We start from the raw sequence: 70253 nt of genomic DNA, 5'->3' as shown, positions 1-70253 counted from the left end.
CCATCTTGGAACCTTCAGAACATCTCAGGAATCGTTCATGGGCCCCTCCCCCCTGTCCTGATGACCTAAGCACCTTGACCTTGGGCCCCAGACACCTTCCCAGGGCAGGAGGCAGGAATGGACACATCTCCCTCCAGCACATCTTTCTTCAGAGAGAGACTCTACACCAAGCCATGATGGTCTCCCCCTTTGGAGGGAGAGACATAAGGAACCCTGAACCACAAGGTCATAGGGGCGTTTGTTAAACAAGGCTGCAGAATAAAAACACTGTATGGATGTAAAGAAATGTTTTTTTGTCGACTTTTGCACACATGCAGTCCTTGTCTGCTAGCAGCTCTGGTGGCCTGCAGCTTGTTATTACCGTAGCTGTATGTTTTTGAACCTGTAATAAATGTTTTGTTTTGTTCTTTTTTAAAGAAATGTTTCAGTGTTGGTGTTTTCTCCATTGAATCCTATGACAGCATGGAAAATGTATGCAAATGAGGCTGTGTGAAGACTGCTGTGCAAGCAGACATATTTCTTCTTGCCCTTTGTTCAAACTCACATCATAGCCTGTGCATGCACACAAGGCTGGCTCAAAGCTAACAGGCAGTTGGTGCAAAAATGGAAACTGGCACCATTCACACACACACACACACCCATGCACACACACACACACACACACATACACCCATGCACACACATGCTCTTGAAAGATACCAGTTTCACTCGTGCCACTGGCTGCAGCCTCTTTAAGGATTTCTCCTATACCCATCACCACTCCCGATCTCTACCTGATCTTCCCATCAACTATTTTCCCCTCCCAGTAAACAAATTCAGGTTTTTCTCCTCTGTATAATCGCTACAATTGTTAAAAACTTGCCTCTTCATTGTCCAAATATTCATAAATAAATAGGTCTAATCGCGCTATTGGGCTTTTTATCATGCCTAATCGATCACAGAGCATCTCTGTTCACTCTCGAGCCCTTCAAATATAATCATAGGTCTTTACGTTTCATTTTTAAATTAATTCTCTGTTGCATTTAAAACCAAAGAACGAGTGGCCACCTATCTCAGTATGCCGCCGAGACTTACCCAACCCGGCCCGGGTTTTGGAATCTTTCCTGCCTCAGGGGAGATTATTTTCATCCTTCCTCAGTGATAATGCCACCGTTTCTGCAAGGATGAGCAAAGAACAGACACTAGTCTCTTGTCCATTGATCTCCCTCCAATCATGTTAGCATACGTAACTCCATTTTATTGGTCAAGGTACACTTTCTCTAAATCTGTGCACGTCATTCCTTCTAATTGGTCATGGCAAGTCTTATCCACGCTATTGAGGGGATATTTTGTGTATTATTAAAGAAACTCCATGTTTGCAAATTCTTGGCAACGTAAAGAATAACAAAATATGTAACCCCTGGGCGGGAAGGATCCCTTAGACTAGACCCAGGGGCACATAGGAAGAGAGATGACGATATCTGCAACCAGTTCTCCATGGACAGCTTTTCCTTTCTGCAGTCCAGGGTTCCCTTCGGGGGGAAGCCTAGCTTCCAGGCCCTCTTATAATACCAAAGTACACAGTTCTTTTTCAGTCCTCGCAGACAGCACTGATAATCTCCCTAATATACAGTAGCACGAAACACCCTGACAAGCAATGTGGCTTCCAGCTTCTTTACTGGTAGTTGATAAAATGACTGAGGATTCTTTACAGCACTTTAGATAGGTTTTAAATAAAGTTAATGAATAGTAAGACAGAAGAATGATTAATACATCTGTGCCCCTCACTCTTCTAGCAAAGTCTTTGCATTTAATGAGGCCAATTCCTTAACAAATAATATCCTTCTCTTTCCAATTACTCAGATTCAAAGACAGCTTAATCCTTCTTCCAACTCCCAAAGTTATCACACATCTTCTCCCCACTGTAAGAATGGTTAAAACGTAGGGATATGTAACGTAAAATGTTTGTTTCGTTTTTCATTTCATTTTCAGGGAGGATTTTCCCACAAATTTCATTTTGTTTAATTTTTATTTTGTTTCTTTAGTTTAAAAAACATGAAATAAACATTAAAAACAAAAACAACAAAAGAAGTAACAGGGCCTCCCATCTCTACCACCCATCCCTCCAACCAGAAAAATGACAGAGCTAGGATCTCCTTGGTCCCCCTTACCCGATCTGGAGGGGGGGATCCGTTAGCGAGGCCTAGTTGCAGGCCGAAGCCTTAGTCTTGCGTAGGCTTAGGCCATGGTAGGTTGCCATGACCATGACCTAAGTCCTACACAAGGCCCAGCCTTGCAGTCTTACAGCAAAATGGTGCTCTCCGCTAAGTAGGATGCACCGGAGTTCATTTACTCCGGTGCATCCACAGAAGATGGCATCATTTAAAGAAGAAAGGTAGAAGAAAGAAAACTCCTATGAGGCCTGGGTTCTGACCTCCAGGCCTGGACCTAACCTTGGGCCGAGGCCTTTGTATTGGTCCTGTGACTAGGCCGAGGCCCAGGTATTGGGATGTTGCCTCTGGGCTGGTCCCTGGCATTGGACCTGGGTTTAGGCTGAGATCCAGAACTGGGCCACTCCCTCATATTACATCCTTCCTCCTCTCCTTTCTTACCTTCCATCTTGCCTCAATATCCACTCTTTTCAGCTTCTCTTGGTCAACTTCCAGCCTCCCCCTCCTCATGCCCCCCCACCCTCACCTTCCATCCTTTTCCTCTTCTTCCTCACCTCCCACCCCTCCTCCTACTGGGCCAATGCAAAAGTATTTTGCATTGGCCCAGTAGGCAATTGGCATTGGCAAGTTTCATCTAGGGCATCTAAGTATTAGATGCCCTAGATGAAACTTCAGCCTTGTGCACTTTACCCACCCACCCGACAGCAACATTCTCTATTCTCTCCCACTCATAGCAAAATCTTCCACTCTCTCTCCCCATCTCATTCTCTGCTCTCTTCAACAACACCCCCCTCCTATTAGGAGTGCAAGAGATCTCCGTCCCATCTCAAACTCGGACAACTGGAGTCTGCATTGGAGTGTGATAAAAGAGACAGCAGCAGTAGGTCCCAAAGAAGACATCCATCATCTCCTGTCCACTGTAATGCTCTTAGGGGCGGATTTTAAAAGGCCCGCGCGCGCTGGCGCACCTATTTTGCATAGGCCGCCGGCACGCGCAGAGCCCGGGGACGCGCGTAAGTCCTGGGACTTCCTGTCGGGGGCGTGGCGGGATGATGCGGCATTTAGGGGGCGGGGCGCGGCATTTCGGGGGCGGCGACGTGGGCGTGGTTTCGGCCCGGGGGCGTTCCGGGGGCATGGCCGTGGCCTCCGGAACAGCCCCCGGGACCGGACCATGGAGCGGGGCAGCCGGCTGATGCGCGCAAAGTTACGCCTGCTGAAAGCAGGCGTAACTTTGCCGACAAAGGTAAGGGGGGGGTTTAGATAGGGCCAGGGGGGTGGGTTAGGTAGGGGAAGGGAGGGGAAGGTGGGGGGAGGGCGAAGGAAAGTTCCCTCCGAGGCGGCTCTGAAATCGGAGTGGCCTCGGAGGGAACAGGCAGCGCGCGCTGGGCTTGGCTCGCGCAGGTTGCACAAATGTGCACCCCCTTGCGCGCGCCGACCCAGGATTTTATAAGATACACGCGTCTCTTATAAAATCCAGCGTACATTTGTTCGCGCCTGCTGCGCGAACAAAAGTACGCGCTTGCGCAAGTATTTAAAATCTGCCCCTTACTGTCTACCTGTCTCCTTTATGTGTGCATGTAGCACATAGTATGTACTCCTTTGCAGCATATCCCCCTGCTGTGGCTGTGGTTATGCATACTAAATGATCGCAGACACAGGCGATGCATTGCATGGGCAGAGGTAGTTTTCCTATTGTTAATTAAGTCCATCACCAACTCTCTTGTCTCAGGCCACAGCGGGCAAGGCCTGCCCAGCCCATCATTTGGCTCAATTGATGCCAGCTCAGTTCTCCCACTGCCACCCCCAAAATGTGGCACTCTAAGCAGTTGCCTAGCCCTCCTAATGCTTTCACTGGCCCTGTCTCCCTCACTTTCCTTCCTTTCCCTCCTCTCCCGCACTTTCAAACCCTTTCACCATCCATATTGCCGACTCCTCTCCTTCCAACTCCATTCACCTTTCATCCATACTTCCTCTACCTCACCTTTCAACTCTCTCACCTTTTATCCATCCGCTCTTCTTCCTCACCATTCAGTCCCCCTTTACGTTCCCATCCTCCCTCCAATGCCTGAAATTAACTAGGGTTTGAGATGTTGTACTAGAAAGGTGGGCTTGGGAAATGCAATCTCTTATTGCTCAGAACAGGAAGTGAAAAACATTGAATGGATCTCCCCATTAGGACCTGTTGGGCTTCCAAGGAATCTGGATTGCCCATTGTTGTAGACAGGATCCTGTGCTCTATGGACCATGGATGTTACCCAGTATGACATTTCTTATGCTCTTAAGGAAGAACCGGTAGTCAAGTTGGGCCTTGCAATCATCTAACATCGTATTCTCATTTTCCATAGAATCCACTCATGAGTAAATTTTCAAAGTGATTTCAAGCATAAAAATACCTTGTATGATTGATGTACGAACATACAAGTAATTTTCAAAACATGCCAAGTATGCGCATGCTTGGGTGTTCATGCAAACAAATTGGGCATGTTTGGGACATGTCAGGGCATGGTTTGGACATCTGAGTGAATGTCATCGCAATGCTTGAACACTTTTATACCTGCTATTTAATGCACCAAATTAACATGTTAATTGTCTTTTTGGATCTGGTGTTTGGCTTTCTGGCTTCTCCTGGTGAGTGGACTGAGCAGCTTATTAGGATGAGAAAGAAAGGGGGTGGGGTGAACTGGGAAATCATAGTCCTTGCCCAGAAATGTGTTTGGCTCCAATGGTTTTTATAAAACACACCAACCCCGGAATCAATTCTAGATGAGGTCCTCACCTGACTTAAACAACTATCATTATTAGGGGACTACAGGCGTTCGGCAAAATGCTTTATATGTGAAAATCATAGGAACGCTTAGCATAAACAATGATACCCTTTATTGTGCAATCATAGGTCTCCAACAAAGTCCAAAAGTTTATATATATTTTTTAAATTGACCGGTAATTAATGTCTGAGATTGTAATCATAAACATTTTTAACACAGAAAGGTATGCACTTATCTTGTTAACAGCAATGAAAATGACTGAATATTAAATTTATTTATTTTTTTAGATTTTTATATTCTGCTTTTCAGCCCTTCAAAGTGGATTACATTCGGGTACTTTGGTTTGGGAACTCCAAATGCAAGCCCATATAAAAGCCCAACATGCAGCATGTTTCGACTCTTCATTAGAGGCAACAGATCTTTTTTTGAAGCGTCTAATTAGGCTCACTGAAATCACAACAGACAGGCATCCATTTTATGTTTCCCATCGGGTCATATATGGTCAATGATTTTTATGTCAAGTTTCTTCTTCTGTTTGATACTGGATTTGCTTCTATTCTTTGTAGGAACCTTGCTGAGAATAGCTATGGCAGTCATTTGCAACGAAATAGGAAATAAAGATGCCAACATCATTGTATCTGACAATTATTAAACAGCGTCTAACACAAATGAAACTTGTCCTAAACTTAAATAAAACCGAAATCATTCTATTAGAAAGAAAGCCCTCTAATGTATATCATACAACATTAGTACTCCAAGACAATACAACTATCAAGCTCACAGATACTGCGCAAGATCTTGGTATAATAATTGATTCTGAACTAAGCTTCAAAAAGCACATATCAAATAAAGTTAGAGAAAGACATGTCATGTTGATGACCTTAAAACGATTAAAGCTATTATTATTGCAAAATGACTTTAGAACGGTTTTTCAATCCTTGATTTTTTCAAGTACTGACTATTGCAATTCGTTACTACTTGGCCTACCATCCTCTACGATCCTTCCTCTACAGGTTTTACAGAATGCTGCAGCAAGAGTTCTATCGAGTATTAGAAAAAGGGGCCATATAACACCAATTTTAATCTCCCTACATTGGTTCCCAATTCAATATCACATTCAATTCAAAGTGCTGTGTACTCTACACAAGGTAATTTATGGCGACCAAAGAGACTGGTTACACACCCCACAAAGAAACCTCAGATCGGCAAATAAAGGCCTTTTAACTATCCCATCTGTAAATTCTGCCTGGTTAAGTCAAGTTAGGGAAAGAGCCATTTTGTTAGCCAGTCCAAAGATATGGAATGCGTTACCCACTGAGATAAGATTGCAATCTGATTTTAAAATTTTTAAAAGAAACTTAAAAAGATGGTTATGTAGCATAGCTTACAAGGAATGTGAAAGAAGGTAGCCCAAAAACCATCGTTTTCTTTTCTTTCATTCTTTTATGACTATTTTCTGTTTATTTTATTTTACTTTTATGCTAGAATTTTTGTATTTTATCCTTTATCTATTAACACAAAATTTTAAATTTGACTAATGTGCTTTATGCTTGAGTTTTTGTACCTTTTATCCTCTTATTTATTATTATTAAGATGGACTTCTTTCATTTTATGTAATCCTGTATTTTACTTTTAATTTGTAAACCATTGTGATGGCATGTCTGAACGACGGTATAGAAAAGTTGATAAATAAATAAAAATATTTCCTATTTTGTTGCATTTCGGGAAGTAAAAAAATGAAAGGAAAACCCACAAAATTTTGTGTGGTTTTCCTATCGGATTTTTTTGGGGGAAAGAGCACATCTAGTAAATAAAACCCCAACCCCACCCCAACCCTTCATGTTTAATTTAATACAACCCCCCCCCCCTCCCAACTCCCCCAAGACTCCCCCAATATCCCTCGTGGTCCAGCAGGGGTCCCGGGAGCAATCTCCCACTCTCAGGCCGTCGGCTGCCAGCAATCAAAATGGCGCCGATGGCCCTGCCCTTACCATGTGACAGGGGCTACCAGTACCATTGGCTGGCCCCTCTCATAATCCTGTAGACATATCTACAGTCTGCAGCAGATGTCCGCTGCCACAAGACCCACCGGCAGTTCAGGCCAGTCATTGAGAGAACCTTTGGCCTACTGAAATTAAGTTTCCATTGCCTGGATAGATCAGGGGGATGGCTTCTCTACAAACCAAAAAAGACCAATGAGATCTTTCTAGCCTGCTGCATGCTTTATAACCTGGCTAAATGCCAAAGCCTGCCTTCTCCAGAGGGACAAGATGATCATCTTTCTGGGCCCAGTAATGAAAAGGATAGGGCATATGACCTGAATGAGGAGGAACTGCAGGAGATACATCACCAGATTCACCAGCAGGCTGTAGAGGAGAGGAACACTCTGATTCAAATAAATTTTCAAAGGTGACATACATAGCTAACAATGCTCTTAGTTAAATGTTACAGGTTCTGTGATCTCCTCAAAAGCATGTTTTCATTCATGCCAGTTAACCTTTGACCCACTATGACAGTGGGTCTTTGCTGTCCCTTCTGACATCAGTATATGCAGTTTGGCTTTTGGCCACACCTCCCCCCCCCCCCCCTAAAACTCATTTTCCTCGAGGAACTTAACCCCGTGGGGATAGGAGGTTCCATGATTATATTCTCTTTGGGAGCCTCGCCAGGCCTCCCACATGGCACACGCATCTCTGCAAACTCTCCAGATGGGGAACAGCCGCTCTTCCTCCCCCACTACCAGAGAGGCCAGCCTGGCCATGTCCCTGGTGGTGAAGTTGGGAGTTCATACTGGGGTGGGGAGGTGGCCATTTTGGAATGAGCCTGTCCCAGGAAAACTGGAAGCGTGCATGTGAAAAAAATACTCAAGTACTAAAGTCCCCACATATGTGAATAAATCTGTGCGTACTTTAAGGGCATGGATACACGTGCCTGCTCAAATGAATCCAAACAGATTCTAAAATACTATATCAAATCTGCACTGACCCATATGCAGGCCTACACGTGGCTGCACAGTGATATTTAGAAGTTATCCTCCCTGTTCATAAGAGCTCTGACAAAATGAAACAACAAAGCTGCCATGCATGAACAAATCATTGAACACTTCATGCACTACAGGAAAAAGATACCAAGGTAGGGGCCCTTTGTCCCTGGTATGGAGTCATTTTCCTTGGAAAAAGTACTAAAAGAAGTTTCTGAAACAGTGTTTGAGCCTGGTGTAGTGCCTGGGTTCTGCCAGCAGGTGGCAAAATCACAGCCTCGGTAAGGAAGGAAATCTGAGCTTTTCACTGACTTCTCCTAGGGGAGAGAGGAGCAGGTAAAAGATAGCTTGGGGAAATAAAAATCATCTCTCTAGCCTTCCTATCCTACCAGAAGACTCAGCAGGAAGTTTTATAAAGATGTACAGCTTCTTTCTTCCTGCTGCAGAAACAGGACTTTCCAATTTGAGGGGTTTTTTTCCGCCCAGTGAAGGACAAATTCCAAAGGACATCCATCTAAGGAGGGCCATGTGAGTAGATAATTATTGGTGCCCATACCTATGGAAATTACTAACATGTTGTTGTTATAAGAAGGGAAAAGCATTAACAACCCGAGAAAATCTGGATTGCTGTCAGGCAGCAGCATGGCCCTGAAACTTTCTGGTTTGGGAAACTCCCTGTGTGGATACTATGTGCTCTAACCCCAGGCCATTTTCCCTCCCCAGCTTACAGGCCAGTTACAGCAACAATTGTGGGTGACCTTTTGAGCACCCTGCGGGGGAAGAGAAGAGTGCAATTCATTGCTGGTGTTGCTTGCTGCAGTTTTACCGGTCATCTGAGAATTGTAACCGAGTTCTGCCTGATCTTTCTTTTAGAAGAAAACCAGAAGTGAACTGTAACTATTTTCTTTTGTCAGTTTTTCCTCAATAAAGAGATGCTGGTAACCATATTCACTGTGTGACATAGGTTGATTTGGCAAGCACCAGACAAAATAAAAAGAGTGCAAACAATCATTGGCAGGCCTAAGGGATCATTCTGTTCTGTCCCCCAGCAGAAAGAGCCCCATGTACAGAATGATTTGCGTGCGTACGTGTGTGACAGAATGAGCCAGGTGGGTACATAAAAATGGTACCCTCCCCAGTGAAGTTTTGAACTGCTTTTGGTGATTTTTTTTTTTTTACGTATTTTTTCTGCACTTAGTGTATTTTTGTGAGATTTCAGACTTTGCCGTATGAAATGTTGTTCTTTCACAATGAAAGTGTAGAGTGTGTTGTGTACATCGGTGAAACCAACTCCTTTTTTTTTAATGCGTTTGATTTGTAATTTTTTTTTTTTTGACCACAGAATGTGAAAAATGAGCAAGGGTGTGAAGACTTTGGGCCTCATTTTCTAAGGCTATCGCAGCGCACGCCTGCGAAAGGGGACATCGGGGCGGAGTCGGCCCCGGAAGAGGAGGAGTCGGTGGCGTCACCGGGGGCCGACTCCGCGAAGACGGCGCAGACAGCGAAAAGGTAAGGAGCCTTTTCGCTGCCTATTTCGCGCCGAATAACTACACCTTTTATGGTGTAGTTGTTCGGCGCGTCGCCGGCAGCGATCGCACCGCGGCTGTGCGATCGCTGCCGGCTAGCACAGGACCGCCCCCTGTTACCACCAGATTTTGTACGTTCTGCAAACTTAGAAAATCCGCCCCTTTGTACTGTGAACGTAGGTGATACAATGGCAGCCTTAAATGTAAATGCTTCGAATTTAGGGTCCCAAGTTTGGCTGAACTTTCACCTAACTTTAGGCACCAAGACCAAGGCACCTATGCCAGATGCTCGGCTCTATTTGAATATCGGCCTCTTAATAAAATATCTGGTTACTTTGAGAAAACAAAATGTATAAAAAATATCTAAAATATAAAATTTTGTTTACCAGCTGAGCCTTGTCTCTGTACTAGCTATATTATTTTATGCTAATTTCTTTAGGCCACAAGGTGGTATAGGTCCCATGAAGAAGCATTCTCTAATCTAATCTGATTTTTGCACAGGTTTTCTGAAACAAAATAGGATCAGGCCTTGACCAGCTATCTTGGCCGAGATATTCAGTGGCATGGCTGCACCACTGAATATACCCAGCTATCTAATAGTTAGCCAGATAAGTTTATCTGGCTCTTTAGAGCAACCAAATAGCAGGGCTAATTTAGCTGGATAAGGCTGAATATCAACACTTATCCCTCTAAGGGCCAGATTCATCAAGGCGTTTTCCTACAGACACAGACTGGGAGAAATGCTTTAGTGAATCAGGCCCTAAGTTAGCAGATAAGTAGCTCTGCCCCCAAACATCGCCATCCTGCACATAAGTTATCTGGATAAGTGGCAGCTGCTGACCACAGGCAAGGTGGAGAGGAGGAGTAATATAGTGGTTAGAGCAGTGGGCTATAAAGCAGGAGACCAGCGTTCAAGTCCCACTGTTGCTTGTTGTAACCTTGGGCAAGTCACTTAACCCTCCATTACCTCAGGTACAAACTTGAATGTAATCTGCTTTAAAGTACAAAAAGCAGAATATAAAAAAAAGAACACTGAAACAGTGCCATTTAGCTGGATAAATACAAACTTATCCACCTAAGTGGTGCTGAATATCAGCCTCTTCATGTTCACTTCTTGGTTATCTCTCCAGTACATTCATAATGTACCCTTTCTTTTCTTAGATTGGTAGTGGGACAGAGGACTGATTTCTGATGCTTTAACTAATTAGATTTGTGATCTAGACCCTCATCTTCTCAGACTGCTCCTGTTTATAACCCACCACATTTAGTTCTTCTCTCTTAACTAGTTAATGACCCTAACATCCCATCTGATGATCCTCAGTTTACTCTACTTTAATCCCTCTCAGATATGGCTTTGCTGCCTTAGCATAAAGCCTCTTATTTGTTTCTTATTAGTCTGTCTTGTCTAGATTGTAAACTCCAAGGAGCAGTGACTGTCTATTATGTATCTCTGTACTACAAAATAAACAAGGACTCGGCTATAAGAAGTTTTGTTTTTTTTTTCTGTTAAAGCTAAATGAGTCTGCAATTTTTATTTATTTATTTAAACTTGATATTCCCCTTTTCATTGACATCACAAAGTGGCTTACAATGTAATAAAAAACATATTACAAATTAAGTAAAGAAATAACATATAGGGAGACGTTACAACACAATAATAGTACAGACTCAGAGTAGAATCGTCAATGCTGTCATTTCCCTTCAACCTATATTATAGTAGCAATAGCTAGTTTACTGCCCAGGAATGGCTTGCTCAAGTGGGCATGCTGTCAGTCTCTTCCAAAAGGATGGAACAAGGCAACGGGATTCTTTAATTAACCCTTGCAGTCAGAGGCTGGCCAGTCTCAGCTGAATTTTTTCTACCTGATGTGGGCCCCATCTGGCTAAATACCAAGTCCTGTTCCTTTAAGAGATTTCTCCATTTACATTTCGGTTTTCTTTCTACCCACCAAGTAAAGGTAGTATCACACCACTTACGAGGGCTACAAAGCAGTGTCTCGGCTTATTGCCAAGAACTCTCAAAGTTGTATCCTCTCAGAGATCTCCTTTTCTACCCATAGGGGCTCAGATACATTTTCCCTTCTATTGCAGACGCCCCACCCCGGAATTCTTTGTCTTCTCTCGGTAGTGTTCCCGGGTATTTCCTGCATGGTTAGGCTTGAATGGGGATGTGTGAGCTCATCCCGGTCTGCTCCTTAATCTGCTTCTGTTCATCTTTGGATGGGATCCCAAAACCTCTTCCTCTCTCCTGTGTTTCTTTTGCAGGTAATCACATGAATCTCTGTGCTGCACAAAGGAACCTCCTGTATAATCGTTGGGAGGATTCTGCTTGCCAGGGAGTCAGTATGAAATTGTGCCCATTATGTAATTGGAAAGGGTGTGCCCATATCTGTCATGCTTTCCCGTGATACATGATTATTTAAGGGATTGGCCTTGCCTGGCAACTTTAGAATGTTTATGTTGCTTAAGTGTATAATGAATGAAAGGCTTGTTTCTTTTTTTTTTTTTTTTAGAAATGCCCTACTCTAGTTAATTTTGAAGTTAATATTCAAAGCTGGCTAATTAACAGGCCGATACAGTACAGTGCACAGAAAAGCAGTAAAAACTGCTTTTCTGTGCACCCTCCAACTTAATATCATGGCGATATTAAGTCGGAGGTCAATTTTGCCGGCGTCCGGTTTCCGAACCCATGGCTGTCAGCGGGCTTGAGAACTGATGCCGGCAAAATTGAGCGTCGGCTGTCAAACTCGCTGACAGCCGTCGCTTCTGTCCAAAGAGGCGCTAGGGACGCGCTAGTGTCCCTAGCGCCTCTTTTTACTTCTTTTTACTGCCGGGCCTAATTTGAATACTGAATCGCGCGCATAGGAGAGTGGCCTGCGGACTTTACTGTATCAACCCGTAAGTAACTTAGCTGGATATAACTTATCTGGCTAAATTGCAAGGTATGTTCATCAGCACAGCTAAGTTGCTGAATATACTTGAAGCCATTACTAGAACCTCAAACCTTTTGAACACTACTTCAAGCATTAATCCTGACTGGCCCAGGTTACTGTAATGCCCTACTGACGGGCCCTACCAGCGAATGCAATGGCATCAATACAAAATGTCCAGAACTCGGCCGCTCGTTTACCGGAAGGGACAAGACTGCGGGAACATGTAACGCCTACACCCTCAGCTCTCCACTGGCGCCCAATGCCTTTTGGAATTCAATACAAGATAATTACAGTTGTCCACAAACTACGAGAGAACGACCCTGTTCCATGGTTTTCAATCCCACTCTGCGACTCTACGGACCCAGCCGAGTCCTAAGATCTGAGAACAAGAACCTTTTTGGAATTACGACTAGGTATTATGAGATAAAGAGCTTTCTCAGTGGCTGCACCTGAATTATGGAACTCTCTCCCTGAGCAATCACACCTGATTCCTTGTAGCAGAACTTTTAAAAAAACCTTAAAGACACTTCTGTTTAAAATAGCTTTTGGGGGTATTTAGAAGCATAAGAAAGAATTCTTAATTTATGGCAGATTATCGTCTTAATGTTGATTGTGCATTACTTTATCGTATCACTTAATTTTGTATATGTCCACCTGTAATCAGCTACGAACTATTGGATGTAGCGGACAGGAAATAGATTTAAAGTAAATAAATAATTCCAGAATCCAGAAGAAAGGGAGTCAGACTGAGTTTAACAGTACCAGTTTAACTGGTCTGACTGCTAACAGGGTAGGATAATCCAGAGATTATTTAGTGCATATTTTTGCACATTTTTCATAAAATCCTTGCTTGCAAAACTATTCACCCTAGTAGAGATGTGAATCGTGTGATCGATCGTCTTAACGATCGATTTCGGCTGGGAGGGGGAGGGAATCGGATGTTCGCAGTTTGGGTTTTTAAAATATCGTGTAAATCGAAAACCGGCACACTAAAACATCCCTAAAACCCACCCCGACCCTTTAAAATAAATCCCCCACCCTCCCGAACCCCCCCCCCAAAATGCCTTAAATTACCTGGGGTCCAGAGGAAGGGTCCCGGTGTGATCTTTTACTCTCGGACCTCCGTGCGTTGTAGAAATGGCGCCGGCGCTACCTTTGACCTGTCATATGACAGGTCAAAGGTAGCGCCGGCGCCATTTTGTTTGTTTGTCCCCCGACGTCAGGAGCGTAGGAGATCGCTCCCGGACCCCCGCTGGACCCCCAGGGACTTTTGGCCAGCTTGGGGGGGCCTCCTGACCCCCACAAGACTTGCCAAAAGTCCAGCGGGGGTCCGGAACGACCTCCTGCAGTCGAATCGTGTGGTCAAAGGTAGCGCCGGCGCCATTTCTACAACGCACGGAGGTCCGTGCGTTGTAGATCACACCGGGACCCTTCCTCTGGACCCCAGGTAATTTAAGGCATTTGGGGGGGGTTCGGGAGGGTGGGGGATTTATTTTAAAGGGTCGGGGTGGGTTTTAGGGTTGTTTTAGTGTGCCGGTTTTCCCGCCCTCCCCCTTCCCCCGATTTACGATTTTTTAATGATAAATCGGGGGAATTGTTATTGTATCGCGGCTCTAACAATTTTTGACGATTTAAAATATATCGGACGATATTTTAAATCGTCAAAAAACGATTCACATCCCTACACCCTAGTTGCTAGTGGAAGAATGTCCCTGTAGAAGGCAGAAAATAAGGAGATCCACCTATCCTGTTGCAGTTTGCTGAGTTTCAAATAAGTAAATAAATAATAAAATCCAGGGGTACATGAATGTAGTCGAATGTGCAGCTTTGACTCTTATTTGCTTGTTTCCCCATTTCACACCTATAGATGTTTTGGGGTTTGTTTGTTTTTTACTGATTTTCCTACAAAGGCAAAGTTCCTAGCGTTTTGCCCTTGCTTTAAATTGTTTCTTACATAGCTGCTGCTTTCTAGGTCTAACAGATGGGTGAACCAATCACATTCCAGAAAAATGCTAATCTACAATATATAGCAAGTCTGCCTTGGGAGAAACTCAGGCTCACTTACTGCCAGCAGGGGTTACTGCTGTAGTGGAGGTGCTCTCTTCTCCCAAGTTGGAGTTAGGACATATTAGTTTAGTTTAGTTTAGTTTAGTTTATTAACATTTCTATACCGTTACATCAGACAAGCCTTCACAACCATTTACAATTAAAATGTTTGAAAATACAATAATTATAAAATAGAGAACAGCTAAAAACTACAAAGGGAAAATAAATAAATTAGCTGTTACAGTAAAAGTCAGATAAGAACTATTAAGATCATAATAAATATATACTAAATATACTAAATAAAACTAAAATAAATGATTCCTTATCCATATCATCTCTGCAAGGGCGCCTGGCCAAACTCTTTCCTTCCTAATGATTATGTTATGCAAGTCTGAATAATACCTAAAAGTACCATTGCAGCTCCTTACATTCTGCATGCCTAATAAAATTAAAAGGAGGTATAATGCAATGAGTCTACTGGAACAAAATATGTACGATAACCAGAAAAGAGAGAGATAAATCATGTTCTGAAGGGCCCAGAACACCTTGAAATATGTTCAGACAGATGAAGGCAAGGTTACCAACTCGTCCTATTTTTTCAGAACAGGCTGATCCAGACTTTGTTTTACTCCACTACATATTTGGACTTCTAGATCTGAGTTTCTTATGGAAATCAGAGCTACAAATCAGTGCATGCAGGACAAGATCAACCGGTCCTGAAAAAATAGAGCCATTTGTAAACTTAAATAGAAGGAAGTTGTTGAAGAAAGAAAAGCCCAGGATAGATTTATTTTGGCAGTGAAGTGCCTCAAATGACAAGAGAAGCTGATAAGAAGAATTAGTACAGTAGTCATTTCCAAGATCCATAAAGCTATGATGCAAAGAGAAATTGTCATGAGGTGCTCCTCCCACATGAGATGTTGCTAGACTGGTTAATGGTTTGGTATTGGAAAGAAACAAAGAAAAAAAAAAAACTTCCTACGTTACAACATACAACAAATAAAAGAAACTCATTCACACCATATACATGATTAGTTTGAACTGAAAAGATAAAGAATGGAGAGCTGGTTGAAAGTCGTGTGGATGCTTGCTATAGCTACAGTGATTGGCTCAGCCTCACTTCCCCAGAATTTTCTGATGGTACGAGACAAGGTCATTGCGTTGGCCATTGACCTCTACAACAAAGATGTTCCTGGATACTTTGTTTTTAAGATCCTTAAATATGACTCTAAGAACATAACGGTAAGTGCTATTAAATAACTTTCATGTGTGTGTATACCAGTTGCTTCATAATCTAACAGCAGATGTTACTTATGCTATTCTCATGCTATCCTTACCCTACAGCAGTAGTGATAAATAAGAACCAATCAATCAGTCTTTGTCTCCGGGCTTTCATAGTGATACAATAATAATACACTTGAGGTATACCTCAGTGCCACTAGGAGTACGTCTGCCCTTGTCTCCAATGCCCATTTCAGGAGATGCCAAACCTCCCAGAGAAGGATATTTTGTCCCCGGGCAGATTTACAAGAAGCTGAATGAAAGAAATGATCTGCTCTCTGGGCTGACCACAGCTCTCATTTCCCAGCTCTGTGAAAGGTTGTATGGTTATGTATCAGATAGTATAGATAAATCAAACCAAATGACAAGCATAAAAAGGTCAAAGCAAAAGGAACAGTCTACAACGATCTTTTCAACATTAAAACCAGAATCAAATTAAACTAAATCAGACCATCATAAATGGTACTACATATTCTAGCAGCAAACACTGCTTAGGTAATGTAACTCTTTTTTGGCGGACAGCATATATCCTAAGGGTCCATAAAAGAATTCCTGTATGTGGGCTAACTCCTCAGTCCTTCCCCCAACTCTTTTATTTCCCAGGGGGGATTCTTCTCTATGGGGGGGAAGGATTACCTTCTGGGCTCAGGCACTGGAAACTTTCTGTGTGTGTGTGTGTGTGTATTACCCTTGCACTGCGGGACAGGTACCTGGATAAAGCAGGCAGGACTCACTGGATGGGTGTTCAAAAAAATATTTACTGATATTGATTGTAACAAAATCAATAAAGTGAATAAATAAAATATCCAAATACACCCAGATTCCTTGTCTTTGGTGTAGTAGAAGTTTAACTGATGTATCCCTCAGTGAAAGTATCCCTTTTTACTGAAACAGGGAATTTGTAATCCATCCATGATGTGGAATGAATGTCTGTCCCAAGGAGCTGGGGTATCCTAACCAGGACGGATGTCCCTTTTCCTACAGTACCCGATGTCAGAGGGGCACTCCCGATCTTCACCTGCCTGTGTCCCATGTCCCAGAGTGGAAACTCCAGTTGGGGGATCTCCTGATGTCTTCTCCAGCTCCTCTTCGAAAAAATAAGGCACTGACCCTTCTGAGGACGGGCACGTTCTGGAACAGCTATGTGTTGTTCCTGGTTTCTGGCTGTCTGGGTTGTCTTCTGAGTTCTGGTCTTCATAGTCAATCTTCCCTTCATTTGTCTTCAGCATCTCATCTTGCTCCTGTGGTCCCTCATCCTCCTCTTTGTTCCTCATCTCATCAGATTGGATTTCTAGCTTTGAGTTTGGATTGGACTTCTGGCTTGACCTTGGACTGGATCTTGATGCTGCTTGACATCTGCCTTCTCATCATTACTGATTGAACTCTACCTGCCCTGACCACTGTACTAAGTGAACTCTGCCCACCTCGGATCACAGCCTGATCCTGACTCGGTTTGCCTGTCGCCTGCCCTGACTACTGCTCGTCCAGACTCTATCTTCTCCTACTGTGCTGGCCTGCTGCAGCATCTTCTTCGTGACAGATCTTCATCTCCACAGGGGCTCACGCCTAAGTCCAGCTGGCTTCGGCACTCGATGGCTCAACCTAAGGGGAATGAGGGCTGGTATTGCTGAAGCTCCAGTTGGGCCTCTGAGTTAGTCAGATCCCCAATGGTGGGGATCTGCAGGACTTCTCCCTGCAGGTTGCGCCAACTCCTCCTCGGCCTAAGGGTCGACTTCCATAACACAAGAGCTCTACAAAATTATTCCTTCTCTCTTCAACTCCAGATTCTCTTAAGATTAAGGGGTGATCTTTAGCTGCCCTTTTTCTCCAAAGCCTTCCTTCTTCCTCTCTTTCCTTCTAACCCACTGGGCATGCTCCCAAGGGTTATAAACCCAATAACTTGCCTCTCCCCCAAAAAGGTGAGGTTAAAGCAATGAGAGGAATCCCAAATACCAAAAACTCCCCCTTTTATCGTTAGCTTAGGAAAAATACTTTGGGAAAAATATTTGTGACGGGAAAGGCCCCTGTCACACCTTCATTATCAAATATGTCCAGAAGAGGAATATGGAAAAGGGTCTGTATAAACGAAGTAAAATAAAAAATAGATCTGTGTATGAGACAGACATAGCAAAGACTCCATTCCTTGGGGAGTGACTGGGATGAAATTCCTCAGTAATAATACTCCCTGGAGTGAAAATCTTTAATTTCCTTATTACAGAGTTGTGGAAATTAATATAGCTCCTGTTGTTTTAACAAAACACAGAGGGTAATAGCTATGAGCTGATTTTACTTGATGTGTGTGTTATATGTGTGTGTCCATTCTCAAAAGACAAAAAGAGAAACCTTTCCTCTCTTACCTCCTGGGCTGGAAGCACTTTCCACTTTCAGGCCTATATTGGGGCAGGAATTTCTTCTTTCTGAGAGTGCTGCTTCTCTCAGCAATTTCCAGTTCTCCATGGACAAGCAGGACAATATAGCCACACATCTGGGCGCGCTGAAGTTATAAAATCAGGGGTCGGCGAGCGCAAGGGGGTGCACAATTGTGCACCTTGCACGCGCCGAGCCACGCTGCCTTCCCCCGTTCCCCTTAGCCTGACCTTCCCTTCCCTTAACCTTTCCCCCCCAGCCCTAATCTAACCCCCCAAAAACATTTTTTTTTACTTTTTGCGCCTGCTCAGAGGCAGGCGCAAATTGCGTGCGCTGGCCAACTGCCAGCGCGCGATCCCCAGCACAGCAGTAAATATGGCCGCTGTGCCGGGAGCCTGCCCCCGCCCTGCCCCCAAACCACCCACAACCCATCCCCTCCCCGCCCCTTTTTGCAAGCCCCGGGACTTACACGTGTCCCGGGGCTTTACGAGTGTCGCCAGGCCTTTTAAAAACAGGCCCGGCGCGCGTAACCTTTTTAAAATCTGGCCCTTTATGAACAGTTGGATCATTGTCTCTCCTTCATGTTGCCGTAATTAGTGAAGATATTTTCTTTTTAAAACATTAGTTTTAAAAGTTAGAGTAACATTAGACAGCGTAAAAAAAAAAAAAGTCTCATGACAAACATTTGTCAAAGAAAAAGATAAAAGCCCTTTCAAACTTTGTATGCAATGCTACCACAAAATGTCGATTCAGGATCAGCATGATCTGTGCTTCAGATATTTGGGGCCAGAACATGATACAAAGAAATGTGGCCCATGCCCGTTCATAAAGATTTTTAAAACTCAAATATGAGTTGCTGAAATTGACTGTGAAAAGAACATCTGAAAATATAAAAAGGAAAAGATCTACTCCACTAGAATAAATTCCACAAAAAAAAGCATCACATGTCCGATGATTCAAAAAATATAAAGCATACTAAATCTGAAAAATCATTGCTGACCTGCACCGAAGTATCGCCTGCGTAGAAGAAACATGATGCAGAAGAATTATCAGCGCACATAGGGCCGGATTTTAAAAGGGTTACGTGCCGAGCCTATTTTGCATAGGCTTGGCGGCGCGCGCAAGCCCCGGGACACGCGTAAGTCCCGGGACTTGCAAAAAGGGGCAGTCGGGGGCGTGGCCGAGTGCCCCGACACAGCGGCCTGTGTCGGGGCCTGCACGCGCTCTCTTTTAAAATGTACCCCATAGCATATAGTTCTGAGAGAACATCAGCGCCAGCCACTTCCTTAACAGAAAGAAACCAGGGTGCAGAAGAAACAGTGATGCCGAGGAATGGTGCGGAAGGTACGTTGGTTCCAAACTATGGCACAGAAGATGCAACTATACAGGACAATGCAGAAGCATTGTCACCAAGAGGAAACAGCAACAACAAAGCATTCATGCTAAAAAGAAAAACAGTGCCAAAAGAAAACATACTTTTGTGGAAATATCAACACATGGAAGAAGCTGGGCAAATCACCAGATAGAATCAATAAAGGAAAAACACAGAAAGAAAAAAAAAAAAATAGGACCAAGGTTTGGAAACAAGTAGTTTAGGTTCGCATCCTCAGCTAGAGCCAGAAATCTAAACACCAGAAGAATGGAAACATCTACAAATTCCACATCTACCCAGGGCCGGTGCAAGGGTATTGGGTGCCATAAGCAAATTGTCTGCCTGGCGCCCCCCCTCCCCCCATTGCATCCCCCTCTGGACTCCTACCTCAGTCGCGCTGGCCGATTATCTACTCTTTGCCGTGAGCGGAATAGGCTCCACTCACGGCCCCACATGGCTGCTCTTCAGCGCCCTCTAATGAAAGGCACCCAAGGTGACCGCCTAGTTCGCCTAATAGGACACGCCGGCCCTGCGTCTACCAGAGTGTCACTCTTTCATGCAAAAACCATGGTCAGACTTTTTGGCAACTTACTTTATATGGCCTTAATATGCGAAATACGCAGGGGAGCCTAATTTTAGGAAAATGCGCCCAGCGACGAGATCGCGCCTCTCCCAGTTCCCTCCCAGTCTGCTCCAATTAAGGAGAGGACTGGGAGGGAAGTTCCTTAACCATACTCCCTCCCTCATCCCCTCTCATCCCCACCCATTAAATCCTTTTGTCTACCTTTTCTTCTTTTTTACTTACTGCTCCGTTGGAGCAGAAGCAGATTATGATAAATGTGGATAAGTGGATATTTTTCCCTATATGCATCACCTTGCACTTATCCACATTACATTTCATCTGCCATTTGGCTGCCCAATTTTCCAGTCTTCCTGCAATTTATCACAATCTGCTTGTGATTTAACTGCTCTGAACAATTTTGTATCATCTGTATCATCTGCAAACTTGATTATCTCACTCGTCGTATTTCTTTCCAGATCATTTATAAATATATTGAAAAGTAAGGGTCCCAATACTGATTCCTGAGGCACTCCACTGCCCACTCCCTTCCACTGAGAAAATTGTTACTCTGACTGCTGAGGTCAGGGCCCTTATTTGTAACTTTTTGGTTCCAATTCCCTTCCACCCTACCATCGATGCAGACAGCAGTGCTGGAGCTGCATCTAAGTGAAGTATCTAGCTAATTGGTTTGGGGTAGTAACCGCCGTAATAAGCAAGCTACTCCCATGCCTGTTTACCCTGCCTGTGCAATTCAGTCCTTGTTGGTTGTCTGAATATAAATCCTCTTTACTTCATTCCCCCCTGCAGTTGAAGCAGTGAGCTGCACTGGATATGTATTCCAAGTGAAGTATCAGGCTTAATTGATTTGGGGTAGTAACCGCCGTAACAAGCAAGCTATTTGTTTACCCAGACTATGTAGTTCATTCCTTGTTGGTTGTTGTCTGAACATAAATCATCTTTTCTTCATTCTCCCTGCTGTTGAAGCAGAGAGCTATGCTGGATATGCATTGAAAGTGAAGTATCAGGCTTATTTGGTCTGGGATAGTAACTGCCGTAACAAGCAAGCTACTCCCCTGCTTTTTTGTGGATGCAAATCCATTTTTCCACATTTCCTCTTGCCGTTGAAGCATAGAGCAATGTTGGAGTCGCATTAACTGTGTGTATGTTTATTGAATAAGGATATTAATCTCCAGGTATTAGCAGTCATTCCCGCAAGCAAGCCACCCTTGTGCCTCTTCTCTTCATTCACATCCTCTTTGCTGCTAACGGGGTACCCGCTCCTCGGGGGCCTCTGCTTCTTGCAGGTCACTATCAGGAACTGGTACTCGCTCCTCGACGGCCCATGTTCCCTGACTTACTGCCTGTGTCCATCTCCTCTTCTACCTGGAAGAATTCACTACAGACGCCATCCGTAAGTACTACTACCATCTACTCCTCAGAACTGTTTCCCTGGAACCAGGTACTCGCTCCTCGAGGGCCTGTCTCCGTTCCAGCGCCAGTGCCATCTCCTGCGTGGAACAGGGGCATGAGTATTTGCCAACAAGTCTCTGCTCCCAGGGATCTGGTATTCGCTCCTCAAGGGCCAGCTCTCCCTATCTCGGGGCTTCTGTGAATGTCTTACTATACTCATTCTCTCAGTTCTTTTCACTACAGCACTGCTACCGGAGGAACTGCTGTTCCAGCGCCCTGAGGAATACTAGCCCAGCCGGGCACCATTTTCTACTCACTACCACCACCTCTGGTGGCTTCACAAACTGTCTAAATAAAGATTGTGTGTCCAGAGCTGAGCCTGACCTGTGGCGCCTCATGGGACTTTCCCCCGTGGGCGTGGTCAGCTGCCACCCAAACCTTACAAAACATAACAAAAGCCCTTTACATTGCTACTTTAGTTCATTATCTATCTATTTATTGATTTTTTAATTTACGTTGCCTTTCAGTATTATCTACTCTCCCTGTTAATTGTATTTCTATCGGTTATATGTAAGGGTGCCGCCCAAAAGTTCCTGTTTTTTGTAAACCGATGCGATGTGCGAACGGCTATTGGTATAGAAGAGACTTTAAATAAATAAATAAATAAATAAATAAATAAATAAATACTTGAAATTCTCAGTTTGAAGTGCTTGTATAATGCATCAATGATAACAGCATAAATGATAGTTGCAGTCATTACCAAATGAAACATATTAGAGTCTTTGGTGGTTTCCAATATTACAATTTACTGACAGGTTGTAAAATGATTCATTACAATCTTTATAGCTGATATATTCACTGAGATGGTACAATGCTTTTAAGTCTTGCTTAAGTTTAAGATGTTACAGCCAATTGATGTAGTCTTCCCTCCCATGGGTAAAGGACAAGTTGATTGCTTCCCTCCCAATGTAGGTAAAGTATCAAAAATGGAATTCATTTTACACAGTCATTTATGTCCTACCTCCTTCTCATCATTTTCTCCTGTGACCTCTTTAGTTTCCTTATAGTACCTGAAAGGCACATGTCCTTCTTTTCTTCTCTTTCACAGTATCTGGATGATACTTGTAACGCCTCTTCTCCTTATCTCCAACAGATATACCTTCAGCCCTGGATAGTGTCCAACTCCTGTCTTCTTCTCCTCAGGATGGCTGAAAGTCATCCTCTCCTTGGATCATGATGATCTCAGATTCCTCTTACATGAAGAGAACCTCTCCCATTTAATGACAGAGCAGAAATTAAATTAGTTTAACTAAATCCCAAGTCACTGAGTACTCCAAACTTAAATAAATCAACTTCAAATATAAAATGGAGGCATCAACCCAAAATGGAAAAATGAAAGAACAGACAAGACATGCTGTCTCTACAAAAGAAAATAGGGAATCCACATGTTAAAACGGTGGTTGGGCTTTATAGGCAGGCAGAAATACCCATTGCTAGCTTCCACATGAGGGAGCTGTAAACCCACACTACTGCTATTATTTAGAACATAAGAACATGCCATACTGGGTCAGACCAAGGGTCCATCAAGCCCAGCATCCTGTCTCCAACAGTGGCCAATCCAGGCCATAAGAACCTGGCAAGTACCCAAAAACTAAGTCTATTTCATGTTACCGTTGCTAGTAATAGCAGTGGCTATTTTCTAAGTCAACTTAATTAATAGCAGGTAATGGACTTCTCCTTCAAGAACTTATCCACTCCTTTTTTAAACACAGCTACACTAACTGCACTAACCACATCCTCTGGCAACATATTCCAGAGTTTAATTGTGCATTGAGTAAAAAAGAACTTTCTCCGATTAGTTTTAAATGTGCCCCATGCTAACTTCATGGAGTGCCCCCTAGTCTTTCTACTATCCAAAAGAGTAAATAACCAATTCCCACTTATCCACACCAATCGTATATCCTAACCAGATCCTAGTAGGGAAGACAGGACCCCTACAAACATAATACAAGAGACCTTCAAAATATGAGGACCACCAATTGTGGATCATTTTGCATCTCAATCCAGAAGATTCTCTATAAATGCCTGTAAATAAATAAATTACAAACTAGTCAAGTTCTTTCCAAGAGGCCATTAAAATAAATACATTCACCATTCCTTGAAACATGGGTCTGATATATGCATTCCCAGGGGCGGATTGTGGGAAAGTAGTGGCCCGGGGGACTTTTCTCCAACTGGCCCATGGGTACCGAATTACACATACAATATAATTTACATATATATGCACCAGTGGTGGATTGCAGGAAAATAAAGGCCTGGGGGATTTTTTCAAAACCAGCCCTTTCCCTGCAGCACATATGTCAACAGCTCCCAAAAGCACGCCTTGTTAATTCTGGAACCTGATGGAATTGAGCTAAGATATCTCCAAAATAAAAATCTTGAGAGGTAAAAATACTACTTACAACATGTATATTATACTTGTATGGAGTGCTGAAAAACCCTGCAAAAAAGTAAAAAAGACCCTTGGAATTGGTATTAGGTCTATTGTAACGTGCATTGGGTATGAGCTTTGCCCTCAGAAAAGCCACAAGTAAACTTGATTACAATTTCAATACAGTAAATCTCCATATCAAAACTGCAATAACTGCCAGCACGCAAACACTAACAACCCTACTTATGAAAAGGCAACACTGTTATTACACCAGACCCTAAAAAGCCATTACACCTACTGTTAGGAAAACAGAACAATCCAAACTGCTACAGATCCCTATACAGAACCTCCACACTAACAGAATACGTCAACTCAGTCACAGATGTAAAATACAAACAGATCCTCACAAAAATGCAGAATAAAGTAACCATAAAGTATTATTACAAACATTCAGACAAAAATTGAACTGTTAACCGCAACAGGCCAGACTATTATGCAGTGCAAAAACGGAAAAACAGAAATATTACAATACCTGAAAAAACATCAAAATCAGTAAATAAAGGATCAATAGGAGTAAAACCATACTAATAAAAAGAATATTTCAAAACAGCTGACAAATAGAACATCTAATAATTGAAAACTCATATACATTTTCCAGACCAATAAAATATTTCAAACACTACGCAATTCTTAAAACTTTAAAAGGATAAAAAAAAATCCCTGGTTGTTCATACCTTGAATCTTTTGATTTCCAGATGCCCTGAGATTGTTGTGGATTAGAGCAGGGGAGAGGTGAGAGGTTGTTCCTCCCAATATCTCTCTCTCATATAATAAACACACATGCTCAATCATGCTCTCACATAGACATGCTCACAGACATGATCTCACAGATACACACAGACATGCTGTCTCAGACATGCAGTCATACACAATCAATACAGAAATTAGGAGATCCACAAAGACAGGAAGTCAGTAGCAAGAACTACAAAGATGCAAATCCTGAGACATGAAAGGGGTGGGAACTAAAGCTCAAAGAGACCTCATAACGACATGCCAAAAGGCTAAGCGATTATGAGCTTATAGTAGCATTAAGATGTTTTAATCATTGGTCTCTGTGGGCTATGTATAGAGGGCGCTTCACCATGAAGCTGCCCGATATGCACTTTGAGTCTGTGGAGTACTTGAGGTACGGATCGCTTAAAAATTAAAGCTTAAATCCGACGATGTACTTATCTTATAAAGTAATGTCCGGTGATTGGCCTTAAGGTGATGAAAGAGTGGTAAACACCGACAAAATCCTGACACTGAGTGTTTCGGAGCAGACCTCCTTCTTCAGGGGGTCGGGTGCCACTGGAACCGGCTCTATCGTGATCCGGAGGGTGAATTGCTTACTGAAAAGAAATAAGTACAAAAAATATGTGCATAATGATCCCACTGACATTTCAATGATGGCGCAAAAGTGCAGAGCTGTTGCTGCTGCTTCTTGGACGTCGCGCGAACTTTGAGCCAATGCTGCCTCTTTCTGCAACGGCCAGCGCTCTTCTTCTTCCCGCCCACGCGGACCCACCACTTCCTCTTCCGGGCCATGCGGACAGGAAGAAGGAGAAGTCATGCTATCGCTGCCCCCAGACTGGTGGCGCACCGGCCCTGCACGTAGATCTCTCTTCACGCCGCAGCAGGATGGGCTCTGCCGCGACTTTTGCAGGTTCTCTCCCGGCCTGCATGGCTTTCTTCTGCCACGGCAAGATGGGCTCTGCCGCGGCCTTGCAGGCCATTCTCCCGGCTCCGCAAGTTTCTCTTCGGGCCACAGAAGCCCCATTTCTCTTTGGCTGGAAACTTTATAATACAAAAAAAAAAATTAAAAATCACGTGACAGGAGTGACCAGCCCACCGGGGGAAGCCTGATCCCCTGATAGGTCAATCTGCTTCTGTGCATTCCCGCCAAGTTCACTTATCCTGAAAACAATCCTCAAGCTTTGTAAAGCCCCCTAAATGCCACAGCAGAATTGTTTTCCATGGCTACACAGCTTAGCAGTAGCTCCTCCAGTTTGTCTTCCAATATTTCCAAAACTTCTGACTCAATAGCAGGGAACTCTGATATACCCCAACCTAAATTCCCTAGCTTTAACTTCATCGAAATTGATGAAGTAATAAATAGATTACAGATTTTGCCGGAAATAAAAAAGGTTTCTGTCATACGATTACAAAAAGAAAGGTAGCCCAGTAAAGAAGCAAACTCCAGCCCATCCAGTGGGAGTTTGCGCAACACCAGTCTGAACTGCAGTCTCTGTTCATTGCTTGCTAGTGCCCCTTGGTTCAGGTATTCCACGACAGGCTTGGGGTACTTCATTAACTTGCAGGCAGCGTGTGTACCTCTATTTAAAAAGGCCCTACTAAGGTTGGCTTTTATCCTAGCTTTTTTCAGGACCCCCACAATAAAAAGCTGCAATAACAAAAAAATGGCTACTCATACTTTCTGAACAGTGTTATTAAAAACATTTCCTACCTAACATCAGAGAGGTGAATCTCATTGTTTCTGTGTAACCTGGGGCAGTTGGCTACAGCCCATCCATGCTGGATCTGCCAACCACTAAAAGGGGAGACCCAACAGCCAATTTGTCTGTTGGTCTTCCTTAGTCCATGATTCCACAATTTTACATGCTTTCTGATCAGAATTTGAACGTACCACACAGGACACCTGCCAAATCTGTAGTGCCCCTCTTTTTTACAGCATACTTTTGGCAAGAAAGTGCCACTATTAGCCCACCTACTCAAAGAGTCCTGAAAAAAAGCCAGGATGAAAGCTAACCTTAGTAGGGCCTTTTTAAATAGAGATACACACGCTGCCATCAAGGTGCGTCATAGCTGTTGCCATACTGGTGTGGGTCACCATTTGAATGTAGTGCCCTTTTAAAGGCATTTTTGATGATTTCTTTTGGATAACCTCTTTGTTGAAAATGTTCTGCCATTTCGTCTGCTTTTTGAGTATTATCCTCCTGCATGGTACATATTCATATTCATCAAAGGTGAAACATTTGTCAGACACGTAGCTTTTGATTTAAATGAAGTAAATGGAAAAACTCTCACATAGGTGTAGAGCATCGTTTTCAATTTTTTATTTTATTTTTCCCAGGAATTTATCAGTGTTAATTATGACAAACACAAAAATGGGAGAAATCAGTGGGGAAAAATGACATCATTTTCTGGTATACATAATTTGGTTTTTGTTGTAATAAGCACTGAGATTCCCGGGGAAATTTAAAAAAATTGAAAATGAAGGCCCCTGTATATAGGACATTCCAGTCTGTGAGTTTATGGTAAATACTAGAAAGAAGGTGTTTGCATAATTGAAGGTGAACCGAATTTGAATTACAAGCACTGGAGATTCCAAACTTGGATCCTCAGGATTCACAGTTGGATGCTCAAACCCATACGAGTTTCCAGAAACTTAATTAAAGCAAAAGGGAATGATCCAGGGGTTATCTATGAGTTTGTGCACCCTGGGAAACTGCAAGTAGGTTAGAGTAGAACCATTCACACATGAAGGCTAACGCTTGTCATTACTGCTCTCTCTACAACGACTCACTTCCTGACAGACTAAATACTATTGCTCTGTTGATTGACTTTAACACTTTGTCATTTGCTGCTGTTATGTATGAATGTTTATCCATTTATTTTATTCAATTTCTTCTCAGGATATGTCTTTTCCTATTCAGCAAGTGAAGTTCAGAATTAAAGAGACGGTGTGCCAGAAGTCAGAGTTAGGAAACATTGAAGAATGTGACTTCAAAGAGAATGGGGTAAATATAATTTATACTGCAGTACTCAGGAAAAGCCAGATTATGAGTAAAATATGATTAATTAAAACATGTACAGACAAATAAGTGATGTTACAGAGGGGTTAGCAGGTAAGGTTTGTGTTTTTTGCAGATAATACTAAGATCGGCAATAGAGTGGACACTTCCTGAAGAGTAAACAAAATGAGGTGTGATCTAAGAAAGCTTGAGGAGTGTCAAGCCCTTAGCAGCTAAGATTCATTGCTAGAAAAGTATAGTCATGCATTTAAAGATAAATTTTCAAAGAATTGTGTGCACACAAATTAGAGGTGTGCGCAAATAGTGCATATTTGTGCAAATGCTATTTTATAAACTTCAAACATACACGTGCAAGTAATGGTGCATGAATACATTTGCTCGTATAAAAAAGGGGCGGGTAAGGTGCGTTCCAGGGTGTGACCAACATTTACGTGTAAACCTTTTTTTCGGATTGCCATTAGTTCTAAAGGCACCCAAAAGAATTTAACAAGGGGACTGTCTCCACTCTTGTTCCCCTCTCCTTTGTCCCCAAGGTGTTCATTATTTTCTGTGAAGGGAAATTAACCTTCTGGGCCCAGGCAGTAGTGATAATCCAGGTAAGGGGTGTCACCATAGCTCTTTGGGACAGGTACACTTACAAACCAGGCTGGACGCACTGGATAGGTGTTCAAATTAAAGAAGAGAAGATTTGATGTGATTTGGAATGAGAAAAGGTACACAAAGAAGAGATTTGTACAATGTACTCTCGCCCTAGTTTGATGCACTCTCTACCTAGCTGCGCAAGCTAGGGCAAGAATACATTGTACAAATCTCATCTTTGTGTACTTTTCCTCACTCCAAATCACATCAAATCTTTCCTGATGTGTACTGTGCTGTTCGTACCTCTAACCGTGCATGTAAAACTGCCCCCCCCCCCCCCAAACCCTAGACCACCACCAAAACCTCACCTCGAGTTATTAGATGACCCTCCTACTGATTCACAATATCTATCGTGAATCCCATTTCAGGCTTAGCGCACAGCTTAACAACAGGAAAAACAGTGTAGTTATTTCCAGCATTATAACATGCAACATTAAACACCCCTCATTTTCCTAAACCCTGCCCCTCCTCTTTGACTAAATTTTAGAAATTTGCATACACATCGCGAGATGCGAAAAATAATGCATGCGTTATGGCGATAACACCCTAACACATTTTGATGAATGACCCTATCAGAGAGCACAGGTGACCCACCTCCTTCCCTTCTGAAATCAAACTACATCTGCCCTAACTTCATCTAGGCTAGCCCCCCCCCCGCTGTGCTTAAGGGACTCCCTGTTCCAGATAAACTTGAGGGGAGGCACTGTATCGAATGGTATGCCCCTTTGCAGTTGTCTACCCAAGGGCAAGGGACTAAGGCCATACGCATATAAGTTGCTATTTTATAACCTGCGAAAGGATGAGCATTCATATGTTACCTGCATATATTTACACCTGCTAATTATCTGGTGTGAGAATAAAATTCTTTACATTAAAATACTGATTGGGTGAGGGGGAGTTCAGGCTGAAGAACCAGGAGGGTCTTGATATGACCTACAGATAGACTGGGCAAACTTGTGGACCAATTGGTAAGACTGGTAATTTCCTTTGAGTGCACATATTACAAAATCCAATTTATTTGTTTCCAACAAGTTTTATTACACCTGAATCAGGAACCCATGCTAGTCAGATTCCAACCAGATAAAACAACTTAAACATGTAATAAAAAATAAAACACAATGCAATATTTTAAAATAACATTCACAATTTAAAAGCATTCCGTGCTGATGCTAAACAAAGACAGCACTAGTTTCAGAGATTGTGATTTCTTAAACATAAAAGCTTTCAGCCGATTACGAAATATGGTTATTTCCTCAATGGCTCCCAAGGAATCAGGCAAAGCATTCCAGAGAATGGGACCAATCCCTTGGAAAGCATGATTGCAAGTTTCCACTAAATGTGCTGCCTTTACAGAGGGAACTTCCAATAAAAGTTTGCCTTGAGAGCGTAATTTACAAATACACAAATACTTTTTTTTTTTTTTTTTTAGTAAGGTTACTAAATAAGTTGGTTCCCCAAATTTTAAATCTTTAAAAATGACTGTTAAAATTTTAAATTCAATTCACTTATTAACAGGCAGCCAAGTATGTGGGTAATAGCTACGTGCTAACAAAAATATGCAAGTTAAATCTCCATGATTAAAATAGGGAGCACAAATACTTTCATATAGGAGGTTTGCGCCACATATCTGGATATATTTTGACTTCCCCAGTTAAGTGGTGACTTTGCTGCCTCTTAGCTGGATAAGTTGAGAAAGCAACAAGGAAGGCTGTCTAACAAAGCCGTTGGGGCAACAAAAGGAGGATTAGAAGCCAATATGTCCAAATTCCGATCTAATCCTCCTTTTCTTAGCTGGATAAGTCTCAAAACCAACTACTTATCTGGCTAAGTAATACAGCTGGATAAATGTTAAAACACTATTATTCCAGTTATGTTTAAAATACATGCTGCCTATCTTTTAGATATGTGAACATGTTGGGTAGATTTAAGCATATTCTATTTTGTGTGTACACATTTGTCCCACACGATAGAAAATACATCCAATTGTGCATGCAAGCCCATCTGTGTGTGTTCATCTACGTGCTTGTGCACATATTAAAAGTTATCCTTCCTGGATGAAGAAATCCAAGAAATGCTGATATGCACCAAACAGGACTCGTGACTGGAAAAACGAGTCAACGGAGGACTTCCAGCTTCCTGGTATATCCCAGGGCCTGAGTTTGCAAGGAAGGCATCTGACGTCATCATGTTGATGAGTCTTCTTCTGAGAACACCTTTAAAAGTAGGTCACAAAACAGGTCCTGGCACTAAATTTGAATTCAACGAAAAAGGAAATGAGTTAGAAGTTAAAACTGTCTCATCAGGAATCTATTGATAATTTAAGAAGGAAGTCATAACTTGAAAGAGAAGGTTTCCTTTTATGGCATGGGCCAAGGGTCTCTTGCCCGCTACAGCTATGGCCTGTGTCAGGAGAGAGAATTCTTTGTGGGCAACACGGCTTTGGTGTATTGAGGTGGGGAAGTGGTGGCTGACTTCTGCAAGGAGTCCCCAGGACTGTAACACCTCTGCTTCCATTCCCTCTTGCTCATGGAAGCCCCGCAACTTTTCCTCCAGAATATTTACTGTAGGGATGACCCCCACCCAGAGTGGTGCTTTTGAAATTCAAATCCTTCGTGACATCCTTGAAGGGCTTCAGAACTTGTACCAGCTGCCTCATTGCTACCCAATCATGCCCCAGATGGCAATACATACCTACCTGTTTCCAAAGGCAGATCATGAATGGGTATCTACCGTCTTCCTGAGAAACTAAGCAAGAGATGAAGGAGAGACATAACCAGAAGGTGAGAAGAGGAGGTCATTCCTTCCTCTGACGAAGTGGACCAGATGTTCAGGGGTGGGGTGAGTCCCAGAATAAGCGTGCCTCAGAATATCCCTTGAAGTGTAGTAGTCCCGGGAGCCTGCACTGGAGAAGATGGAGTGAAATTTGTAAGGCAGGTGGAAGACCACGGGAGTGTGAGCAGTTCATGTAAATAGGAATTGTATTTGGTCTCCATTGGATGTGAATGTTGATATGGGTTTGCTAAATGGCGAGTACCTGTCCTTTAAAAAAGATGGTAATGTGGTTCTAATTCAGAGGAATGTGAGGGGGTAGAACATTCATTCAGACTGGTCCATGAAACAGACGTTGTGTGAGAAAAGGTATAGCCGAGAAGGAATGTGCCCTTATTTTCCTAAGTAAATTGGGATTTTATATGACTCTGACTGTTTGGAAGCCCATGAAGTGCTGATTTATTCAGTTATTCAAAGTGTAACCTGCTTCACATCCATGTGCATAGTTGCCGGCTGGTTCGTCCAGAAAAAATGTATCAGTTTGGAACTTTGAAATTTGGTGTCTGCCACACTTCTTTGGGTAGCACTGGGGTGAAGCCTGGGCTCAGAGTTCATGGAGGTAATCTCCCTGTCCAATCAGTGACAGAAGAGAATGGAGTCATACACGAATCCTGCTTTGCTACTAAGGTCGATTTTACCATCTACATGGCCAGACTTAGAACCCACCAAACAAATTTGGAAGAGATGGCCCTTAAACAATAGGAAAATCCTATTCTATCATTTTAAGTACCCCGTCAGGGGGTTACACTGGATTATGAGACTTTGATTCATCACAATAAGGCCCTAGACTTGAACCCTGTGAGCTAGGAACAGCAGTGGAGGAAGGAGGGCTCCATTTCTGAACAGCGCCTCCACTGAGGTTGCTGGAATGGCCATCCCCCTGCTACTTATAAAAGCAGGCTGTAGCAATTCTAGATGTGGCGGTTTGGGTAAGAGTTAGAGAGAGCAGGAGTGTTCTCCATGAGTTGTTCTCTTGCTTGGGTACTGGCTTACACAGCCTGAGCCGATACCCTAGTGGAAAGGGAATCAGTGCCTGCCTGGGTGCTGGCTCTGTTTTTGATTAAGATTTTCAGTTGTTTTCGCCTTTTCTGGTTTGTTTTTTTTTTCCTGTGAAAGCCCTGGTACCCCTGGCTGGAGGAATTCAAGGCCTCCGTCAGCTAGGTTAGTTCAGAAGGTAATGAAAATTTCATATGGTGAGTCGCTGCAGGAGGATTCCAGACCTCTTACCCAAAGACTGCAGACAACAGACAAGCCCAATTTCACTTGTGGGAGTCAATTAGCAGGTGTAAAAGTGTATGAATAAGTTTAGTAATGTATATGCATATATCATTGGCAAAACAGCATCTACTGCATTTACTTCTGAAGCCTGCCCAGAACATCCGTAGACCACCTCTTTTATTCTCTGGTAATATATACCCACAAACCTGAAAATACACACTCTCGATATTTATAAAATAACATGTACATGCATATATGCTACTTACATGCATATATGCTATTTTTATGCACGGAACCCCTTTGAAAATTCACTCCTATGCCTTTAAAAGGGAAAATGAAGCACAGAGCTGTACATTTCTGAAAATTAAGCTAAAAGTTATCTTTAAAAAAAGTTCCTAGCACTAGTTCCCCACTCCTACCAGCAGCTTATTTATAAACTGTTGGAAATTAAAGTAAGCCTAAAGGGATCAGAGTCCAGACCTACTACCTTATGGGGGTCATTTCTACAGAACCTATATTAATGCATATGTATCAACAATCCACTGTCTGTGCCCTTTCAATCTCTTTTAGAAACTATATATTGAAAATAGCCAAACCATTTTAAAATACAACAATCTTTATTTTTCTGAATTAAGCACGTACCATAGCTTCTCTACTTCAGTCTGCATATACATGCATCAATGTTTTTGCAGGTAGCAAGGTTAATGCTTTCTCATTTTGCAGTAATGCTAATATACCATGTGCAGAAATACTGCATGGTAGAAAAGGAAGCACCCCTCAAAGAAAATCTAGTGACATCTGAACTAATTTAATAGAAATTTGTGACAAGTAGAGTTATAATTTGTTTCTCTCTGGCAGCTGATAAAAGACTGTACAGCATTCTTCACGGAACAGAACATCAGCACAACCTGCATTGCAGAGGTAGGTCTATGCTTTAAAGAAACAGCTTTGTTGTGCCTATGGATTAGGACAAGGAATCAGGTCTGGCCTGACAGACGAGCAGTGGGGGCATTGCTCCCTAAGGGCCTGATTTCCAAAAGCATTTTCACGTGTCAAACTGGGTTTGACACGTGCAAATGCATGTTACCCGTGTAAGTGGGATTTTGAAAATTGCTACAGTACATGCCTTTGAACTGTTCATAGGTTTTGCTTGCGTAAGTGCACTTTGTGCGTGTAAATGTACTGTGCCGCCTCCCCTCCCTCCCTCCCCACTACATATATACACACACGCACACACCCCTACCCCCCGATCCTCTGCCTCCAGATCTTGCCAGCAGAATACATATAACTCCTTGCTTGAGCAGCAGTGTTTCCAAGTCCTTTCAAGGGGATGAGAGTGTAGGTGCTACGAGGGACTGGCTGCATAGAAAAGGTTATGGAGAGGGTTTAAAAGCAGAAAGGAGACACTTAAAAGCAGGAGTATTGCACGCTGTTAAACCTTTCCTCCTCCAATGAGTGTGCCTGGCAAAGGAAAGAGAAGAAGGGCAGCCCATGAGAAGCTGACTATAATTCTTCTACGCTGTTTCTTTTCAGGAGGCCTTAAAGCCACTTTTTTGAACCCTGGGAGCAGTGCGTAACTTCAAAGAAAAGTTACCAGTCCAGGCACCTGTCAAAAGTGTAGACCTAAGGCCAATGAAGGGCTGTTTATTTATATAAGCAATAGATGGCAAAGCGACTGAAAGGCAAGAACTGGTGGTTCATGTTTGTGTTGTTGTCAGGATCTGCCAGCAGGAGGAAGCAGGAGCGGATTGTAGGAAAATATTGTCCTGGGGGATTTTCTTTTTCAAAACGGGCCCACGGATAATATCTCTGATAACCTTGTGAGTTTTCTGTGCAGCACATGTTTCAACAACTCCCAAAAGCATGCCAAGCCAACCCTTGAGAGGCCCATCATGTGACTTGGAACCAAAATCTCTCTATCGTAAATTTCACATTTTTTCCTAAATAACTAAGAAGTAGAGCATACCGTTGACCAGGGATGAGCAAACTGATCTTCAGTCCCTCTTCCATCCATTCAATTGGTGGCCCCATACCCATTTGATTAAATCTTTCATGTGTATATATATATATATATATATACACACATATATCCTGGATTTGTGACCTGATGTTGCCAACCAACCTGCTCTTACATCAGTTGCCAAGCAATAAGGCAATTACACTACCAACCAGTGGCTCAGACACACTTGCCTCCACTTCTCTGGTCCCCTCAACAATGCATTCCCATTGAGCATGTGATACAGAGTCTGCTGCTTTTATAGTTATGGTTCTCCAGGCTCGGCTCTGCCTAGGGGAGGGAGGACCAAAAGTAATCCATGCTGCTGGCTTCTTCTGGGGTTAAAAAAAGAAAATTTGGCCATGGCTGAGATTGCTGCAGCTAACACTGGGAGCACCGAGGATGTGACTCCCAGGTCTACTGCCCAGGAGAGAAGGGTTAGGTCGGCCATCATAGTTGGTGATTCGATTATTAGAAAAGTAGACAGCTGGGTGGCTGGTGGGCATGAGGATCGCCTGGTAACATGCCTACCTGGTGCGAAGGTGGCGGACCTCACGCATCACCTAGATAGGATTCTAGACCGTGCTGCGGAGGAGCCGGCTGTCATGGTATATGTGGGCACCAACGACATAGGAAAATGTGGGAGGGAGGTTCTGGAAGCCAAATTTAGGCTCTTAGGTAGAAAGCTTAAATCCAGAACCTCCAGGATAGCATTCTCTGAAATGCTCCCTGTTCCACACGCAGGTCCCCAGAAGATCACCTTGCTGGTGGCTGAAAGGAATAAGTAAGTTCTGCTTGGGAAATGTTTTAAAAGTATTGGGGAGTAGTAAACTATTAGGGTATATTAATTAGTGTGTTTGTTTTTTAAATAGTCAGTAAGACAGCTTATAAACAGAAGTTAGTGTTTGTTTTTTAAATAGTGTTTGTTTTTTTAAAAGTCAGTAAAGCAGCTAATAAACAAGTTACTGCGTTTGTTTTCCCAACCTTCCCACTCACTCCTAGCTCATCCTTTAACTTATAGGCAGGAGTCACTTTCACAAAAAACAAAACAAAAGAAAAAAAATCAGCCCTAACACTTCACTTCATGAATACCCCACACCTTTTTGAGAGTTTGATCATTCCCTTGTAGGCCACTATCAGATATATAGTGAATACATTAATACATTTAAAGGACCCTAATTAGACACATTCCTACTCCCATAGCAACTTAAAACTTAACTATGAACTGAACAAATTTGAGATGAAGGCAGCAGTCCAGCAGCTAGAGGGGGGTCTCCCAGTCTTTTGCATCGAGTGTCACATGTATGATTTTTTACCCGCCGGCGAGAAATTGTATGTGTGCATCCGATGCAAAAAGCTCCTGTCTCTCAGAGAACAAGTCCAATCTCTGGAGGCTAGAGTGGCAGACCTGGAGGAGCTGAGGCAGACAGAGAGATATACAGATGAGACCTTCAGGCACATAATAGCCAAGTCCTGACTTCAGACTTGCAGCCCTGGTGCTGCTTTGGAGGAAGAAGGTCTCATGATTGGAAAGCATCAACCTGGTGCAACAGGAAAGGATCCTGGAGCAAGGACCTGCTCTCCAGGTGATGCATTGTCCTTTCGCACCGAGGATATCTCCCCAAGGCCTACTGCCCAGAAGGGAAAGGTTAGGTCGGCTGTCATAGTTGGTGATTCGATTATTAGGAATGTAGACAGTTGGGTGGCTGGTGGGCGTGAGGATCACCTGTTAACATGCCTACCTGGTGCAAAGGTGGCGGACTTCTCACAACACCTAGAAAGGATTTTAGACAGTGCTGGGGAGGAGCCGGCTATCGTGGTACATGTGGGCACCAACGACATAGGAAAATGTGGGAGGGAGGTTCTGGAAGCTAAATTTAGGTTCTTAGGTAGAAAGCTGAAATCCAGAACCTCCAGGATAGCATTCTCTGAAATGTTCCCTGTTCCACCAGCAGGTCCTCAGATGCAGGCAGAGCTCCAGAATCTCAATGCGTGGATGAGACGATGGTGCAGGGAAGAGGGATTCAATTTTATAAGGAACTGGGGAACCTTTTGGGGAAGGGGAAGTCTTTTCTGAAGGGATGGGCTCTACCTTAACCAGGGTGGAACCAAGCTGCTGGCGCTAACTTAGATGAAAGAATTAGAATGTATAGCAGTGAATGATGACACAGACTTAATTGGCATCTCAGAGACGTGGTGGAAGGAGGACAACCAATGGGACAGTGCTATTCCGAGGTACAAATTATATCGCAATGACAGAGAGGAGCATCTGGGAGGCGCTTTACGACCGGGATGGCATAGAGTCCAACAGGATAAAGATCCTGCATGAAACTAATTGCACAATCAAATCTTTATGGGTAGAAATCCCTTGTGTGTTGGGGAAAAGTATAGTGATAGGAGTATACTACCGTCCATCTGGCCAAGACGGTGAGATGGATAGTTAAATGCTAAGAGAAATTAGGGAAGCCAGCCAAATTGGTAGTGCAGTAATAATGAGAGATTTCAATTACCCCAATATTGACTGGGTAAATGTAACATCAGGTCATGCTAGAGAGATAAAGTTACTGGATGGAATAAATGACAGTTTTATGGAGCAATCTGTTCTGGAACCGACGAGAGAGGGAGCAATTTTAGATATAATTCTTAGTGGAGCACAGATTTTGGAGAGGGCGGTAACAGTGGTGGGGTCACTTGGCGATAGTGATCATAATTCCTTTTGGACTATGCTTCTTTAATTATTTTTTGGCCTTTATCTTCCTTCCAGCTCTTAAGCTTCCCAAGTTTTTACTCCTTGTTAAATGTAACTTTATCTTATTCTCTTTTCTTGTTAATTACTTTTATTTATTGCTTCTGTTATACCCTTGTTTTATGTAAACCGATCCGATATGGTTTATTTACTATGAAGGTCGGTATAAAAAAGTGTTAAATAAATAAATAAATAAATAAATAAATAAATAATATGATCAAATTTGAATTAATGACAGGAAGGGGGACAGTAAGTAAATTTATGGCTCTAGCACTAAACTTTCAAAAGGGAAACTTTGATAAAATGAGAAAAATAGAAAAAACTGAAAGGAGCAGTTACAAATGTAAAAAGCATGCAAGAGGCTTGGTCATTGTTAAAAAATACCATCCTTGAAGCATAGTCCAGATGTATTCCACACATTAAGAAACGTGGTAGGAAGGCAAAATGATTTCCGACATGGTTAAAAGGTGAGGTGAAAGAGGCTATTTTAGAATTGGAAGAAGGATCCAACAGAAGAAAATAGGATAAAGCATAAGCAAGTTAAATGTAAGACATTGATAAGACAGGCCAAGAGAGAATTTGAAAAGAAGTTGGCCATAGAGGCAAAAACTCACAGTAAAAACGTTTTTCTAATATATCCAAAGCAGAAAGCCTGCGAGGGAGTCAGTTGGACCATTAGATGATCGAGGGGTTTCAGAGGCACTTAGAGAAGATAAGGCCATCATGGAAAGATTAAACGATTTCTTTGTTTCGGTGTTTACTGAAGAGGATGTTGGGGAGATATCTGTACCGGAGAAGGTTTTCATGGGTAATGATTCAGATGAACTGAACCAAATCACAGTGAACCTAGAAAATGTGGTAGGCCTGATTGACAACTGAAGAGTAGTAAATCACCTGGACCAGATGGTATACACCCTAGGGTTCTGAAGGAACTAAAAGATGACATTTCAAATCTATTAGTTAAAATTTGTAACCAATCATTAAAATCATCCATTGTACCTGAAGACTGGAAGGTGGCTAATTAAACCCCAGTATTTAAAAAGGGCTCCAGGAGTGATCCGGGAAAACAGACTGGTTAGCCTGACTTCACAGCCAGGAAAAATAGTGGAAAGTGTTCTAAACATCAAAATCACAGAACATATAGAAAGACATGGTTTAATGGAACAAACTCAGCATGGCTTTACCCAAGGCAAGTCTTGCCTCACAAAGCTGCTTCACTTTTTTGAAGGAGTTAATAAACATGTGGATAAAGGTGAACCGGTAGATGTAGTATATTTGGATTTTCAGAAGGCGTTTGACAAAGTTCCTCATGAGAGGCTTCTAGGAAAAGTAAAAAGTCATGGGATAGGTAGCAATGTCCTTTCGTGGATTGCAAACTGGGTAAAAGACAGGAAACAGAGAGTAGGATTAAATGGACAATTTTCTCAGTAGAAGGGAGTGGACAGTGGAGTGCCTCAGGGATCTGTATTGGGACCCTTAGTTTTCAATATATTTATAAATGATCTGGAAAGAAATATGACGAGTGAGATAATCAAATTTGCAGATGACACAAAATTGTTCAGAGTAGTTAAATCACAAGCAGATTGTGATAAATTGCAGGAAGACCTTGTGAGACTGGAAAATTGGGCATCCAAATGGCAGATGAAATTTAATGTGGATAAGTGCAAGGTGATGCATATAGGGAAAAATAACCCATGCTATAATTACACAATGTTGGGTTCCATATTAGGTGCTACAACCCAAGAAAGAGATGTAGGGGTCATAGTGGATAACGCATTGAAATCGTCGGTTCAGTGTGCTGCGGCAGTCAAAAAAGCAAACAGAACGTTGGGAATTATTAGAAAGGGAATGGTGAATAAAACGGAAAATATCATAATGCCTCTGTATTGCTCCATGGTGAGACCGCACCTTGAATACTGTGTACAATTCTGGTTGCCGCATCTCAAAAAAGATATAATTGCGATGGAGAAGGTACAGAGAAGGGCTACCAAAATGATAAGGGGAATGGAACAGCTCCCCTATGAGGAAAGACTAAAGAGGTTAGGACTTTTCAGCTTGGAGAAGAGACGGCTGAGGTGGGATATGATAGAGATGTTTAAAATCATGAGAGGTCTAGAACGGGTAGATGTGAATTGGTTATTTACTCTTTCGGATAGTAGAAAGACTAGGGGGCACTCCATGAAGTTAGCATGGAGCACATTTAAAACTAATCGGAGAAAGTTCTTTTTTACTCAACGCACAATTAAACTCTGGAATTTGTAGCCAGAGGATGTGGTTAGTGCAATAAGTCTAGCTGTGTTTAAAAAAGGATTGGATAAGTTCTTGGAGGAAAAGTCCATTACCTGCTATTAAGTTCACTTAGAGAATAGCCACTGCCATTAGCAAAGGTAACATGGAATAGACTTAGTTTTTGGGTACTTGCCAGGTTCTAATGGCCTGGATTGGCCACTGTTGGAAACAGGATGCTGGGCTTGATGGACACTTGGTCTGACCCAGTATGGCATTTTCTTATGTTCTTATGACTTTGTGAGACTGGAAAATTGGGCATCCAAATGGCAGATGAAATTTAATGTTGATAACTACAAGTTAATGCATATAGGGAAAAATAACCCATTCTGTAGTTACATGATGTTAGGTTCCATATTAGGAGCTACCACCCAGGAAAGAGATCTAGGCGTCATAGTAGATAATACATTGAAATTATTGGCTCAGTGAGCCTGGATTAGTCACTGTTGGAGACAGGATGCTGGGCTTGATGGGCCCTTGGTCTGACCCAGTATGGTAATTTCTTATGTTTTTAAGACTGGGAACATCTACTGTCCAAAGCAGCACAGTTTGAGATGGAATCCTGCTTTCTCACACAAAGCCAGTGCAGCCAGGGCTGGTGCATGAGTATAAGGCACCCTAGATGAACCTTACAGCCTTGCACCCTCCCCACACACATTTATAGATTATGTTTAGCAGATTCTAAATGAAAAAGATATTCAAAGTAGAGTCTTCTGAGGTAAAAAAATATCATGTACAGCATAATGTAAATTATATTTATGTTGCGCCCATGCATCGCAGACAGCTGCACCCTCTCTGTCTCACCTCTTTTCTTTCTCTTTCCTCTCCTCTGGGCAAGATGCCTCCCTCCTCCTCTCTCCGCCGACCTCTCCTGTGTCCCCGGACCGGCATGGGCGATTGCGTTTGCCCACGTGCATGCCGCCCTCGCTTTTGAATACGTCATGGCAGGAACCTCAGGGGTGTCCCCACCGCATGACTTCACTACCTCCAGGTACTTAACCTCTGATCTCCAATCCAGCTATAAGTTAGAAAGGATTCGCTCCAGCTAATTTCGACTTCCTTCAGAGACGTTCGCTCTGAGTCTCGCTCCTATAAACGCTCTGGGATTACGCTGGCTACACCAGGGCGTTCTAGGTACCCGCTCCTCGGAGCCCTTATTTGCTCTTACCTACCCTTCAGGGTTATGCTGTTCCAGCAAGGATGCTCAGGGTACCCACTCCTCAGGGGTCTTGCTTTGCTCCTGTTTACTCTCCAGGTTTCCCAGCTCATCAGGACCCAAGGTATCGGCTCCCCAGGCCCTTGCACTCGCCTGCCTTCCTTCTGGGTTAACCTGCATCTATAAAGGATATCTTGGCTCTGGCGCTCTGGGCCTTGTATCATCTCTACCTCCAAGCTACGGAGGCCACCTCTCCTACAACAATCAGACTTCGTGAGTACCTTCTCTCTTCAGCCTCTCTGCCTTGTCTCACCACAGAATAAATTTTCGGTGTGCTCTGCTCTGCGGACCACTACCAGATCTACCATCGCTGACTATGTCATCTGTGACTGGGTTCTCAGCCTACTCCGCTCCATGGGCCACTACCGGATCCTTCACTTCCAGCTTCTTGTGAGACCTTCTCTGCACTTGATGCAACTCAGTGCTTGGACTGAACTTATTCATCCGAGACCTACTCCACTGACTGAGGAACACAGCCCGCTCCTCGGGCATTGCCTATTGCTGTATAATATTGCTGTGGTCTTTACTGTAGAGGCAGCCTATTGCTGTGTTTTCCCCATGGGGCTCCTCCCTGTGGGAGGAGTCATCAATACAGCAACCAAGGGTCCACAAACATGTCAAACTTACAACAATTTATATGCACTGCAGTGGTGCCAACCAGAAATACCTGCAAACAAAAAAGATACTTGGAGCTCATATACATGTTGGGTGTGGGCTTGGCCCTCAGAAAGCCTTGAGTAAACTGAATTACAATTACAATATAGCAAACTTCCCATACCAAAACAGCACTAATTGCTAGCACTTAAACAGTAACAACCCTACTTATGAAAAGGCAACACTGGAATTATTACACCAGCCCTAAAATACCAATACATCTCCTATCAGCAAAACAGAAGAAAGGTATCTATAGCAATCTACACAGATACTACATGCTAGCAGAATACCTCATATTGGTCACATGTGCAGAACAAAGAAAGACCTCACCAAACACAGAATAAAGAGACCATAAAGTATAAAAATAAATGTACAGACCAAAACTGAACAGGAAACCTCAAAAAAACATTCTGTATGCATTTTTTTTTTATTTTCCAAACCAAAATGTTGTGTCCGTCGGTTCCTGACACCCTCTCTCCGCCCTCCATAACTCTTTGGCGCCTCCCTCTTCGTCCGTGGGAAGATTGGCTGCTGCAGCATCCTCCTGCCGAGGCCCTCCGGCGTCCCTGGACTGGCTAGTTGCTGCAAACCGCCATGTTTCCTGGAGGCCTAGAAGCGCGCGCGCGGCCCTGATTGAAGTACCGGCGATGGCACGAACCTCGGGGGTGTCCCCCGAAGATGACGTCACCCGTGACGGATATTTAAGGTCTTAGAATTTGCTAACAGATTGAGTTAGCAAGAATAAGGATAAGGATTCGTTCTATCTACGCTATTCTGCCTCCTCAGACTAACCAGGAGTACCCGCTCCTCGGGGGCCTCACTCTTTCTCTTAGTTTGTAGATTGCAGTCTGGAACCGGTACTCGCTTCTCGAGGGCCCTTGTTTCTGGACTTCCTTCGAATTCACTTCTGCCTGGAAGTCATCACTGCCTACTACATCTGTGAGTTACCATCTCTCTCTCAGAGCTTTTCCTGGAACAGGTACTCGCTCCTCAAGGGCCTATACATTCCAGCTCCTGGGCTTCTATGAGACATTGTGTGAGTGTTCCATCTGGTTCGGTATATGAACTCTGCATACCGTGCCTACTCACTAAATTTCAGTTTCTCTACAGCTGAGCCTCCAGGGATCACTGCTCCAGTAGCTGAGGGACTACAGCCCAGCCGGGCATTTCCAGCTCACTACTGCCACCTCTGGTGGTTGAGTATACTGTCTAATAAAAGAACTAGTGTGTGTCTGTCTCCATACTCTGAGCCTGACCAGTGGTCCCTCCCAGGATCTTCCCCCAGGGGCATGGTCATCTGCCACCGGTCCAAGGAGCCACCCACAACACTCCGAATACATCAGATTGCTAACTCCTATCTGATTGCTCCTCCCAACAGATAGCAGGTATACAACAGATTGCTAACTCAACAACTCCGTTCATAACAGATTGCTAACTCCTATCTGATTGCTCCTCCCAACAGATAGCAGGTTCCCAACAGATTGCTACTCCCTAGCAGTCTCCAGCAACTCCATTCACAACAGATTGCTAACTCCCTAGCAGTCTGCCAACACTGTTCACAGCATTGAATAAAATATTTCAAATGGGTACCGCCTGGCGCAGTAGATGCAGCGATCACTACATTTGCAGAATTGGTTGGAAGGAACAGTTTTCATCCCAAGAGGGCAGCTCTGAAAGCACATAGCAATCAAACTAAGGAAGAACATCAAGCCTTACAGGACCTACAGGCAAACTGTAGGTCCAGCTGATAAGGAAGGTTCGGTCGTAGAGCAAGACATTGAGAATTATATCACAGAAGCGGATCGTTAACTCAATGATATTATGTTTTATCAAAAGCTATGCATTGACCCTACCAAGCAGATCAAAGATTCTATTGACTCTTTAGTAGACACAGATCTAGAAGCAGGTTGGATCACCATGAAGGAATCTAATTTTCTCAAAGTACCACACCCTGTTTTATCTAGTCCCAGGTACATAAATCCTTAGTAAAACCAACTGGACACCCCTTAGTCTCCTCTAAGGGATCATTATTAGAACCCCTCTCACAGTTTGTGGATAGGTTTTTGAGAAAACACATACCACAGATACTATCATATATACTGGACTTGGTGCATATAATATCACTGCTACAGGATTACCACGGTTTTTTGGAGGTTGTATATTTGGTTACAATTAATATTACAGCCCTTTACACCAACATTCCCCAACAGGAAGCTTTAAAAATAATGGAACATACGTCATCTATAGACGAGGACATTAGTAGAGTACCAAGAGACTTTATAGTCAGCTGGCATCCATAGCATTATTTAATAACTTCTTTAGTTTTCAAGGCATTTGTACCAGCAAATTAAAGGCACTGCTATGGGGGCCACAATAGGTCCTGATTTAGCCAACTTGTGCGAGAGTTCGAAAAACAGTGGTTACCAGTGACTCCATTTAGGAGCAATTTATATCTTTGGAAATGGTTCATAGATGACATCTTTATGATATGGCATGATAAGGAGGAAGATCTACTTAGGATTATGGGGTGGCTGAACACATGTAGTCAACATTTACAGTTTTTCTTTTAATTATAGTCAATGAGATGTGTCTTTTTTAGACATCAAGATTTCACTTGTTAATGGAAGTTGTGAATTCACCATTTTCCGCAAAGAAACAGATCGAAACACACTATTACATTATTCAAATTTTCACCCAGCACATCTCATAAACAACCTACCAGTGGACCAATGTCTTCAATTGAGACGGTTATGTTCCTCACTGGAGGAGTTTCAAGATAAATCAGAAGATATGACACAGTGCTTTTCTGAGAGAGGATATCCAATGAAAATCATTAGAAGAGCCCACAAAAGAGCCAGATGGGCTGTTATTAAAGAAGACAGCACTCAGCAGAATAGAAGCTGCTATGTGTGTTACCTTTTACCCTACATACACAGTGCCTTAAAAACAGCATAAGAAAATATTGGCCAATATTAAGTCTACACCCTGAGCTTCAGAATCTATCGGTCTTTACATTGAAGAAGGCCACAAATCTTCGGGATTTAATCATACACTCTAATCTTCAACGCCGCCCTCGACGCCCTGCAGCCGCGAATCCATGCCCACAAATCGGCCCGCCTGCACCCGGCAGCCAATCCGGCAAGGCCCTGAGGCTTTTAAATTTCATTCAGTCCGGCGCCGCGCGCCGAAGGAGCGCCACAAAGGGGCCTGCCCCTTTGTGGCGCCCCTTCGTGCAGCCCCCAGTGCAGCCCTGCACCCTTCTCGCTCAGCTCTCCCTAGGGCTACTCGGCTCATGTCACCTATTCAACCACAGAAGATTCAGAGACAGGAATTCGACAACGAATCCAGGAACACATGACCATCAAAAACCCAACAGGTACTCGAACTAGCAGAAAGAATACAACCACCCACTGCACGAAGTCCATTGTCACATTAGCTCAAACCTTAAAACCTAACTATCACAAACAACAGTTCCGCTTCCTGCTGATACTTCAGAATCCTTACAGCCTCTCCTCTCTCCCAAACTCTCTCATCCATCTCATTATAGACAGCATCTACTTCCAGCTTGAGCTTCTAAGATTTTTTCTCCCGGGCTTCTCTTTCAATAACTCCCAGAAGAAATGCAAAACCAATACATCCCTATCAGACACCACCGTCTCCTTCACAACATGTCACCTGTGCAAGAACTACCAATTAGAAATCCCAGATCTCTCATTCCAATCATGATCACTCCTCTAACACAGTTCCTAGGGCTAACTATGCTCTCAGTAACACTGGTCAATGCACAATCTCTGACAAAAAAGACGCATATCCTCAACGACTACCTCTTGGACTGTAACCCTGATATCTGCGCCATTACAGAAACTTGGCTAAAAAACTCAGACATTGCTCTAATTAACCAACTACCCAATCACAAATACGATTTCTTCTCAATCCCCAGACACAAAAAAAGAGGGGGTGGCCTGCTCCTAGCCACAAAGAAAGAATTCAGACTAACACTTCATCCTATCAAGTTAAAATCTACAATTGAACTTGGATTTTTTAAATCGAATCACTTTCAAATCCTACTAGTCTACGCTCCCCCAGGAATCCTAGAAGCAGACTCCTCACCCCTTACAGAAACCATCGTGAAACACATCAACACAGATTTTCCTACCATAATTTTGGGAGATTTTAACTTACACTTTGATGCCTCTCCACACTCATCCAATTGTGAAGCATTCCTCACCACCCTTAGCGCTATGGGATTCACCCAGATTATCAACAATCCAACTCACAAAGCAGGACACACATTGGATCTTATTTTCATCAATGCTAATTTCCTCTGCTCTATTGATCCTACATGTACCCCCATTCCCTGGTCAGACCATTTCCTGATAACTACAACCCTCTCCACCAAGATACAATCTTCAACTGTTCAACACCTCTCCACCATTCACTTCAGGAAATCTTGCGCTTCAGAAATTCTCAGCAAGCAGCTCACCAAGGAACTCACAAACCTAGACACATCCAACCCCAATTCAGCTGTGTTATCCTGGCATAAGATCACGGAAAGGGTAGCAAACAATCTTTGCCCATCAACCTCGAAATTAATCAACCCAGCAAAAAAAGGTAACCAACCTTGGTTCAACAGCGAACTCAAACGGATAAAACAAGATCTACGCCACAAAGAAAACAGATGGCGCAAAGCCCCTTCTCCGTCTACTCTTTCATCATACAAAGGAACTTTACATTTTTACAGATCATCCATCCTAAAATCAAAAAAACAATACTACGCTAATAAAATCCATGACCTACAATATGATGCAAAGGCTTTATTTTCTTATGTATCACAAATCACAAAGCCAATTCCTCCATCAATACCAGATGATCATGCTCAATCCAAAGCAAATGAGCTAGCCCTGTTCTTTCAGCAGAAGATTTCAAACACTATAGCACTTCTTCCAACTAAGACCAACCCTCCTGATTCAAGCACTTCCAACCACATACTCAAGGATACTAAATTCGACAACTTCGAATTAACTTCCATTAAAGAAATCGAAACCATTTTAAAAAGGCAGAAACCATCCAGCCACCCAACAGATAACATACCCTCCAAATTATTGCTACACATCCCAGACACAATCTCAAGACCTCTGACTAACATCATAAATTGCTGCCTAACTCAAGGTCTGTACCCAGATAGCCTAAAAAATGCTTCCCTTAAACCCCTCTTGAAAAAACACAATTTAGACCCTAGCATTCTTGCTAATTTCCGTCCAATCTCTAATCTTCCATTCCTAGCCAAAATTACAGAAAAAGTAGTCAATACCCAGCTATCAGATTACTTAGAAGAACACAATATTCTTTCCCCTTCCCAATATGGTTTCCGCAAATCACGCAATACAGAAACCCTGCTCATCTCTCTAACAGACCATATTATTATGGGAATGGACAAAGGACACTCATTTCTTCTAATCCTTCTAGACATTTCAGCAGCCTTCGACACGGTCAACCACACCATCCTCCTGGACCGTTTATCTGACATTGGCATAACCGGATCAGTCTACAGCTGGTTCAAGTCCTTCCTTGATAACAGAAGATTCAGGGTCAGGATCAACAACAAAGAATCGCCATCGACAAATTCTTCTCTTGGTGTACCTCAAGGATCCTCCCTTTCTCCCACCCTTTTCAATATTTACCTCCTCCCCCTTTGTAATCTGTTAACAAGTCTCAATCTCATCCATTATATCTATGCTGACGATGTTCAGATTCTGCTTCCCATTACAGAATCCATCACTAAAGCTCTCTCACTTTGGAAAACTTGCCTTCAATCTATAAACAATCTCCTCAATAATCTAAATTTGGTCCTCAACTCCGCTAAGACTGAATTTCTATTTATCTCTTCCAACCCAGACATCCATCCTCCACAAACCCATCACAATCTCCATCTCACCCACACTCAAGTAAGAGATCTGGGAGTAATTCTAGACAACCGCCTTAATCTAAAGGCTATGATCAATTCGACTACCAAAGATTGTTTCCACAGGCTACAGGTGTTGAGAAGACTCAAACCTCTCCTATATCTCCACGACTTTAGAACTGTTCTGCAATCCCTAATTTTTTCAAAAATAGATTATTGCAGCGCTCTTCTTACTGGCCTACCCAGCTCAACCACCAAACCTCTTCAAATGCTACAGAATGCTGCTGCCAGAATCTTAACCAGTACCAACCGAAGAGATCATATTACACCCACTCTCCGAAACCTTCACTGGTTACCAGTCTACCACAGAGTCCTTCACAAATCTCTCACCCTGATACACAAGTCCATCCATAACTATTTTCATCTTGACCTTGAATTTCCCCTCAAACTCCATACATCCAACAGACCGATTAGAGAAATCCACAAAGGAGAGTTACAATCCCCTCCAACCAAAACCATTCGCCTAGTTTCGACCAGGGTCCGAGCCTTTTCTCTAGCAGGTCCAAACATTTGGAATAGCCTTCCCACAGAACTCAGGTTGGAACCATGCCTACCAACTTTTAAAAAAAAACTTAAGACTTGGCTGTTCCGACTAGCCTTCTCGGATCCTTCAGACACACAATAATCTACCATCCTACTCACGAGCCATGGAACCATGCCTCTCCGTGAGATGCCTCTTATCCAATACCTCCGCAATTAAACTATCTTGCTCGAACTGAGCTCATTATGACTTTTGTGTTTTAAGTTACGGCCCTGCTCGGGCCTTTTTTTACTCTATTTACTTCCAAGCTGTAAAGCCTCCAAGTTTATAGTCCTTGTTCAATGTAACTTTCTTGCTCTCTTTCTGATTATAACTTATTGTTCTGTTTTTTGGTTACAAGTTTCTATCCCTCGTTCGATGTAAACCGATCTGATATGGTATTCAACCATGAAGCTCGGTATAGAAAAATGTGAAATAAATAAATAATAAAAATCTCATTCCCCTGAAATCAAAAGATGAAGAGATACCCCCAATGGGACATTATATTTTTAGCCAATGCAATGTGTGTACATTCAAGTACCAAAGCCTTGTTTTACAAATTCCAGGAAGACAACAGTTTATCTTCCAACAACATCTATCCTGTGTTTTAGCAGGTATAATTTATGTGGTGTCCATGCAATCTCATATATATTTGTAAAACTATGCGGAAATTGAAAACCCATATACAGGAACATTTGAACTGCTTCATAAGAGAAAAAATGGCAGCACCCCTAGTAGAGCATCGATTAACAGCAACACATAAGGTTAAGGATTTGAAAGCCATGGGACAAACACAGATTCAGCGGCCATCAAGAGGAAGTGACTATGATTTAAAATTGTTCCAATTAGAGTAAAAATTAATTTTCCACTGGGACACGGTGCACCCAAGGGGCCTCAATAAAGATATAGAGTGGTTGGTTTTTTATTAATAACCTAATGAGTTAGTTGTTAACGAACTCCCGATTTATACTTTGTGGACATGAGTTAATACCACTTGACAATGGGATCCCCCATTTGGTTGGAGCTAAACAAATGAAACAGAACCAGAAGGTAATAATATAGAACTTAAATAGGCATACGACCAAGCCAACATTGGGGTGATTTGATTGACGAGATCGGGGCACACGGGTGGTGCATTTGGATATGACATTTGCTTTCATGACAGTTGAATAAGTGAATATTTGACACATTGAATTATGACACCCTGGACTAGCATGGCCTCGGAAGCAGTACAAAAGGGTGGATAAGAGATTCTAATATAATACAACCCTTCACACATGGTGGACCGATTGCGCTATTTATTTAATATATCTTTGAACACCAGTGTTCACATCATAAAGATCACATACATTATTGATGTTTCTCTGTAGTAACATAGTTGCTTTCGGCAATTGGGGAATACTTGGCTTTAAAAACAAATAATAGGTATCTATTTCATTAGGCTCTTTTTGAAGAATCCCAATGTATTGGACATCTGTTAAATATTATTTGAGGACCCCATTTCCTTCCAGTATTGAGCCATGCAAATTGAAATGAGCATGATAGAATCATATGGATTTGTTATCAACATATTCAATTTACTCATTTTTTTTTGTTTGTAATTATTTTTTATTGAGTTTCAGTTGCAAACAGTACAACAGTAACAGAGCTGAATAGCATAATTCCAATATCAACATTAAAACCATAAAACCAGTGTAACAGCTTTTAGGCATACTCAGATTATTGCCTACCTCTCCCCCCACCCCCGGCACCCTTGGCTTAGAAGTAAACTTGATTATCGACATTCATGGTATGTGCATATGGAAAGGCATTTGCTATATCTTGTACTATGTCAACTCATGGGGTACACTGAAGAGACATCTGTAGCAGAGGGTAATGTTCTTATAAATGGAGCCCAGATGGCTTTAAATTGTTTGCTGCTTCTTGGAGTTGGTCAGTATCGATTTCTTTTCCATGAGGTAAGGTTCCAGCATAATGTCCATCCATTCACGAAGTGATGGAGGAAATGAAGCTATCCAGTGTCGCAAAATAATTCGTGGAGCCGCTAAGCAGCTTTTATGCAGTAATAGACTTTGTGGACTAGGCTTTGTACACTGTTGATCTGAAATCCCCAGCAGGCAAAATTGTACATTCCATGTCCCAGCATAATCAGGGGAGTCAGTGAGATGCTGGAGGATCTGAGTCCAAAAGCATTGGATTGGAGTGCAGTCCCACAAACAATGTACTAGTGACGCATTTGGTTGAGAACATTTAAGACAGGCTCCAGAAGGAGCAACACCAGCCATGAAAGCTTTACGAGGCCAGATCACTGCCTTATGCATTACTCCAATTTACTCATTTAGTAAAGGAAATTATCATCAAGGGGATACATGAGAAGTTACTTAAAGTTTGCTTAGTTGTTTCTTGTTCTTTGTAAAGCCCACAGGCAAGTTTTACTGTTCATTGTAAACCGGTTTGATTTGTATCCAATGCAAGAAGATCGGTATATAAAAGCTAAAAATAAATAATAAATAAATAAATAAGTTTATTTAGATATAGTGCCCATTTCTATGATAATGGACAAGACAAATAGCATTAAATACAGCCCAGAAATTAATGATAAAGGATGTAATAAAATACTTTTCACATTGCATTTCGTAAGATGTGTGACACCTATAAAAGAATACATTCAATATATTTCAAACATTTTTTAGAATCAATGTACCACTGGGGTCTTTTTTCAGAAATACAACCCCCATTTGGCATTTAGACAAACAAGAAAACAGCGGGTCTATTCTGCTTTTTGAAATTCAGCAGGGGAGAACTGGAATCGGAACACAGCAGTTAAATGTTCAAAAAAACAGAGGACCTGTAAGGCTTTGAAAACAGTATAACTGACGTGAAAGAGAACCTTCAGCAACACACCGTTGAATGCGATGTGGACCAGCAAGGGAACTGTTTACAGAGTTTTGTGTGTAGCATTTATAGAGATTGCATTTGGATCGGTGTCTTTTTTGATGATCAAGGGCTGTTGTGTGCAAGAAGGTATACATTCTTTGAAAAGCTTAGAAGGAAATTTTACTTATCTACGAACAGGAACTTATTGTCTTCATAGTCACAAGGATTTTTCAAGAGGAAACAGCATATTTTGCACAATCTAACCTGACAGATGACTTCCAGCTTTGGGAGGGGATCTGATTGGTCCAAATCCATTTAAAAGCCAAAGTCACACTATCTGACAGGAAAGGCGGTGGTCGATGAATGAAGAAAAATGCTGTAACCAACTAAGGGCCTTATTTTCTAAAGGGATCGCATGCGATAAGGGACGTTTCACACGCGAAATGTCCCTTATCGCGTGCGATACCAAAATGAGGGTGGAATCGGCCCCGGAAGAGGAGTCGGGGTGTCACCGGGACCGACTCCGCGAAGACACCGCGGACGACGAAAAGGTAAGACCCTTTTCGCGTCCGAGTTCGCACCCAATAGCTACACCTCCTATGGTGGCACTATTGGGTACGAAACCGGCAACGATCGCACCGCAACGGTGCGATCGCTGCCAGCTAGCACAGGCCCGCCCCCTGTTTCGGCCCCCCGCCCCTCATTCCCTAACGTATCGCAGGCCTGCGATACTTTAGAAAATGAGGCCCTCAGTCACATGAAATTTTTGCTCTCTGTTTAATGTCGGGCATTTTATATTGATTATATGTATTAATTTGTGTCTATACCCAGCTCTCCAGTCCCTGAGGCAGGCGCTGAGCATTGAAATATGGCCAGTGTCGGGTGGGCATGTGCTATTTTATAAAAAAAAGTTGTTGCTTGAAATTATGACCGTATGGAGCGCTTATTAAGAAAAGTTTTAAAAGATTTTTGACCAGCACAGGAAATCAAGCAAGATCACACAGGAGGAGTTTTGGCAATTAAAGTATACATTTAAAAACTGGAAGTGATGAAAGATTTTTATTCTATATGAAAAAATATTTTAAAATATATATTTATGGAGACCAAGATGGCTGCCGCATTGAAAGCACACAAGCACCTCGGCTCCATGGGAAAAACTCTGACTCAAGCCTTTTTCTTTTTCAGCTTTGTGAAATTTTTCTTACTTTTTTGGAATGCCTCAATCAAAAAGAAAGGCAAAGGTTAGAGATAATATTATCTCTACACCGATTCCTGATGCGAGACAGCCACGGATAGAAAAAGAGTTTGTGAGACCCACCTATTCATTGCCTGAGGGAGGAGCCGCTGGTGGAACCGGAGAGGAGCAGACGCTGGACGCCTTGGCAGAGGAAATATTCCTCATCCCCAGAGCACCAACAACTCCCAAACCGCCGTTCGGAACCCCCAGAAGATCGGTGGAAGGACCAACTAAGACGCCGGAGAAGTATGCTGCCCTAATGACCCCGGAAGATCCAGAAGCCCTGAGAAGAGATGGAGAACTGCTGTTCACTTCGGAGAGCCCGATACAAGGTTCCAAGGGCCCGAGCGAGGAGACAAGGCGTGAAGAAGATGATGGAGGGAAAGACCCCCTGGAGGTAGGAGTAAAAGCTCCAGAAATACATGCAATGTATAGTACTACTCTGATCAGACCTCCTCAAATCACATTGTAAGAAATCTGGAAAGTTTTAATATCTATGGATAAATCAATAAATTCTTTAACTATGATATTAAAAGAAAATGCAAGTAAAGTACAGAGACTTGATAACAAAATTACCTGTATGAAAACAATTGTGAAGGAAATGGAATTTGAAATTAAGTCTGTTAAAGAGGTGCAACGTAATCTCAAAAAGTCAGAGAATCTATATATAAATAAAATGGAGTCAATTAAAAATGAGATGAAAAGGCCTAATTTGAGGTTCTTGATCTTTCCAAAATCAACTTTAATACCTCCCAAAGAGCTTTTTAAAAGTTATCTACTCAATATTTTAAAATTTCCTGAGTCAGTCATACCAGCAATATCAAAGATATTCTATTTACCATCATTCAAGGAAGAGAAGAGTGTAATAAATGAAGCACAAGATCAAGATTCAGTTCCATCAGTAAATTTAACAGCTATGTTGGAAATGTCTCATGAAGTGCCTATACAGAGTAGGGCAACTCTTTTGGTGACATTTACCTTTATCTCAGAGAGAGATTCAGTACTGCGATTGTTTTTTCGTAATCAGACACAGCAATTTCATGGACAATTAATATGAGTTTTTCCAGACATTACAAAAATAACTCAAGATAGAAGAAAAAGATTTCTGGTAATGAAGAGTGAGGTAGTGTCAGACACAGACAGTGGAAGGGGTCTTAAGTGCCGCTCATCCTGCTATAATTATGTTTCTGGCTGAAATGTTTCTTGCTGCCTACAGGAGGCCATGGCAAGCACCATGAATGCAGCAGACAGGTCGCAAATAAATATAGATAACAGGAGGCTCATACTGTGTGAGAAGCACTGGGGACCTGGTGTTGGTTGCAGCGGCTACACAGGCATGAACCTGCTGCGACCAACACCAACCACATGATTGAGTGGACCGGCCCACCGGGGCAGATCCGAGGCCCCGATAGGCCAATCCGCCCCTGGGAGAAAGAAAAGCCTGAAAGAGAAATCCCAGGAGACAGAGGAATGTGTAAGAGGTAGACAGGCAAGGAAATGGGAAGAGAAAAAGCATGCAGGATGAGAGGAGAGCAGGAAGAAAAGGTAGCGATGTGAGGGAAATTGAAAGAGGAAGGGCGAGAGCATGGAAAGGACAGAGAGCGAGCCTGAAAGAGTGGGAAAGAAATGAAGAAATCACTGAAGGAAAGAAACAGAACAGAAATGGAAAATAAAAATGAAAAATAGAGATAAAGGTGAAGGTTAACCGGATAAAAGGGAGACTATTAAACTAGGAGGGGTATGGAAGTTTTATCCCTGGGAACAAACTGGCAAAAAAATTGCTAACTGCATCAGCATGCACGACTACTAAAATCTCCCCACTTACACAACAGAAATGGCATTTGCACCGTTAAGCGTGTGCCTACTTAAAATCGTGTGCCCCGTTTGGCCTATTTTATACCATGCACATACTTTATAAAATGGTCGCGTCCCTGGGCACAAGTCAGCAAATGCTTGTACATGTGCGCTCGCGTGCCTTTTCAAAAGTTCCCGTTTAACAGTAAGCACATATTGTACATTTACCATAGGAAAATAGGGGCAGGAGAGGAGTATTACAAAAGGGGTTCAGAATCACGTGCGGTTGTGACTATTTTGTAAGACATATGCATGTAAACATTACTGACCTTATTTGAACACTGATACACCCGCTAATTGATTGATGGAAGTGAAATCAGACTTGTCGGCTGCAATTTTTGTGTGGGATTTCTGGGTGAACTGGGGGGGGGGGGTTTCAGGGTGAAAAGCTACAGGGTCTACATGAACTGGAGAAATGAGTGAACTGGCAGAGGTATCGTTGAACTGGTGACTACAAGTACATATGCAAGTATTTTCAAAACAGAATATGTACATATTTTATAAAATACCTGCTTCCGATATATAAATTGGGGCTATTACGCATACATGTTATATTTTTTTTGTGTGTCTAAAATATATGTGCATATGTTTACATAATGCGCAGAAAAAGAATGCATTTTCTTGCCGAGGACATATTCGTGAATATCGAAACATACGTGTGTACTAACGGAGCAGAAATATGTGGTATTTAATAAACTGTGCAGCTCCTACCACACGGTTTATAAAATGTCAGTATTAATTTCTGTGCATCCACTTACATGCATAAATGCTATATCATGGATTGGTTTATCCACGTGTTTATCCTAGGACTAATAACAAGCTATATGCAAAATATATATTAAGTCAATACAAAAAAGGAGGATGTATTATGTTCTCTTTTATGATTTTTAAATTGTTAAATAAATTAACCTTATCAACTCTTCACATAGGAACAAATACCATCAGTATTAGTGCAAATGGAATTTAATCCATCGCCTCTCGCCACGCAATGGGCCCCAGGCAAATTCAGCATTTATTCAAGCACTTGGTATATAATCATTTGGTATTGTTCCTTTATTTATTCCAAAACAATTTTTTGATTCTTATCCACTAAAAAATTTTTATATTTTATTTTCAAAATTCATTTTATCCCAAAAACCCAAAAACTCATTTATTTATGTGTTTCTAAAATCTTATATACTATCCTTGCATAAATTAAATGTCCACCGTCATTTAGTTTGTTCAATCATTGAAATCCTGGAATAAAATCCTAGGATAAATAATACTTAGCCCCACTGTAGATGTATTGTTTCTCAAATTGTCCCGACATGGGCCATGTTTCGACTGTTTCCAGTCTTCCTCAGGTGATACTTAGTATGTTTTTATCACGGTTCCAAAACAATTTTTGTTTTTGTTTTTCTGCCTTTCCAGCGCTAGTCAGTTAATTTGACAGTATTATTAATGCCCATTCCTTTTCATGCATTAATGGCGCCTCGGCTCTCTCGCCGAGGCGCCATTAATGCATGAAAAGGAATGGGCATTAATAATACTGTCAAATTAACTGACTAGCGCTGGAAAGGCAGAAAAACAAAAACAAAAATTGTTTTGGAACCGTGATAAAAACATACTAAGTATCACCTGAGGAAGACTGGAAACAGTCGAAACATGGCCCATGTCGGGACAATTTGAGAAACAATACATCTACAGTGGGGCTAAGTATTATTTATCCTAGGATTTTATTCCAGGATTTCAATGATTGAACAAACTAAATGACGGTGGACATTTAATTTATGCAAGGATAGTATATAAGATTTTAGAAACACATAAATAAATGAGTTTTTGGGTTTTTGGGATAAAATGAATTTTGAAAATAAAATATAAAAATTTTTTAGTGGATAAGAATCAAAAAATTGTTTTGGAATAAATAAAGGAACAATACCAAATGATTATATACCAAGTGCTTGAATAAATGCTGAATTTGCCTGGGGCCCATTGCGTGGCGAGAGGCGATGGATTAAATTCCATTTGCACTAATACTGATGGTATTTGTTCCTATGTGAAGAGTTGATAAGGTTAATTTATTTAACAATTTAAAAATCATAAAAGAGAACATAATACATCCTCCTTTTTTGTATTGAGTGAATTCGTAGGTGAGGATTTCTAGCTTCTGGTGATTGATTGAAATATATATTAAGTACAGCACAATACAAAACTTTAAAAAACAGGGCTGTACTGATAACCAAAAGAAGGTCCTTTTTTAATTTGAAGTCCTCAGAGTCCCATAGTACAGAGCTTCTGAACCATTGTGCTATGGCACACTGTGTGCCACAGCAAGATCCATGGTGTGTCATGGTAGTCTCCCTTCCCCCTTCTTTCTCCATTGTAATGTTGCACTGCAGCAGGGGCATCAACCCGTGCTCCGAGTTTCAAGCTCAATGCCCCGATTCTCAGTGGCCTACTATTTTTTTTTTCAATCCCAGCTAGGCCTGGGCTGAAGAAAGAAGACTGCTGAATGGGCCTGGGCAGTGCAGCTTAAGAAGGAAGGTTCCCAGTTGCGTCCAGATCATGCAGCCAAAGAGAAAATGTTGCCGTGTCGGGCCCAGGCCGCATGGCCATAGAAAGAAAGTTGATCCAAGCGATGGCAGGGTCAAAGAGAAGAGACTGCTGCCACCAGCAAAATGCACATTTAGGGAAGATAGAGGGTGTGTGAGAGCTTGTGTGAGTGAGCAACAGCGTATGCGAGAGACTGTGGGCTGGATTTTAAAAGGGTTACACGCATAAGTTATGCGCGTAACCCTCTTAAAAGGCCCCTGCGCGCGCTGAGCCTATTTTGCATAGGCTCGGCGGTGCGCGTAAGTCCCGGGGCTTTGCAAAGGGGGCGTGTCGGGCGGCGCGAATTTCAGGGCGGGGCGGGAGGCGTGTCGGGGGCGTGATGCCGGCCCGGGGGCGTGGTCGAGGACACGTAAATCAGGCGTAAATCTGCCGACAATGGTAGTCGGGGCTTTAGATAGGGCCGGGGGGGTGGGTTAGGTAGGGGAAGGTGAGGGGAGGTGGAAGGAAAGTTCCCTCCGAGGCCGCTCCGATTTCGGAGCGGCCTCGGAGGGAACAGGCAGCGCGCGCGCACCCCCTTGTGCGCGCCGACCCCGGATTTTATAAGATACGCGCAGCTACGCGCGTTTCTTATAAAATCCAGCATACTTTTGTTCGTATGTGCGCGCGCTGTTTTTGAAAATGTACCCCTGTATGTGCAATACATGTACAAGAAGTATATGGGTGAGCAATAGCATGTGTGAAAGTTTGGATGCGTGTATGACAGTTTGTGTGTGTGTGCATGTGAGTAATGCTGCATAGGTCCAAGGAGGTAGCTTCTGCTGCCTGCACATCCCAGAGAAAGAGGAGAGAGCATGAGAGAGAGTCTGTGTGTGAGTATGAAAGAGAGAGAAGGATTGGAAGCCTGTTTGTGTGTGTGCCTGTGAAAGGAATTGGGAGTCTGCTTGTGTGTGTGCCTGTGTGAGAGACAGATTGGGGGTCTGCTTTTGTCTATGCATATAAGAAAGAGATAGGGAGCCTGCTTATGTGTGTGCCTGTGTGAGAAAGAGAGATTGGAAGCCTGCTTGTGGTGTGCCTATATGAGAGAGAGAGATTGGGAGCCTGTGTGTGAGATAGATTGAGAGTCTGCTTATGTGTGCCTGTGAGAGAGAGAGAGATTGGGAGCCTGCTTGTGTGTGTGTGCACCTGTGAGAGAGAGAAAGAGATTGAGAGCCTGCAAGTCTGCTTGTGTGTGTGCCTGTGTGAGAGAGAGAAATTGGGATCCTGCATGTGTGTGCGCCTGAGAGCCTGTGTTTGAGTGCTTTTGTGAGCATACATGGCTGTGAAAGCCTGTGTGTCACATACAGGCTCTCTCTCTCTCTCTCTCTCACACACACACACACACAAACACACATATAATGTGTCTATGAGGGAGAGAGAGCCTGTGTTTGTAAGAGAGAGGGAATGTGTGTGTGAAAGCATAGGCATGTATAAAAGAGAGTGAGTGAGAAAATGAATATGTTATTATGGGTGTGAGAGAGAAGATAAAGTTGGTGTGACCCTCCTTCCCCTAATCAATGACAATGTCAGGGTGACTGGAAATCAAAAGATCCCAAGCATGGAGAGCAGGAGTTTTAAAAAAAACAAACAAAACTTATTATTTTAATTATTGGTTGATGTTTGATGTTTCTGCTGTTTTGAAATATTTTGTTGATGTTTTGGGAAATGTATAACAAGTTTTTTTTTAATTATTGGATGTTTGCTGGCTGTTTTAACATTTATTTTTTTTATTAATATTATTTTAATATTATGAATGTTTTATATTGATTTTATTGCTTGATGTTTTGTGAGGAATGATGATGTTTCTGGTTTTTCATTGTTGCATTGCATAATACAGTTAGGCTTGTGTTTTCCAGGTCAGCTTTTGTTGGCACATTTCTATTTAGACTTTATGGTCTTTCTATTTTGTTTTGGTGAGGGTTTGTCTTGTATAATGTTAATTCTTGCTGTGAAAATGATGAGACCTTTCATCACTGTCTTTTATGGCATTATGGTCACCCCTTCTTGATTTCTATTTTAACAAAGGTTTGCTTGTTATTAATTTCACCTGCATGCAGAATGTTATTCCTGAAAATATTTTTTCATACACATTTTATTTTTTCTGATGTAGTAGATATTAGGTAATTATTTTAAGCAAGGCATGGACTTAGCTAATGTTCCCTTTAAGGATTAGGTTGCTGTGAGCATCAAAGAAAGTACTGTTCACAGGATAATGTAACCAAAAATGTTTGCACACAGCAAACCAATCCGTAAAGGGAATACAGAGCATTGGGGAGCAGGAGGTTGAGACTGTTTATTGAGGGGGTTTGAGTTCAAGGATCAAGCAAACATGAAAGTGTGCCTTGATATAAAAAAGGTTAGAAAGCTCTGGTGTTTTGAAAAAGTTGCCCCAAAGGACTAGGGGCTTAAAGTATCCACGAATGGGCTTCCTCCTACTCAGTGAAAATTGGGAGTTTGCTAAAGGAGTTGTTTCAAATGGACAGTGTCCAGCATCCAGAACAAAGGGGAAAGCCGACAGTCGCTCAGCAGAGCATGGTTCGGCGAGAGGTATCTTCAAAGGATACTAATGATGCATTAGAATTAGGGCATCCCGACAGTGAGGTTCCACTAATAAGAAAAGTAGTCCAACTGCTTGTAACTAAAAACTCACCTGAGCTAAAAAATTCTAACTTATCACTATCAATTAAAAAGCAGAATGAAAATACAAACAAAAAACAAACTTTGAAATGTTTGTATGCTAATGCTAGAAGTCTAAGAAGATGGGAGAATTAGAATGTATAGCAGTGAATGATGACATAGACTTAATTGGCATCTCAGAGACATGGTGGAAGGAGGACAACCAATGGGACAGTGCTATACCGGGGTACAAATTATATCGCAATGACAGAGAGGAGCACCCGGGAGGTGGTGTGGCTCTTCATGTCCGGGATGGCATAGAGTCCAACAGGATAAACATCCTGCACAAGACTAAATGCACAATTGAATCTTTATGGGTAGAAATCCCTTGTGTTTCGGGGAAGACTATAGAGATAGGAGTATACTACTGTCCACCTGGTCAAGATAGTGAGACGGACAATGAAATGCTAAGAGAAATTAGGGAAGCTAACCAAATTGGTAGTGCGGTAATAATGGGAGACTTCAATTACCCCAATATTGACTGGGTAAATGTATCATCGGGACACGCTAGAGAGATAACGTTCCTGGATAGAATAAATGATAGCTTTATGGAGCAATTGGTTCAGGAACCAACGAGAGAGGGAGCAATTTTGGATCTAATTCTCAGTGGAGCACAGGATTTGGTGAGAGAGGTAACGGTGGTGGGGCCGCATGGAAATAGTGATCATAATATGATCGAATTTGAATTAATGACTGGAAGAGGAACAGTATGCAAATCCACGGCTCTCGTGCTAAACTTTCAAAAGGGAAACTTTGATAAAATGAGAAAAATTGTTAGAAAATAACTGAAAGGAGCAGCTACAAAAGTAAAAAGTATGCAAGAGGCGTGGTCATTGTTAAAAAATACCATTCTAGAAGCACAGTCCAGATGTATTCCACACATTAAGAAAGGTGGAAAGAAGGCAAAACGATTACCGGCATGGTTAAAAGGGGAGGTGAAAGAAGCTATTTTAGCCAAAAGATCTTCAATCAAAAATTGGAAGAAGGATCCAACAGAAGAAAATAGGATAATGCATAAACGTTGGCAAGTTAAAAGTAAGACATTGATAAGACATGGTAAGAGAGAATTTGAAAAGAAGTTGGCCATAGAGGCAAAAACGTACAGTAAAAACTTTTTAAAATATATCCAAAGCAGAAAGCCTGTGAGGGAGTCAGATGGACCGTTAGATGATCGAGGGGTTAAAGGGACACTTAGAGAAGATAAGGCCATCGTGGAAAGATTAAATGATTTCTTTGCTTCGGTGTTTACTGAAGAGGATGTTGGGGAGGTACCCGTACTGGAGAAGGTTTTCATGGGTAAATAGTCAGATGGACTGAATCAAATCACGGTGAACCTAGAAGATGTGGTAGACCTGATTGACAAACTGAAGAGTAGTAAATCACCCCAGAGTTCTGAAGGAACTAAAAAATGAAATTTCAGACCTATTAGTAAAAATTGCAACCTATCATTAAAATCATCCATTGTACCTGAAGACTGGAGGATAGCTAATATAACCCCAATATTTCAAAAGAGCTCCAGGGGCGATCCGGGAAACTATAGACTGGTTAGCCTATTTCAGTGCCAGAAAAAATAGTGGAAAGGGTTCTAAACATCAAAATCACAGAACATATAGAAAAACATGGTTTAATGGAACAAAGTCAGCATGGCTTTACCCAAGGCAAGTCTTGCCTCACAAATCTGCTTCACGTTTTTGAAGGAGTTAATAAACATGTGGATAAAGGTGAACTGGTAGATGTAGTATACTTGAATTTTCAGAAGGTGTTTGACAAAGTTCCTCATGAGAGGCTTCTAGGAAAAGTAAAAAGTCATGGGATTGGTGGCGATGTCCTTTCGTGGATTGCAAACTGGCTAAAAGACAGGAAAAAGAGAGTAGGATTAAATGGACAATTTTCTCAATGGAAGGGAGTAGGCAGTGGAGTGCCTCAGGGATCTGTATTGGGACCCTTACTTTTCAATATATTTATAAATGATCTGGAAAGAAATAAGACGAGTGAGATAATCAAATTTGCTGATGATACAAAATTGTTCAGAGCAGTTAAATCACAAGCAGATTGTGATAAATTGCAGGAAGACCTTGTGAGACTGGAAAATTGGGCATCAAAATGGCAGATGAAATTTAATGTGGATAAGTGCAAGGTGATGCATATAGGGAAAAATAACCCATGCTATATTTACACAATGTTAGGTTCCATATTAGGTGCTTCAACCTAAGAAAGAGATCTAGGCGTCATAGTAGATAACACATTGAAATCGTCGATTCAGAGTGCTGCAGCAGTCAAAAAAGCAAACAGAATGTTGGGAATTATGAGAAAGGGAATGGTGAATAAAACGGAAACGGTCATAATGCCTCTGTATTGCTCCATGGTGAGACCGCACCTTGAATACTGTGTACAATTCTGGTTGCCACATCTCAAAAAACATATAATTGCGATAGAGAAGGAACAGAGAAGGGCTACCAAAATGATAAGGGGAATGGAACAGCTCCCCTTTGAGGAAAGACTAAAGAGGTTAGGACTTTTCAGCTTGGAGAAGAGACGGCTGAGAGGGGATATGACAGAGGTGTTTAAAATCATGAGAGGTCTAGAACAGGTAGATCTGAATCGGTTATTTACTCTTTTGGATAATAGAAAGACTAGGGGGCACTCCATGAAGTTAGTATGTGGCACATTTAAAACTAATCGGAGAAAGTTCTTTTTTACTCAACGCACAATTAAACTCTGGAATTTGTTGCCAGAGGATGTGGTTAGTGCAGTTAGTATAGCTGTGTTTAAAAAAGGATTGGATAAGTTCTTGGAGGAGAAGTCCATTACCTGCTATTACTTAAGTTGACTTAGAAAATAGCCATTGCTATTACTAGCAACGGTAACAAGGAATAGACTTAGCTTTTGGATACTTGCCAGGTTCTTATGGCCTGGCCACTGTTGGAAACAGGATGCTGGGCTTAATGGACCCTTGGTCTGACCCAGTATGGCATGTTTTTATGTTCTTAAGTATTACAAGATTCATCTGACTGTTTCCCTTTTGGATTTATAATAAACTTTCGTGTGTTTGGAACCAATCCTTAGTGTGGACAGTGGACTATTTAGAAGCCAGGTAAGTCTTTTCCAGGGCCTCCCAGATTAATCTCTGGTCCCTGAGTAGTGATCCCTGGTGGTGGACCCTGACTGATCCCGGGGCTGCAGAAGGAAACACAACAACCCTGCAGTCCTCGAAGATGACCTCTGAAAAACAAGGTGTCAAGTTGCATTAGTGACAGGTGGATTCAAGTCATGGAACAGAACTTTGGAGACATTGTGGAGATATGAGCTATCTGTTGGTCACAAAGCCACTGCAGAAATGAATGCCTTTCTTACATCTAGTAAAACCCAAAGTGTAACCAGTATGTTCAGCTCCGCAGCAAAGGAGAACAGAGTAAAAAACCATCAAAATCTAAAAAGAATCATAAATCTTATTCTCAGACGTGGAAGAATGGGCATGCCATTAAGAGGGCATAAAGAGAAGCAAGACTCCAAAAATCAAGGCAATTTCCTTGAAATGCTACAATGGTTAAGTAAAGAAGGCCCAGAGCTGGCTGAACATCTAAGGGGCACATTCACATACACATGTGCAGAAATTCAGAATGAGATATGTAGCAAAAGTTCAGAAAAAATTGTTAATGAAATAAAAGAATCCGGGTGGTTTACAACCATTAGTGATGAAACCAAGGATGTAGCACACACATTTTGTGACTGTTACATTTCTACAAGACTTTACGTGATAGTGTCATGCCTTTATACAATCTTTGTACTTAAATTATATGCAATATATTAATCCACACCATTCAATCATTAGTAGGGATGTGAATCGTTTTTTGACAATTTAAAAAAATCGTCAGATAATTTTTAAATCGTCAAAAATCGTTAGAGTGCGTGATACAATACAAATTCCCCCGATTTATCGTCAAAAATCGTTAAATCGGGCATGGGAATAATTTGGGGGGAGGGCGGGAAAACCGGCACACCAAAACAACCCCTAAACCCACCCCGAACCTTTAAAACCAATCCCTTACCCTCCCGAACCCCCCCAAAATGTTAAATTACCTGGTGGTCCAGTGGGGGGTCCCGGCGCGATCTCCCACTCTCGGGCCATCAGCGCCATTTTGGCTGCCACTAATATAAATGGCGCCGATGGGCCGATAAAAAAAAAACCACCCGACCCTTTAAACTGACCCCCTTAGCCTCCCCCACCCTCCTGACCCCCCCCCCCAAAACCTTTTAAAATTACCTGGTGGTCCGGGGGGGGTACGGGGAGCGATCTCCCGCTCTCGGGCCATCGGCTGCCACTCATAAAGATGGCGCCGATGGCCCTTTGCCCTTACCATGTGACAGGGTATCCGTGCCATTGGCCGGTCCCTGTCACATGGTAGGAGCACTGGATGGCCGGCGCCATCTTTAAAGATGGCGCTGGCGCCATCTTTAAAGATGGCGCCAGCCATCCAGTGCTCCTACCATGTGACAGGGGCCGGCCAATGGCACAGATACCCTGTCACATGGTAAGGGCAAAGGGCCATCGGCGCCATTTTTTTTAGCGCAGCTGATGGCCTGGGAACGGGAGATCGCTCCCCGCGGCCCCCCTGGACCACCAGGTATGTGTAAAATGTTTTGGGGGTGGGGGTCGGGAGAGTGGGGGAGGCTAAGGGGGTCATTTTAAAGGGTCGGGTGGGGTTTTTTTTTTTTTTATCGGCGCGGGCCTCACTAAAAAAAATTAGTGATGTGAATTGGAATCGGAACCGATCCCAATTCACATCTCTAACGATCAGATTTCCCACCCCCCCACCAGCCGAACCCGATCGTTGCACACGATTCACATCCCCAATCATTAGAGCCTATTCTGATCCATAGCTCTCTATTTGTGGTACAAAGTCTTCCGGAGATCTAGCTAGCTGCCTAAAATTATCTTCTTACACCAAAGCAGTGAAAGAAGTGCGAAATATGATGGGTACTATGAACATCTTCTATGTTTTTCTGGAGTCATCTGTAAAGTCTAGAGCAGTATTTCATCAGATCCAGTAAAAAAAAAAACTGAAGCACCTGTGTGAGACAGATGCTTTTGAAGCAGTAACATCATCATTCAACTTTGTATGGAAGCATTAGCTATATTGCCTGAAAGGGATTTTTACAGTGGACCAGATGCAGAATCTCTTTTAAGATCAGTTCCAACTGAAGAAATCCATCTGTGGTTATCCATACTAAATGAGGTACTCAAAATCACAGGAGTTTTTTCACGAGACCTGCAGTCAGAAAAAAATCAATTTATGCAAGTTTAACCCTTTTGTCCAAAGTACAACTGGTGCAAAAGTATGCGAACAGAAGTCAGGTTTCATGAATTCTGGGAAGAAACTGAAAAAAAATCAGAAGAGGTGGACCTTGCAAAACCACAGCTCCGAAGAAGACATTGGTCCACCAAAAAGTATGGTAATAGTAAATCAGAAGACAATATCCATTCATCATCATAAGACCATCTCAGAAAGCAGCACTATGATTTAATTGATCGACTTATATCAGATATTGAACAAAGGTTAAATTGTGGAAAACTGGATATTCTCTCAGGGACACAGACCCTCGTGATGTGAATAAAGTTCCTAATAAGAAAATTCTTAGGAATGTACTTGACACTTTCACTGGAGATTTAGATGGTGACAGGCTAGCATCAGAGCTAACAGTTTTCCATGGTGCAATAACCAGGGAAAATTCTGGAAAAAGAAGTGTCATCTCCAACCTGAACTGTTTCCTCAATGCCCCCCTTCCTTGGATTGATCTTTGATCTTCTGGCTCCGACTCTGCTTGTTCTCTGTATTCCGCTTATCCGCTGCCTGCCCTGATCATCTGCCTGGTTCATCGTCTCTGCTTGTCCGCTGCCTGCCCTGACCTTGGCCTGGCCTCTGTTTCTTCTAGCCTGCTGCCTGCCTCGTCCCTTGGTACATCCGACGTGTCTTCTGCTGTCCTCTGGTTCTTTGCTTAGAGCGGCCCGCGCCTATGTCCTGCCACCCCCGGCACCCAAGGGCTCAACCTGCGGGGAACATGGGCTGGTATAGATGAAGGTCCTGTTGGGTCTTCTCTCTCCAGACCGCCAGGGGCCTTCCTTTGGTGGTAGCAACAACCTCGTCTCGGTTCAAGGGTCCACCTTCCTTACATCTTTCCCCCAATCCCCTCTCTCCCCATCCCATCTGACCAATCTTCTCGTTCATCCACAATTATTTTATCACCTTTCTTACTAGAATGATCCTTTTTCACAAACCCCCAGAAATCTGAGACCAGCCTTCTTCCTCGATAAAAGTGAAATTGTGGCTGTTTCCATAAATGTTGCCTAAATGAGAGAGCAGGAGTGTGGCTATGATGGCTCCCAACTTAGAGATTGATAGATGGGTGGTTTTGTATTACAGTGAGAGTGGTTCTGGGTAAGGAGTGTGGTTGTGGCTCTGGTTTGGGAGTGTGAAGCGGCTATGACAGCTGAATATAAAAGTTGGGTTTTTGGGGGGGGGGGGGGGGTTGGTGGCATTCCAAGAAGAGGAGTAGGGATGGCTGAGTGTTCTTGGGCAGTTTTTGTTTTATAATTGTTTTATTATTCATTTTTGTTGCTTTATATGGGAATTGAGTGGGACTGGTGAGTGTGAGTGATGGCTCCTTGAGGTCTTTGGTGGGTTTTGTGAGGCATTGTTTATTTTATTGTATTTATTTATTGCTTTTATTTTTTTAAGATTGAATTGTAATGATGTTGTTCACTGCTTTGGGTAGATTATGTATCTAGTATTGTGGTGTACAAGTAATAAATGAGATCCTCTCTCTCTTTCACATACCAGACCCCTACCCATTTCTCTCTCTTTCAAGCCCCCAGCCCTCTCTTATTCTCTTCTCTATCCACTCCCCCTCCTCCCCTGCTGCTCACATGATCCTGTATCCCCTCCCACCAGCTGACAGTGGTATTTCTGCCTCTAGATCAGAACCTTGCTATTTCTGGCCCCAACTGAGATGAGTTTTTTTTCACAATGTCCTTCTGCACTTTCTCCAGGGTCGAGATGAAAGCTAAGATTCTGCGCCCCAGCAGAGCAGAACAACTATTATTCTATCTTCATTTCCATCAAGTCCAACATATTGGGTTAAACCAGTTCCTTCTAGCCAGATATTACAACACTGAAAAGAGGTGGAAAAGAACACTGTTCTCTTCCCCCCCAGGCCTGCTACTAGCTAATGTCTCTGTATGATGCTAAAGTAAACAAGAAGCCATCTGTAGGTTTCTTACTACAAGAGGATGACACACTATGAGATTAATCATAAATGCAAGACTAAAGATAAAGTCCCGTAATATTGGATGTGGTTGACCTATGTTTTTGTTAAAACTGAAAAATAAAATAAAATAAAAAAAGATAAAGTCCCACATGAGAGGCTTCTAAGAAAACTAAAAAGTCATGGGATAGGAGGTGATGTCTTTTTATGGATTGCAAGTTGGTTAAAAGACAGGAAACAGAGAGTAGGATTAAATGGTCTGTTTTCACAGTGGAAAAAGGTAAACAGTGGAGTGCCTTAGGGATCTGTACTTGGACTGGTGCTTTTTAATATATTTATAAATGATCTGGAAAGGAATACAATGAGTGAGGTGATCAAATTTGTGGATGACACAAAATTATGAAGAGTAGTTAAATCTCAAGCGGATTGTGATAAATTGCAGGAGGATCTTGCGAGAATGGAAGATTGGGTTTCCAAATGGCTGATGAAATTTAACATGGACAAGAGCAAAATGATGCATATAGGGAAAAATAACCCATGCTATAATTACACTATGTTAGGTTCTATCTTAGGAGTTACCACCCAGAAAAGAGATCTAGGTGTCATAGTGGATAATACATTGAAATTGTCGGCCCAGTGTGCTGTGGCGATCAAAAAAGCAAACAGAATGTTAGGAATTATTAGGAAGGGAATGGCAAACAAAACAGTGGATGTCATAATGCCTGTGTATCACTCCATGGTGAGACCGCACCTTGAATACTGTGTGTAGTTCTGGTCACTGCATCTCAAATAGGATATAGCTGCACTGGAGAAAGTGCAGAGAAGGGCGACCAAAATGATAAGGGGCATGAAAAGGTTGCCCAATGAGGAAAGACTAAAAAGGTTAGGGCTGTTTAGTTTGGAGAAGAGATGACTGAGAGGGGATATGATAGAAGTCTACAAAATCATGAAAGGACTTGAACAGGTTAATATAAATCGGTTATTTACTCTCGGAGATAATAGAAGGACCAGAGGGCATTCTATGAAGTTAGAAAGTAGCTCATTTAAAACAAATTGAAGAAAATTCTTTTTCACTCAGTGCATAGTTAAGCACTGGAATTCATTGTCAGAGGATGTGGATACAGTAGTTAGTGTAACTGGGTTTAAAAACGGTTTGGATAAGTTCCTAGAGGATAAATCCATAAACTGCTATGACGGTAATTAATAAGCAGTAGTAGCTTGTGATCTATCTAATGTTTGGGTACTTGCCAGGTTCTCGTGGCCTGGATTGGCCATTGTTGGAAACAGGATGCTGGGCTTGATGGACCCTTGGTCTGACCTAGTATGGCATGTTCTTATGTTCTTATGCTCTCATAACAAATTAGGATAGAAACTGCAAGCAACAGAATAGTATTTTAAAATGTCTTAAATTGAATCAATCACCATGCATAAACCTTATGGGAGTTTTTTTTTCACTCTCCAGACTGCTCACTTAACATCAAAACGAGATGGCAATCAAAATGGCAAAGAAAAAGAGAAAGAGAAGGAAAAGGAGAAGAAGAAGGAAGAAGGAAAAGAAAAAGAAAATGAAGATAGCAAAGGAAATTTAAATTCTGAAAATTCCTCAAATCATATCAGTTGCTTGAGCTGTATATATTGTATGATAACAAGATCATGCTAGGTGGCAAGAAATGCAATGCAATGTAAGGAGAGCAGACTCTGAAAGATCAGCACTATCTCTCAACAGTGGTTAGTACTCTACAGTTATTTATATCTTACAGGGTGCATAGCTAGATAGTTAGCTTCTTGTTCTTACTTCTGCTTATCTCCAGTTGTTACACAATGAATATGCATAGGAAGAAATGAAAACCCAGCTGCTGGGGTTACAATCATTAATTAGGCCATCTTCCTACATATGCACAGCGATTGCTCCTGCACAAATATTTTCACATGTCCCTAACCGACAGCCTACAGCAAATAGCACGGGTTGAAACAAGTTTCACAAGGGTTAGCGTTCCTTAATGTCAAAATAGCAGTTCCTTAAACTTACAGAGCTATGTGCTGGCTTCGCTTATGCATAATGGTGGAGCCATATTTTGTATCACTTATGCTAAGAATACACATACAGTATCTCAACAGTCTCACTCAACATGGGATCTTCAATACAGTAGACATTTATTTTCTGGGGCTACCAAAAAAGATGGGGCTACCTCCGACAATGGATGAATTCACAGGAATCACACAGCAGAAATAAGCAGCACAGCAACCTCCCCCCCCCCCCCCGTAAAAAAAAACCCAAAACAGTTACCCTTTTACATTTGCTGTTCCTCTGGAATAGCATCGTACAGTTCCAATTCTGTTTTTCAAACATCCTGAGATGGATTAGCCACTTTAAACACAAAGTTATTCAGTACTCACGTTCCCCTCTCAGGAATCTTCTCCGTAGGTGCTCTGGACAGGTTTACAAGATGATAATTGCCGAAGAGGTAACCCACTGTTCCCCTAGGTGGCCTAGAGGCACAGCCTAGGAGGCCAGGAAGAGCAATCCTTGGGGCACGGTGTTGTTGGGACTTGGTTGTCCTGAAGGTCCCACCAGAAAGTACTCTTCCAAGTCCAGCTGTAGAGAAGAAGACAAAGATTCTCCCCTTTCTGGGGATAACTTGCAGGTGTGGCGGTTTCTACCCTTAACCAATAAGCCTTTATGCTGTTGACGCAAGTCTACCATTGCTCTCTGCTTCAATGGCAGGGGGAAGAGAGGAAAAGGGGAATTAGATTCAGACAGCAACCAACAAGGACATTGAATTGCACAGTGGGAAAACAAATAAGCAAGGGAGTAACTTGCTGATATGATGGTTACTACCCTTAACCAATAACCCTTTATGCTGTTGATGTAACTCCAACATTGCTCTCTGCTTCAATGGCAAGAGGTAACGGGGAACCGGACTCAAACATCAATCAACAAGGGCCCTAACCTTGACAGTCTAGGAAACTGATAATTATATAGGTGGCTTGTATGGCCAGTAGTTACTACCATAAGATTGCTGGGCAGACTGGATGGATCATGTGGTCCTTTTCAGCCGTCATTTCTCTGTTTCATTCTAGCCCTGGATAGGCAGACAATTTGCCTCTACTGGGCACCTGAACAGGTTACCTCCCAGGAACGAATTGCAAAAATGTTTATTTGTTGGCCCTGCAGAATAGCTATTTGCCTTGGCTCCACTCAGGCCTCAAAACAGTTTATTTAACCCCTTAGTTTCTGTAATGTAATTACCAATGCCCAAACTAGCCATAATCTAATTATTAACAATATTTAAGCCATGATTTACAATGAGGTTTTAAAATAACAAATCTAACCAGATATTCATAATATCAATCAGTTTCTAGCTCTCTTTCTTCCTCTTTAGCTATTATATCCAGGTCTCCTTTCTTTTGAGTCCTAGTGTATTTTATGTTTTATGATTCTACACATACTTACAATAAAAGTTATGCCCAGTTTATCATTGCCACACCCTTGACCTTTGAGTTGTTCTTCAGCTGTTTGTGCGTAGAGAATAATTTTATAACTGTGCTCATAGGGTTAATGTAAGTGAGTAAAAAGCATTCACTTGCTTTAGCCTGAATTTTAAAAGTAGCATGTAGATCTGCTCTAAAAATTAGGGCAGTCTTATTCACAGAATATTGAATTTTAGAAGTGTGCATGTAAATTATTTCCCTGTCCCCAACTACCCGTTCCCCCCCAAACACTTCTTTCTTGTGTGCGTAAAAATATGTGTATACTTTTTATAACTACCTCCCTGTGGGGCAATTTTCAAAAGCCTATTTGTGCATGCAAACCAAGGTTTGGTGCGCTTAAATCCTTTTGAAAATCAGGCCCATAGTTTTCAAATGCTCTCCTAACCCCCAGAACACCCCTTGGAATGCCTCTTATTAATGCGGCCAAAAATACATATGTCATGAAAATCCACACGTGCTTTCAAGTGGATGAAAATCCGCTCCTAAGGATTCACCCATTCTAACTGTAAATAGTGTAAATAAATTAAAAAAAAAAAAGTTACCTGAAAGCAGGAAACGCTGGGAACCAGTGTTTTGGCCAGC

General features: G+C 42.3%; 1 protein-coding gene across 1 annotated transcript; it reads left to right on the top strand.

Annotated features, from left to right (window-relative positions):
• The first annotated feature begins 15418 nt into the window (after positions 1-15418).
• LOC115084012 (cathelicidin-related peptide Na_CRAMP-like) lies at positions 15419-68905 on the top strand. The gene is made up of 4 exons (XM_029588264.1): positions 15419-15642; positions 27519-27623; positions 33183-33245; positions 67642-68905. The coding sequence occupies exons 1-4, from the start codon at positions 15457-15459 to the stop codon at positions 67837-67839; spliced, it is 552 nt and encodes a 183-aa protein (XP_029444124.1). The 5' UTR covers positions 15419-15456; the 3' UTR covers positions 67840-68905.
• Positions 68906-70253: the final 1348 nt, after the last annotated feature.

The sequence above is a fragment of the Rhinatrema bivittatum genome, chromosome 2, assembly GCF_901001135.1.
Source record: "Rhinatrema bivittatum chromosome 2, aRhiBiv1.1, whole genome shotgun sequence".
Lineage (NCBI taxonomy): Eukaryota > Metazoa > Chordata > Amphibia > Gymnophiona > Rhinatrematidae > Rhinatrema > Rhinatrema bivittatum.
The sequence above is the reverse complement of the archived record's forward strand: the minus strand, read 5'-3'. Positions and strand labels throughout refer to the sequence as shown.

What these genes read in the sequence shown, in the direction of transcription:
- LOC115084012 (XM_029588264.1), top strand. Translation starts at nt 15,457, where the DNA reads ATGGAGAGCTGGTTGAAAGTCGTGTGGATGCTTGCTATAGCTACAGTG. An exon ending in ATGACTCTAAGAACATAACG is followed by an intron (nt 15,643 to 27,518) that starts GTAAGTGCTATT and finishes ATTTCTTCTCAG; the next exon opens with GATATGTCTTTTCCTATTCA. An exon ending in GTGACTTCAAAGAGAATGGG is followed by an intron (nt 27,624 to 33,182) that starts GTAAATATAATT and finishes TCTCTCTGGCAG; the next exon opens with CTGATAAAAGACTGTACAGC.